Raw genomic sequence first — 72,089 nt, forward strand, 5'->3', positions numbered from 1 at the left:
ATTAGTTTTTTTCTTTATAGATTTTCACTTCTATTTATAGATTTCTCTTGAAGCTTGTTCTTCTATATGCTTCTTCCATTATTGCAATGGTTACAGTAGTCGAAAATCATTTTCTAGATCCTTCTCTCATTACCTTTTCTTTTTGTGACTATTCCTCTTCTATTGGCCAAACTTTGTTCATTTCTGTCGGCTTTTGTAACTTAAATTGTTCGACTGCATTTCTCTCTTCACTCATTAAATTTTTTAAATTGTTCGACTGCATTTCTCTCTTCACTCATTAAATTTTTTAGTACCTTGACCACATCACTCCATCGACCTTCCATTGACGTGAAAAACTATATTTATGCCAGCTATAATTTTGCAAAAAGTGCTCCAAGTATCTTAAAGATCTTTTTATCTACCTTATATTTCTTATATAACGTCACTTGTCACCTTCCTATTGGCTTAACCTCGAATGGTCAGAAATAAGGTACAACATTCCCCCCATCTCACTTTGCCTTTGGGAAAAAGGTAAAAGCGATGTTGTTTCGTTACCTGATGCAATAAATATAATTGGTCATTAGTCCATCTGTTGTCTTTCTATTGATTTTACCCGACCGATGTCGTTCCAAAAGATATCATTTACCTCACTCTTTTACATTGTTCATGTGACACATCACGTAGAATCATATTGTATGAGGAGTCATGATTATCCTTTTATTAATGAGCACATGTCGCAACTGATACATAACCAAGCTTTAAGATGGTGCTTCTCTTCCTTCACTCTTTACTTCTTCTCTCTTGTGTCAGACTCATTTTTCCTAGTTTTCTCCTCTCAATTATCATGGTTGCATCTTCCTCTTTTTCTACTCCAGCTTTTCATCTAGAATCATTCATCAAAGATCTAGATGTTTTGTCTGTTGGATCACAAAAATGATTATTTGCGCGAGGTTGCTCTGTTGCGCGACCGCACAATAGAGATAAGTTGTGTGACCACGCAACTAAGAAAGGATTACTAGATAATTGGTAGAAAGGGAGACTGTCTAAATTGCATAGAAGCCTGTTGTGCGACCGCACAATAGGGATATATTGTGCAATCATGTAATAGTACTTTGTTGTACGGATTTAATGGCTTATACGTGTGAAGGCCTATAAATACCCATTCCCACTCTCATTTGAGACATTAGTAAGAAAGGACCATCAGAGAGACATTCAGGAGTTTTCAAAGCCATGAGTTGCAGTATTCAGGTATCTCACGAGGTGTACCATGGGAGGAAGGGAAGTTGAAGATGCAAGGAGTAGAAGGCTGGCCTATTACGCGACCGCACAACAAGATTTACTTACACAATCGTGTAATAGGAATCCCCAATATCCCATATGTTATGGCTTATATAATCCTCATTTGGGCAAACTCCACTTTTAGAATTATACATTTTGAATATTAGCCATATATTTCTGGTTTTAGTTATCTCCGCTTAACTTTACTTAACTTTTGATACCGCTAATTTTAAAGCTACTCTTATTTTAATTATATGTGAATGTTAACCAGACTGCACGAGCACATGGGAACTCGTCCACGTGTATTTTGGCTAGTTTCACACTTGAGAATTCGGGATCAGAGTCTCCATACACGGGTACTGATTTTCACGGCATGATAATGTCCAAGTGCTTCATAAGAGAATCAATCAATTGAAAATCACATTTTTGTTGGTGTTTATGAATGGTTTAACTAAATTATCTTCCGATTTGATCGGATAGGACTTTGATTCTAATTGAGATATACATTAAATTAGTAAATTAGATATTGTGATTGCTATAAGTAGATTCTTGGATACTTAGTCTTTTATTTATTTATTTTAAAATCCTTTCCTAAATCGCTATATTAACAACCCAGAAAAACAATTAGACTTAGTTATAGGCCGTATTTGTCATTCCCTGTAGATTTGACCTTGGTCTCACCAAGTTGTTATTACTTCATAGCCTTACACTTGGGGTTCATGAATAGAATACACAACGTGCGATCCTTTTTAAGACATTTCATATTCTACCGAGGTTCATAAAAAACTTCAATCTCATCTCTCGTCCTTTGTGTAACCTTCTTCAAAAGGAAACTCCATTTGAGTGGAGCGAGGAATGCCAAAAAATTTTCATTAAGCTCAAGGGCATGTTGACTAGCACTCCCATCATGCACCCACCCGATTAGAATTTACCTTTTGAAATTATGTGAGATGCAAGTGACCATGCAATTGGGGCGATGCGAGGCCAAAGAAAAGAGAAGAAACCCTATGTTATATACTATGAGAGTAGAGCTTTAAATTATGCCCAAGTGAACTACTCTATTACAAAAAAAAAAAAAAAAAACTATTACCATAATGTTCGCTTTAGACAAGTTTAGGTCCTACTTGATAAGATCTAAGATCATAATCTTCACTGACCACGCAGCGCTGAAGTAACTTCTTTTCAAGAATGATGTTAAGCCACGTTTACTAAGATGGATCCTCCTACTCTAAGAGTTTGACCTTGAAATACAAGATAAGAAATGAGTAAAATGTTGTGGTTGACCATCTCTCTTGGCTTGTTCTATTTGATTTCATGGAGATAACACATATAAAGACATGTTTCCTGGTGAACAACTTTTTAAAATCTCCCAATTAACTTGGTACGGTAACAAAGCAAATTATCTCGTGATAGGAAAATTGCCAATTCATTGGACATTATAGGATAAGAAAATATTTTTAACTAAGGTACATAGTTTTTTTCCAAGATGATCCTTACTTCTTTAAATATTGTCTAGACCAAACCATTAGGAGATGTGTTCCGAATAATGAACATTCTAGTGTCATTTCCTTCTGTCACTCACAAACTTTTATAGGTCATTTTTCGACAAAGAAAATCACCGCTATGATTCTTGAATTAGCTGACGATGTTTAAAGATACCCATGAGTTTTGCAATGAATGTCAGAAATGTCAAAAAAAGGGAAGAATGTCACGTAGAAATATGATGCTTGAACATCCAATCTTAATTATCAAACCTTTTTTATTGTTGGGGTATCGATTTCATGGGACCTTTCTCCCATCTTTTAGACATCTTTATATCCTCCTAGTTGTGCATTATGTTTTCAAGTGGGTGGAGACGATTCCTTGTAAGACTAATGACCATAAAATAGTTCTATGATTTTTAAAAGAAAATATCTTATCAAGATTTGGAATGCCGAGATATATAAGCAGTGATGGTGGGCAACACTTTTATAATAGACCATTTGAGAACTTTATGAGGAAATATGTTATTACACCCGAAATGACTATAACCTATCATCCATAGATAAGTGGCCAAGATGGAGTTTTCAATAGAAAAATTAAATGAATATTAGAGAAAACTATGAATCCAGAACGTAAGGATTGGTCTTCAAGACTAACTTACGCATTGTGGGCTTATAGGACTGCTTTTAAAACTCCTATTGAAATGTCTCTCTATAGACTTGTCTTTGGGGAAGCTTATCACTTACCAGATGAATTGGAACATAAGACATACTAAGCCATAAAAAAGTTCAATTTCAACATTAACAAAGCTAGCACACTTCATAAACTCTAGCTTGTGGAGTTGGAAGAAATTAGGAAAGACATGTATGACAATGCGAGAATTTATAAGGAGAGGAAAAAAGTATTTCATGACAAGAATATTTTTAAGAAAACATTTGAGCTAAATCAGAAAGTCTTTTATAATTCTGTAATGCCCTGAAAATCGGGGGTCGAGTATGGGCTCAACTCCCGAGTTCCAACGCATCACTTATGCAACATAGATAATAATGATTAAATGTTGTCTGTATTAGTGCCTTAAACATGAATGAGATTATACCAAAACAACATATCATACTCCAAAGGCAATTAAAGTACACTAGCAGAAGACTGTGATATGTATATAAACTATACAAAAGTAATAGCAAGCCCTCAGAGTATGAATGTCACTAGGTTAAATAATTACAAGTTTAATTCAAAATATATAAAATCAGAATGTATAATGTTCTCTATCCAAAACCCCGTAGCCCCGTCAGTGCAACTCTAGGTCTACATAGACCTGCCAGAGAGTTGCATATAGGAGAACTCCTCCTCGTCATCGTAATAGTCCGGCTCTGCCTCATAAGCATCGCCATCACCTGCAGCTAAGACAGAGTCTGTTTGGTATTTAAAACACCGTCCCAGAACGTGGGAGTGAGTGATCAACTCAGTGGAGCTATAAGGTAGAGGTTAACATGTTATCAATTCAATCAAGCAGTAATAATAAAGCAATACAATCAAGCGTCCCTAAATACTCTGGTTAATGCAAACATGATATGTATTAATGATGCATGCCCTCACCTGCACTCCCTCTGCGATCTTCCTCTTACGGTCGCGGCATGCACCCCTTCCTCTGTGCACTTCCTCACCAAAGCACCGTGCAATGCGATGCATGGTCGTGTTAGCCAAGTTCTTAATTAGACATATTCATACAACAGGATTGGGAAGCTAAGGCACCTCCCTTTACATCATAACCTAAACATTGATCCATCTAGGGTCGTCAATCCTAGTAGTCACATACGATAGATGGTTTTCAGGTCGCTACGGAGAGGCTTGTCACTGTCAGCGTAGGCATGGTTTATACTCTAGTTAACTACGAAAAGGCTCGTCACCTCAACATAGTTTCTAGTGTATGCTCGAGATCACTACGGGCTCGTCACCTGATCGTAGGCCAACAGCTCGAATACAGTGTCCCATGCCACCGTATTCGGCTTAGGAGTCTGGGTTGCTCACTGGACACTACGGGGAGGCTCGTTGCCCTAGCGTAGGCCGACAGCATGACCATGGTGTCCCATACCACCATATCTGGCTCATGAGTCTTAGCGGATCGAGGTACTAAGGTTAAACAGGTTTCCACTAGTGAGTTTGGTACCTTAGATTCAAGCATTAACGTCCATACATGGTGAACATACATCGAGCCAATCAGGTTACTTGACAAGCTCGACTAGTACGAGCGTACGTCTACTTAATCGACATGAAATGCATAAGCATTCCGCGTAGCCTAACCACTTCTGTCAAACGACGTACGACTCGGGTTTATTGAATGTATCTATCATGGCTAAATCAATTTGGCAACCGATCGTAAACCGTTACCGATTGCCTGGGCTACATTGTAGCCCCAATCATACTTCAAACATTAACATTCACATGTGACAACCAAAGCCAGCGTGTGACAACCAAATTTGAATATAAATCTTATTTGAGCATTTCAACATAACGCATACTACATATGTTACAACACATAGGCAATTCATCCATCAATCACATAGTAGTAAGGTAGGTTACATAAAGAAACTGTAACCATAGATAAGAGGATTGAGAATCCCATCTCAACACCCTTATTACATATATTTAAACTAGCATTTTCTCATTCAGGCATTTTATCAAACACTTAGTCTACACATATTACATACATGTAATAAATCAATTAAAACACATGTTATAGCAAATCCTCCTACATGGGAGTTTTCACATGCATAACGATCATGTATTAGCAATCAATAATCATAGCAAGTACAAATTATAATTCCATATTCATTCAAACATTTTAACAAACACTTAGAATGCATTCGAAATAGCCTAACCTACATATATGTGTAATATGTTGAAACATCCTAACTACGCATATGTGATAGCACTCAAGTCAGTCATAAATCATTGACTGACATTGAAAGCCTTGAAAACCATAACGTAAATGTTTATAGTCCACACCTTACGCCGGTAGACTCGTAATGAACTCAGTTTAAACACTAAGTCCTCGCCTACGGCACAACGACAACCTATAGTATGAAATAGGTTAGCTACTTCAGCATTTACTCTATTTGAAACCCTAAAATAGCTAGGGTTAGGATTTCTTACCCAAAAATAAAACCAGAATCGCTGGTATAGTGATACGGTAGCGGTGATACGATACGTAGAGCGGAAGGGAAGAATCTCTGCATCAAACCCTAGCTTTCCCTCAACTTTCTCTCTCTTTTCTTCTCTTTATTTTCCTCTTCTCTCACCTAGGGTTAGAAATTCGTATGTGAAGGGTGAGAGAGGGTTTTAGGCCTTTATATAAGCCCAGAACTGATGGAAATGGCCCCAGGGCCAAGGTATACTTAGGTTATAGCTAAAGGGTGACAGTTTCATTCCAACGAAACACTTCTGGAGGCCCCTTTTCCACATGTAGTTGGACTTAAGCTCCCTAACATTAGATCTAGGTCAGGCTAAGATCTCGGCCCGATCGGATCAGTGGATCGACCGCGGGGGACTAGTTTCAGTTCAACGGCCATCGGTACTTAATCAGGGTCACAAGTACACTAACCTGTGTTGGAAATTTTTCCTGATCTGATGGTGTAATTGGGTCAGATTCTAATGGTCTGAATCCCTAGATTTGGCCTGCAAGCGAACGACTCAATTCACTTAAGTTTCAGTTCATTTCCTAAAGATATTTGCGTTTCTCACACACTTCGCTCCGGGCTCAAGTTGTGCATTTCTGGGTACTATTAGGACTTGATTTCTAAAGTGATTGTCAAGTCCAGTAATGTGGTCATAACTATATAGTTTTGGGGCAATCGGACTTTCGACGTGCGGTCTAGGTCCGATACGAAGTTTCATGATGCTCCCGAGAGCAATTGGGTTTTGAGATGGATACTAAGTTTTTAGGTAATGTAGCATTAGCGGTTCTACTTGTTTTGGATCTTGTAGATCGTATTTAAAGTGATTAGTGCTAATTCCACAAGTAATCTAATTTATCACTTAGCTAATCCTCGACTAATTTCTAAAGGATTTGTTCCTTAGTGATTTTTGCCTAAGGTGGTAATTGGGTCTTCGTACGAATTTTTCTGAGATGTTACAAATTCTCATCTCCATCTCTTTCCTGAAAAATTATGATGTAGATGAACAGGCCCATTCATAGTAAAGAATGTTTATCCTTATTGGGCCGTGGAAGTTGTGAATCCTAAAAACGGTAATGTGTTTAAAGTAAATGGCCAACGACTAAAACATTTTATGAAAAAATTAATTCTATAAGAAGACTCCATATCTTTAGAAGATCCTATGTATCAGGACTGATCCCCTAGTCTGATGAAGACCATTTTCCTTGCTTTCTTAGGATTTAGTTTCATTTAGTAGAATATGATCTTTTGTTTTGTAATGTTTAGTTGTTGAAGCACCAATCTTTTAACTTTGTTGCCGTATGTCGTTCTTCAAATACTTGTTCCACTTACTCTTCTTCATGTTGTTTCTCTCATGTTATTTTTATTGAATATATTTTAAACATTAAGGACAATGTAGATTTTAGGTTGGGGTGGGTTATAGATATTTTTAGAGCTGAAAATTCTAAATTATTTTTATCCGATTTTTATTTTTTTAATTTTAGATAGTTTCATGAGATAAAATTTTAGAGTTAGTATTGAATATTTTTGAATCCTAAATTCTAGTTACTTAATGGATGTTAAGATTAAGTGCATTCGAATGAGATTTAGTTGATTTTTTATTTTTATTTTTTACATTGTTTGAGTTATGAATTCATGGGTCACATCTAATTTATACATTAAACCTTAGTTTACATACTAAATTGTTGAAATTGTGATTATTAAGAATGCTAGGAACCAAGCTTGGATAATTTGTCCATCATGTTTATTGAGAAAAAAGGAAAAAGAGTATTACATAGCTTTAAAATAGTTATTGTCGAAAAGGGTTACCTATTGAAGTTAATGACTGAAAAAAAACAATTAATAGTGTGAAAGTTGTCAATAAAAAAATCAAAGAGCTAGAACAATGAATTGTTGAACTGTAAGACAAGTTCTGGTTTAAGTTTTGGTTGGATTGTTCATTTCTTTGATTATCATTATAAATATGAAGATAGAAAAACTGGATATATGGTATTGTTAAGTCTGGATTACATAATACATTCATGAAACTCAATGTTAGAAATTATTCAATTAAATGGGCATTACTTGAGTTTAATCGAAATATTTATCAAAGTAATAGACTTTTAGTGAATGATATGTTTGATTTTGTTCTCTCTTCATTGGATTAGGTTGAAATTATTTAAGCTTATAAAATTGGTTTCTTTCCAGAATTGTTTTGAATTCAGAATTTCTCTCATGTTTTGCTTGGGACTAGCAAAATGTCGATTAAGGGGTATGATAACATCTAAATATTACATATTTATCCTCTCAATTGCACTAATTTCCATGCATTCAAAGTACTTAATCGATAAACTAATATCTACTTTGTATATATGAGGTAATATGAAAAACAAAGATGAAATCATGCCTATGAAGAAGGATTAAAGCTCAAAACATTAATTAAAAGAAGACTTAGAGATTTGAAAGTCATTAATGAAGAATTCGCATGCCAAGGATTCAAGAAAACTAAGTACAAAAGGTGAAGAAAAGATTGAGAATCTTTTCAGTCTTACCTAAGGTTGGTTCGGTTTGATCGAATGTGCACAGAACAGTCCAGCAATAATTGGTGACTTTCGGAGTTAATTTGGCTCAACATTTGGTTTAATCGAAGCTGGGTTCGATGCCACCGAAGGAGGGTTCGATACAACCTAAGGAAGACAGACTTCAGATGTGAATAAAAAACATTTGGCTACAGCCGGGAGTTAATTCGGTGTGACCGAAAGTCTCCATCAGTTACAGCCGAAGCATGACCAAAGTGCGTAAATTGGAGTCGATTCTAATTGGTGCAAAATTTTCCTATTTAAGAATGTGTTTTAAGCTTTCCTATGGATGAATTAGGATAGAAGGTGTAGAGAAATGAGTTGTGGAGCCTCCAAAGAGTTCTCTTTCTTTTCCAATCCTTTGGTTGTAGTTAATTTTTATATTTTTCTCTTCAATTTTATTTCAATTATGTCTTTGATTGGCTAATCTTTTAGTTAAGGCTAAGGGATGAACCTTTTGATAGATATTTGATGTTTAATTCATTTCTTCAATGAAAATTAAGGTTTTTATGTTGAATTATGATTAGATGTGATTGAATTCTTATATTGGGGAAGGAATCAATCCATAAAGTTGTTTGATCCATTGTCACCTCCGGGTACATTAGATGTTTTCAATTCCCTGTGATGTGATTACGTGTATCTTCATGAGAGATCAAGCTTATTATGATTCTAATATATGTCAAATATTTTAATTGATATTAATGTGTTATCTTCTAACTAGAACGGATTGAGATTAGTTCTAATTGAGTTATTAACTTGAGAAGACGAATTGAATTCAAAGTCTATTGATTGGGGATTTCTTAATCCTTAGTCCTTTTTATTATTGTTTTTACCACTCTATTCTGTTGGATTAAAAACCCAAACCAACCATTCTTCTTAAATAAAATCTTAGTATATTCTCACCAATTTTCATGTGGATTTGACCTTGGCCTTACCAAGTTATTACTACATTGCAGCCCTATACCTGGGGTTGTCAACCCTTAGGTTTAATCAACATACATAATGAAGAGGACAAGGGGCAAAAGGATTGAGCCGGATAAACACATGTCACTCACGCGCATCAAACGATGCTATGAAAGTTGTAATGTGACCGCTATGAAATCAGAAATAGAGCTAGTCGGTTCTCCATCAAAAAGCACCCGTGAAGCAGTGATGGTTACGCTACACTCAGGGAATAAGGTAGTCAATCCCTCAAGAAAACATGGTTTCGTAACAGCGCAAGGGAAGACTCTAGAAAATTCTTGGGACAGGAAATACTCATGTGATGAAGAAAATCAAGGAGATGAAATGTCATGTGCCAAAGCTCCACTAGCTACCAAAGTGACTTACGATGTCATAAGCCACTTGAAGAGGATCCCTGCTCGGCTAAGCATATATGACACATTGTGTCTATCCAGGGACTTTCACCAAATGTTATTTCAGGCACTGTTAGATGACAGGATGAGACAAGCGTTGCTTGCTGAAGTGGAAAATATAGAAACAGAGGAAGATGGCTATGTAGCACAAGATGTTATGTCCAAAGGAATGAAAACACTGACTATATGTTTGTTATCATGTTTTTTTATGATGACTTAATGTTAGGAGAAAAGGAACATAACAGGTCGCTCATGATCATCGGCCACATCCATGAGAAACAAGTCAAGTGCATAATGTTGGATAACGACTCCGTAGTGAATTTACTACCGCTAAGTATGCTTGGTAAATTAGAGTATCCTTGTTCACATTTATGCGCCTGTGAAATGATGATTCAGCGCTTTAACCAAGATGGTCAAAGAGCATTAAGAAAAATTATATTGGTCCTGGAGATTGGAGACTTGGTTGCAAATATTATATGCCACGTGATCAATATAGTGACAATATATAATTTTTTTTGGGGTGTACTTGGATGCATAAGTATGGCGTCGTGCCATCTACATTGCTTTAGTGCTTCAAATATTGTCGAAACAACCTTCAATATAAGGTAATGGTCTATATGAAGCCATATATAATGGTAGAATCATTCCTTGTGAATGCAAGTTACTATGAAAAATCCACCATAGGGAAAGATGAAAAATTGAATAAGGAATATTCAAAGCTAAAAGATTGTAAGGCCCAAATGCTAGAAGGAAAAAGTCGCACAGTTTGAACTGTTCGAAGAAAAGAACTAAGGACAACCAAAGGTTTAAGAGTCATTTGTGGCAGCTATAAAGAAAAAAAAAATTCTACTTCATTCTGAAGCATTTGAGGCAGTCAAGACAACCTTCTTTGGTGTTATTGTTACAAGAGCAGATGAAGATTATACAATCAATTATGCGGTGCCTGCACCACGACTAGAAAGAAGCAACCCATTTCCTGCATTACTAAATAGATTCTACGTACAGTCTAGTTTCATTAATCCGAAGCCAATAATGTTTTATACCTCGCCAAAAAAAAAACAAGAAATTGATAAAATAATGACCAACAAAAAGCTCTTACCAGAAGATTTGAAAAGATACAGCCGGTAAGCCAAAAAATTATGCAAGTTATGGGGTTCAACTACGATGAACCAATAGAGCTTGGCAATGGCATAGGTATAAAGATCCTAGTCAGCGTCTATAAAATAAAATGGGTAAAGCTTTACGGGTTGGAGGCATCTCCTACATGTGGATAAGTGAATATGACTTACATGTTCCAGGCAGTTATCAAGGAAATAAGCCTAGAGACGGGTGAAAGTAACCAAGAATAGGTGAAGCACCTTAAAACAACACTAATACAGATTAAAGATGGAGGTTAACCGACCGTTGATGAATTACAAGAAATAAACTTAGGAACATATGATGAACCTTGAAATACATACATAAGTGATGACCTGCCATAAAAGGAGGTAGACTGGTATATTGAATTGTTGAAAAAAAAAATTAAAGATGTATTCGCTTAGACATATACACAAATGACTAGCCTAATACTAACAGTGGCAATGCATCAGCTCAACGTTTTCAACATTAAGAAGCTAATCAATCAAGCACAGAGACGTTTCCATCCTGACTTATGGCCTTTTTGATTTTTCATGATGGATGTAAATCTTGGTAAATAAGTAATTATTACTTTTTCATCTCGTTTAAAAAGGTGAGAATAATTCCACCTCGAAAATCGATACAAAAGTGTTGACTTAAATCTGATGACCCCACTATAATGTATATGATATATCCACACCGTCCATCTATTTTATTAAAACATTTTGGGGCAGGAGCCGAAAAATGAGGCAGATTCAACACTCAAATGGCCCACACAAAAGGAAACAATGGCCTTAATTCATATACCATTGAAAGTTATTTCCTTCACTAGGCCCACATTGAGGTTTTTTTTTATCATCTAACCCATTCATAGGGTCACACAAACATGGATAAGGGGAAAACACAAATATCAATTTTATCCAAAACTTTTAAGGGCCCAAAAATGTTTTTAATGGTAGATGTTCAATTCCCGTTGTTTCCTATGGTGTGGTCCACTTGAGCTTTGGATTTGCCCCATTTTTTTGCTTAGGACCTAAATTTAGCTAGCATAACGAATGAGCAGTGTGGATATGCCATATACATCATAATGGGCACCACATTGATTTTATAAATTTCTCGATGTAAGTATTAAAAAAGTAAGTTGTCATATCTGCATTGGGAAAGATATGGTAATTATCGAGGTAAATAATTATTACCCATTTACATGTTAATTACGGTTGAGCCCAAAAATCAAACAGGCCCTTAATACCTTTAATGGAGGAAGAAGTAAGCAAATTGATTAAGGTCAACTTATAAGAGAGATAAAATATCCCAGATAGATTTCTAATATCGTGCCCATGAAGACAGAGTGGATAGATTAGAGTATGCGTTGACTTTAGGGATCTAAATGAGGCATGCCCAAAAGATGACTTCCTACTACCCATAATAGAATTATTGATCGATAGTACAATGAAATGCAAAGTTGTCCTTCATAGATGAATATGTCAGATACAATTAAATACGCATGGTGCTAGAGGACGAAGAAGCTACAACGTTCAGAATATCCCTAGGAATATATCACTACAAAGTCATGTCATTGAGGCTTAAAAATGCCAAGGCTATGTATTAGAAAAAGATGCAAAATATTTTCTAGGACATGATGCATAAGCATGTTAAATGCTATGTCGACGATTTAGCAGCACGATCCTGTAGCCATGCAAAGCATTGTGAACATTTATCATTAGTCTTTCACCGAGTCAAGAAGAAACAGTTGAAGATGAAATCAATGAAATGTGCATCGGGGTATCGTCCAATAAGTTCCTTGGGTTCATTGTTAGGCATCAGGGATTAAAAGTCAACCCGGGAATGATCAGAGCAATCCAAGAAATGTCTCTGCTGAAAATATTACGAGAATTAAAAAACTTGCAAGGAAAATTAGCATATATTTGGCACTTCATATCAAACTTGATGGGAAGGTGCCAGCTATTCACCCACCTCATGAAAAGAGAGGTAGAGTTCGTATGGGATAAAACATGCCAGAATGTGTTTGATTCCATCAATGACCTATTAAAATGACCCCAGTGCTAACAACGCCTGTGAAAGGCAATCCTTTGATCTTGTACATCGCCACATGTGAAAGTTCTATAGGAGCTTTGCTAGCTCAACATAATAAACAAGGAAAAGAAAATGTCCTCTATTACGTGAGTAGAAAACTATTCTCCCCTTGAGAAAGTATGCTTAGCCCTCGTCTTTGCAGTACAGAAATTACGGCATTATTGCTTGTCTCACGAGATAACGTAAATCTTTTCCAATCAAAAGGGGGAAGAACGAGTATATACATGTAACAAGCATAACAAATGCGATGAGATGAACAATCATGTAACAACGCAATATGCAACAATGTATCTTCATGAGCCTCCCTTCTCTGATGAAGTAAGGATGATGAATAATTAATAAAAACAAAAGTCAAAGAGAGATATAGTCTCTAAATATTCCTTTAAATATATTCCTACAGATAGAAAAATATGATTGTCGATCCTTAGATCCCAAAAGGGGATAATCGTCAATCTTCTAATACAATAAGTGTCAATAATAATGCTGCAGAACAACAACTAGCTAGAACTATTACCATAGTTGAATTATTACTTTGACCTTCAAAAGGCTTTAAAAATTATGTACATTTGATCAGAGTCACTACTAGGTAGTTACTTTGTCTCTATAGTCAGCTAGACCCTATAGAGACGCTAAGAGAGAGATCCGAAGATTTCCAATCCTAATATGGTTTTTTGATATATGATTTGAGATTTTGAGTAAGGGACCATGGTTATAAAGAGGTAAGGTATTAGACACCCACTCTACCCGTACTGTCGTACGGTCTCTGCTTCACAAAAATTGACTACTATTGAGGGTTATGTGTTAGTTCTTGTTCACAAATGATGTAATGTTGTATTTAGTATTGTGCTAAACACAATGCCTATGATATGCTTTGGTTCAGGCTAGATAAATCAGGCCTAATTCCTCCACCTACCAAAGCGTATTACCAGTCAACACGAATTTCTCATGGGCAGGATCCGACTGTGTTGGCAAGCCGTAAAGCATACATTTATAGTGATCGGGTGTAATATGCAATGTAATAAAGAAATGATGAACTTGATGATCAAGGGGGTTGGGAAGAGAGTAAGTGTTGCACAATGCTAATGCTAAAATTAGACAAAGTTGATTGAAGATTAAAGGACTGGGTGAACGGTAGTGTCACAAGGATCAGATCTGAGGGCTTGGATTGAGACTTGGATTGCTCAAGAAGCTTTTGATTGGGTTGGACAAGGCTTGAAATGGACTAGACACTTCTTCATATGGCTCTTTCCTCTCCTTGATGGAGAGATGTTGTAGCAAGGCTAAAAGGGGTTTGAGGGATAACTGAAGGATTTCTGAATGAGTGAGGACATGTGAAATGAGAGGTGAAAGGGACTATTTATAGCCTCCCAACCTAGTTTTCCTACAATTCTTGCCAAGCTTGAGATTTGAAATGGTTTGTATAGCTGAGATTTAAGATTGTCATGTGGCAAGATCTAATGGGTTGTATTGGATGGCATAAGTTGTAATTTTGGGTGCAAGGGATAGGCATCGGAGTCAATCCATATTACCACACGTTCGAAGCTTGCGAAAGGATATAGGGCACACGGATGGAGCTTTCTCCCCAAACAAGAGAGATGTCATGTGGTTGGCGACCCTAGGGGCCGCTCATCACACATGAGCTCTCCTGCTTTGACATGTGAGCTCCCCTTCACATGTAGGGGCTTTGCTCAAAGGGGTGGTATGTTGTTGCTTATGCTTTTCTCTTCAATTAGGCGTTAGATTTAGGCTTGGTTTAGGTTAGGGCTTGACCAGGTGAGCTGACTGGGTAGGGTGACTTGGTGAGTTGTTCGGGTGAGTTAACTCAGTGAGTTGATCAGGTTTGACTAGGTTTTTCCTAAGGTTATGTTTTAGGGTTAGGGTTTGGATTATCGTTTAGCTGGTCTGATTGATTGAGTTGATTGGGTTTTAGTATGAGTTTCAGATTAGGTTTAGGGTTTGGATTGGGTTTAAGGTTTGGATTAGGGCTTCAATCCAACTCGACCTGTTTGTTGGCCTTAGGTGGTGTGTCTACAGGCATACATGATAAAAACTAATCAGAATGACATGTGTTTAAGATGAGTCACATCAAAAGAAAAGGTTAGGAGAAAGCTATCCATTGTTGAATTTTTATTGGTTCACTGTAATGATGATGTAAATTCCACTTAAACTGTTAGATGCCATACAAAATTTAGTCATGGCCCAAAAAATCAAGATAATTTGTGATTCAATGGGCTACGCTAAGAAAAATAGTTTGGAAAGTGGGCATCCCCTCTACACCTTTTCTAATTCATTGGTCCATTGAATCACATCACAGATGGGATGGTTTTTTAGCAGTACACTTAAAATTAATTCATGACCTAGCTGCTGGTTTATGTGGATGGAGGCAGATTGGCTGGTGTACCACACACTAACAACCTATCTGGCATCGAAGCCGAGAAATGATGGTCTTGGTGCTCTGAGTTGTACGAACGGTTCAAAGGAGATCAAAGTTACATGGGCCCCACAATGAGCTCAGAGTTTTATGAATGGTTCAAAGGAGATCAAAGTTACATGGGGCCCACAATGATGTATTTATCATATCTACACTGTTCATCCTTTTGGAGAGATCATCTTAGATCTTGATCCCAAAAATGAGTAATTTCCAAGGCTCAAGTGGACCACGCCACAAATAGCACCGGGGACAATGATTCTCATTGTTACAACATTCTTAGGGCCCACCGTAACGTTTACTTTCTATCGAATTTGTTCATAAGTTCAAATGGACCTTGATGAAGAGAAAAAAACAAATATAATATTAATCTAAAATTTTTATGACCCCAAAAGGGTTTCAACGGCAGACGTTCAATTCTCCACTGCTTTTTACAGGATGGGCTAGTTGATTTTTGGATATCTTATTTTTTAGCTCAAGCCTTACAGCAATCTCACCTAGTGAACGGACAGTTTGGATATAACTCATACCTCGTGATGTACCCACGGAAGGACACACCAGCCACATCGGTTGTGTGGTACAGCAGCCAATCCGCTTGAGATGTGGGCCAACACGGTTTCATTTAAGTTAGACTTTTCATGTCTTATCAGTAACCTCGTAGGAATGGATGCTGAACAGGGAAACCAATTAGCTACTGACAGGTTGAGTAGCATGACTCGCTACTGAAGTGGCATTAGTAAGTTCCGTACACTGATCATGATGCGTGTTTTGTATCCACAGAGTGATGCCCACCCTTAAAAACTTCTATGAACCGCAGAAGTTTTCGATCATGATAATATTTGTATTCTCCATTGGTTCATGTTTGTGTTAGCTCATGATCGGGTTCTATCTTATAAAAACATCATGGTACCCCTAGGAAGGTTTCAACCATGGGTGTTACTCTTTACCACTGTTTTCTAGTGGAGTCCACTTGAGCTTTGAATCACTCGAGCTTCCCTTCATTCGCTTGGCGGGAGCCGCACAGCACATGGCTGGAAGTCAGAAGGCCACCTAACCCTTCGCTCCAAGGGATCATAGGATGAAAAGCGCCTTCTAAATAACTCGAAGGGGCTTATGCATTTGCATGACCCTGCAGATTTGGCCGACACATTCTTTGGCTCATACCCTGATATGATTTCTCCAAATGGGTGATGGTATGGATACAATACATGCGTCACGATAGGGCTCACAGAGTAACTAGTCTGGCCACAGTACCTGTTGGTAGCTAATCTGCGGAAGCCGATTGGCAGTGCAACTCATGAGACGCGAAAATAAAACATTCAAAAATAAGTTGACAACCGTGTAAAAGGTAACGGGGGATTGAACGTCTATCATTGAAACCCTATCACACAAATTTAGAAACAATATGATATTTGTTTTTCCTCATTACACAGATTTTTGTGACCTTAAGAGTAGAAGGGATGTAAAATAAACGTTACGTAGCCTTATGAATATTTTAATGGTGAGAATCATTGTCCCACTGATATTTGTGGTGTGGTCTAATTAAGCTTTAGATATAATTTATTTTTGAGATCAATATCTAAAATGATCTGACAAAATGTATGAACGGTGTGGATACGATAAATACATCATTGCGTGGTGCACCAGCCGATTCCTACTGGAACGACACGTACCCGGGAAGAATATTTGGGAAAATATGACCCTCAGGAAATTATCGGGTACATATCCCCATGAAAAGAAACTTCTAACTGTTAATTTTTGAATTTCCATTTCGTCAGAATCGTACAAAACCTCTGCCTCTTTCCGTTTTCTCTCCCCTCTCTCGTGATTACAAATCATGGCACCTCCTCCGTCTCTCCACGCATTTCTTTTCGCTTCTTCTCCTTTTCTTCTTCCTCTCCTCTCCCATGGAGATCGTTTCTAGGGTTATGAAGCGAAAGATGTCGCTGTCCTCCTCTTCATCCAAGATCTGCTTCAATCCCGACTGCAAAGAGGCGAAATCAGAGCCTTCTACAAAGGGATGGTGTCTTTATGCTGGCAATTTCACTGAGCTATATGATCAATGCGGGTAGCCTCTCTATTTCTCGTGATTCTTTGATTTTCTTTCGTAAGGGCATTTTATTACTCCTCCTTAAAAGGAAATCGAAGAGAGAGATATTCGAAAAGAGGGTTTTCCGGCCGGTCTTAATCACAATGAAGATTTTGGTCCTGATTGAGATGATGGGAGGCGTCGAGGGTTTCAGCTCCTGATTCGATTGCGGGAGTGGATGGAGATTATGGCCCTGATTGAGATGATGAAAGGCGTCGAGGGTTTCAGCTCCCGATTCGATTGCGGGAGTGGATGGAGATTATGGCCCTGATTGAGATGATGAGAGGCGTCAAGGTGTTTTTCTTGCGAGAGTGGATGAAGATTATGACCCTGATTGAGATGATGAGAGGCGTCAAGGTGTTTTGCTTGCGAGAGTGGATGGAGATTATGACCCTGATTGAGATGATGAGAGGCGTTGAGGGTTTCGGCTCCCAATTTGATCGCAAGAGTGGATGGAGATTACGGCCCTGATTGAGATGATGATAGGCATTGAGGGTTTTGTCTCCTGATTCAATTGTGAGAGTGGATGAAGATTATGGCCCTGATTTGATCGTGAGGGTTGCACCCCTTTGATTTTTGCATCGGTTATGACCCTGAACTGAGAGGTGGCAGCCGCAGCAGAACCCCTCGTCACATTTGATCGCAATGGGTGGTATAGATGATGAAGGGTTTTGGTTCTTTGACAGCAACAACACCCGGGGTTGGCGTCGGTTTTCGATTCCGGCTACGGAGTGAGGCAGCGATGCAGGGTGTGGGTGTGTGATGGAGATCGTCCTCCACTCTGGTACCAGTGAAGTTTGGAGGGCGTTAGACAGCCGTTTAGCAACGAATCTCTAGCAGGAGGATTTTTCAACCAGATGGGTATGGGTTTTGCATGGCTTGTGGGACAGGATCATATCTGGATAATTAACTGCCTTTGTCGTTGAAATATGTTGATTGTTGGTGGTTGTTGCTTATGCTTTCTGATGTTGAATGTGTTAGGCATCTCCTCATCAATTGCTCCTATGTTTTTGGTTGTACGAGGATGGTATTTGGATTAGTTTAATGTGGCTTGGTTGATGCTAATATTCGACAACTTTTTGAGGCCTGGAGACTAAGAGTCCATTTGGTTGAAAAGGAAAAGTTTTATGGAGCCTTGCTTTGTTGCGATCATTTGGGCTATTTGGAAGGAAAGAAACAAACACACTTTCAACAATATTAGTGAATTGTCTTCCTCTGTCATTTTTAGAGTTGAAAGTCTTATTAGCTCCTTCTGGGCAGAGGCTTCAAATTGCTTTTCTTCCGTTAACTCTTGAGTTGGTCCCAAGGTGTTCCAAAACGGTAACGGTGGTCGTAATGGCCACCACCGTTACCGTTATGATACAGGCCATAACGGCCGTTACGGCCCTTGTATCGGCCATTATGGCTCTCTTTAAAATTTAAAAAAAATAATAAAAAATAAAAAATAAAAACTATTACAGGACTGTTATAGCCCATTTCTCTGTAACGGCTGTTATGTAACTGATTTTGAATACCATGGTTGGTCCCATATATAGTTTTAATGGTCGGTTCTTATTTGTAATTCCTTCGGACAATTCTTTAAATAATGCATTAATTAAATTTTTTACTTTTTATTTTTTTTACAAAGAAGAAATAAAAACAAAAAAAGTATTGCATCTTCTTGTTAGTTGTTCCAAGTAATAGCTAATAGCTAATAACTTGTATGATCATCTTGAAAAAAATATTATATAAAATTTTGAGATGATTTTTATTATTTTTATTTTTATAGAGATGCAAACTGTTGAGATGATTCAACCCGTTTCATGTGATCCAAACCTTTGACATGCTTGGCCCATTTAAGTGGATCAAAACCTTTTACATACTTGGTTCATTGGTCATCTACAGTTGTCTTGTTTTCAATTATCTAACCTTTCATATTACTCGATTATGCACTTATAATAAAATTTCAGTTGTCTCTCTCTCTCTCCCTCTAAAAAAAGAAAGAAAGAATGAAGGAATGTAAATTGAAATGAGCCATAACTAAATTCTTTCGTTTGTTTTAAGCTTTAATGAGGCAAAAAATACAAAACGAAAACAAGAAATAAGAAGAACATAAAAATAAAATGAAAAAGAAGAAGAAGAAAAGAAAAATAAAAATAAAAATGAAGTAAGCCTTTTGGAACCTTCAACTTAGATCTAAGGATTCGAAAGATATGAGGCTTCACTTCCCAAAAACACGAGTAAGGTATTAACCATATTGTAGCAAAATTAGAAGGGCAAGGAGTATAGAAGAGAGAAAAAAAAAAGACTTGAAAAAGGAACAAGAAGATTGAGCAATCTAAGACAGGATTATAGTCTAATGCCGTTACCATTGTTATTTGTCTTTAGTATGAAGTGAGCCTTTTGGAACCTTCAACTATTGACCAAGGTGATAAGAAGGAAGGGAAAAAAAAAAAAACATTGAGAAGAGAGAGAGAGAGAGAGAGAGAGAGAGAGAGAGAGAGAGAGAGCTTGCTCGCCGTAATCTGGGGCAAGGGTATTCCCTATGTCGTTACCATTGCAGTTTTAAGCCTTAGTGGGAAGTGAGCCTTTTGGATCTTCCTCTATTGCAAAGTGTGATGGAATTAAAAAAAGGGTGTAAAAGTAAAGAAATGAAAAGAATGAAAATAGAAGTACACTAATATTAAAAGACCCTTAAGTGTTTCTGGGAAAGTTTTTTAATCCTCACAATACAGAAATCGTAACCTCAATTGCATTCTCTCACTGACGAAGGGGATGGGATAAGGTCCTATGAGCGTGCACACGACTTCCTTTCTATTGGACTATTTCTAATAGGCAAAATCACACACTACTTTACACAAGGGTGATTTAATGGTAGAATCAAAGTTAGGATTAAGACAAATAAGAATGATAAGGCTCTAACTTAAAGACGATGGTAGACTCGAATAGAAGGACACCACGTGGATTAGGAAGTTACTCCGAAAAAGTTTTTCTCATTGAAAATTTTGGGGCATGATTTAAAATAGTCAAATATTGAGCATCATCAACAAACTACAAAAGGATTCCGCGCTAGAATAACTGGGGAAATTTGAAGAATTAAAAAATAAATTGATAAGAAAAGACTACTAAAAGATGATCAATAAAATCAATATATCAAATCCTTTGATCCTTATATTCCAATCTAAACTTCTATACTCAAAGTGATTAGGGGAATTAAATAGTAAAATATTAGAATTCCTTGAGGAGGTAATTAAGAGGATTGAGGTATCTATTAATCATGGATTAAATGTTTAGTCAAACCTTGCTAGTAGCGGTAAGCATTAACGTCAGAATTTTATGCAAGGGTTGATGATACCATGTAAGTTTCTTAAGTTTTAAAGCATCATTGCCTTCTATAAAAATTGTTTACTCCAATGATCATCGTAAAATGTCAAAACAAAGAAGAAAATGTTGAATGCCCAAATTTCAAAAAGAATTCATTGGATTTTCCTATAAAAAAAGAAGAAGAAAAAAAAACACATACTTCAAACGCGAAAAAAAATTAAAAAGAGTTGAAAAAAATAATAAAGGGATTGGAATACTATTCAAAGAAAATTTGTAATATGGGCCTAGGTTATTGAGAATGACGAAGAAAATCTGTAATATGGGCCTCGGTTATTGAGAATAACGAAGTGATTGATGAGAAAATGATTTACTCTCCCCATAAGCTAGCATATTCAAATAAGAACATCACATTCTCTCATTTGCCCCTCTTATTTAGTGCCCCATGTAGAAGATTCTTTTTAATCTCTTTTAGATTTGTTCAGACCTAAAATTGTTGAAAGGAAAGGTAAACTTCTTTCGCTGAAAGGCTTATTCTTGTAAAGCTTGTTCTTGCTAACATTCCCATTTATAATTTTATGGTCATCTGTATTTCGGCATTAATTATCAACACCATGGAGAAAATTGTGAGAAATCTCTTATGGCCAACATACGAACTCAAAAGCAAAGCAAGCCTTATGAATTGGGATATATGGTTGGCACTTGGTAGCCAAAATTGGTCTAAACATGGCAAGCAGTCTTTCAGGTTTTCCTCTTTTCCTTTTCTAGTCATTCTTAGTTCCTTAGTCCAGCCTTAAATCTATAATCTTTTCTATCCTTTTTCCCCTTGTCTAACAGAAGATGTTCAAATGTTTAAAGGTTCTTCTCCAGCATACTTGATTTCCTACTGTTTGTAAATCTAAGAAGGCCCAAGTTATAATGATGAAACGTGTCATGGGATTATGTTGGTTGTCTATTTGGCCTACGTTCTTTAGATAAATGGTAGGTGCAATAGATAAATGGTAGGTGAAATAAGGCGGATTTATTTAGCAGTCCTGTGAGCAAATTCTTTAGCTTTTAGGTAAGCCTTATGCAGCATTTGAAGAAGTATTTTCTAGCCCGCATTCTTTAGGTAAATCGTAGGTGCAATAAGGTGGTGGATTCATTCAACAGTCTTGCGCTTTTAGGTGAGAAGCAGCTGTAGGTTTGGGATTTAGTTAGAAAATAGCTGGTTTAAGAGATGATTCCTTAGGTAGAGCTTGATTAACCAAATGGATTACGCTAGATGGGGGGCACAGGGGCAATGGGTTGGGGTTTGTTCGCTGTGTTCATTTTTTTATTTTTATTTTGTCCCTTCCTAATCTTAGGAGCTTTAATCCCCAGATTTAGTGTCTCGTTAGAATTTTTGAAAGTATGGTCATCCAAAAGTAAAAAATCTTCTTATAGCTAGCACTACCAATGACATCTATTTTGGTGTAGATGGGCAAAAATCTTCATCCTAAGAGAAAATGCAAGCTGAACTCTATGTTCTAAACACCACTCCACACCCAACGTCTTATGTAGTCGTTTCTCATTACAAAATGTTTTTCTTCCTTTGTTTTTAATATGGCTATGCATAGTACTCAAAACTAGATGTTTCATATTCAGATCCTTCAAATATCTAGGGTTTCCCATGTCGAGCATGCCACGACACGAGCATGGGGAATCTATGCTCAAGACATGAGCATGGGGAATCTATGTTGTCTTAAGGCTTTTCCATAACTTAACCCTTAATAAAGGTTAGATATAAACCAAATGGCCACAACTTAATCTAGGAAACAATTTTAACTAAAATCCAAAATTGGATGATCCAAAATGTGTAACTTTCATGGGATCTTGCAGTCTATGTTTCTTAAGTAGGGATACTAAACTCATAGGGAAGCTCGAAGAGCTTTGTCTGCTAGAGAGAGTGGAGAAGCGACTCGTCATAGAAGCTTCGATTCCTGGACGAAGCCACGAAGCCAAGCCTAAAAGATCGACTTGGCGCAGGAGGTCAAGCATTCTGGGCTGGAAGGTTTTAGACTATCTTTACTCCCAAATCAGAGGTATACAGACAATTGGACACAACTATAGATGTGATGTTTTATATTTTTTATACCAGAAATTCCTATTTTTTAATTTTCTATTCTTGATTTCCTTCTAATATAAAATATTAATTCCCCTATTGATGTGTTTATTTGACGCCTGTGTTTATAGATATGGGGTTTTTTCTAAACTTGACTCATTTGTTGTGGAGCATGAAGTATGCCTCTTCATTAGCAGCTATGCCATTAATTGTTGGGACTTAAACTGGCTGAGGTAGCGATTCAATTCCACACTATATACGAGAAAAAAAAGCTTTTGAATGCCAACAAACCACAAATTCCAACACCAATCAGCCCTTAAGGTCTCCTAAATTAACTAACCCTTAAGCCATGTTTAATATGAACCGTAGATTGGCTTCTAACTTCAACCCTTAAAGAAGTGGCCCTCCTAATTATATAACTTGACTTCATTTGACCTGATCAAGTTCATCATATTTCGAGTTTTGCAAATGAAATGACATTTTTGTACCACACCGGGATGATATGTAGCACATTGAGTTCATTGCATTTTCCAATTGGCTATGACACCTTCATGTGAAGCGCTTGAAAAGTTAGCTAATGTGATTATAATAAACTTGCATAAATTACACTTGGTCAAAATCTTAAGCTATGGTAGACTAACATATTGTATTGACCAACATCATGGGACATCATGCAAATTGAATACAGTAAGCATTGTTGAATTTGATGTGGTCTCAATATTAACTATCTTCAATTTTACATTGAAATTGCTTATATGAAATTGCAATGCGTCTTAAATTTTCAATTTTTGTAAATAGTTTGGCAAAGTCATATGAAGCTCCAATGATATACTCGCTAATCGAGTTGATTATTGGTAGTTCTTATTTCAGTGGCTCATATTTTACTTTAACAAAGTGTCATTCTTATGAATGAGCATATTAGGTCGGGTCCTAGAAGATTGTTGGTAATTCTTATTTCAGTGGCTCATATTTTACCTTAACAAAGCGCCATTCTTATGAATGGGCATATTAGGTTGGGTCCTAGAAGATTGTTCGTAATTCTTATTTCAGTGGCTCATATTTTACTTTAACAAAGCGCCATTTTTATGAATGGGCATATTAGGTCGGGTCCTAGAAGATTGTTGGTAATTCTTATTTCAATGGCTCATATGTTACTTTAACAAAGCGCCATTCTTATGAATGGGCATATTAGGTCGGGACCTAGAGTACTTGTACCCTTTTACTTTGAAGTTTCATTCTTTTAGGGCTTGGACCTGGATTTGATTGCATGTGGGTACCCACCAAGGTAACCACTGATCTTCCAACCATGGTTTCTAGTTGCAAGGTTGAGTATGGACAATTACATGGTCAATACCAACCGGTAGATGGTAGATTACAAACATGTGTACCTCTTTGCCACATGCATGGTGTGTAAATGGGCTACCTTAAGTGCATGTGGCTTACCAATCCTATTTAAAAATATAATTAACCTTGTCACAAACTAGGCATGACTAGGTTCGGAACTTGGAATATGAGTAATGTCAATGTTACCCTCCTATGTGGCTACCTTAGCCAGGCCCATTAAAACTATTTATTAAAATCAGATAAATTGGCTGGTCTTTGTTCTTGGTTAATGTGGGAAGGCTCCACCCATAAGAGACAATGTCAATCCCAATCACAAAGAACATTCTTTGTAATGTTGCTTCCATCCACAGTTTTTTTTTTTTTTTTTTTGGGGGGGGGGGGGCTGTCATATGTCTAGGTGGTAGATGCTGACCCAACTGCTTGAACTTGTTAGTTTTGTTATGTTATGTACTATGTTGAACGCATTGATATTTCCAAGACTAAAAGGTTTTTTAAGTTGTTTCTTACTCAAATTAAACGTGAATTTTTCTACCTCAAGTGTATATCTAGTTTGTAATTAAAAAATAAGTTTTCTCTGAGAAATCCCCAAATTACCAAGAATCACTAAATTAGGCTAGTTACATGTTTGATTTTGTGTTTGGATATAATGATTGCAACCAATTTGTGAGAAATTAGGAAATTTTTGTTTTTATTTTTTCAATTTTCCATAACTTAGCCCATCTCCCCTGAGTCTCAAAATCGAAACTCCAAATTCATGATTTTTCATGCAAAACATGAAGAATCATAGATTTGTAACAATAGATTTGTAACAATTTGACACTAATTTAACATGACTTAAAACCAAAAAAAGATTGAAAATCGAAAAGGTTCATCAAATCAATCTGGTGGGATATATATCAACTGTGCGTTTCGTATCGCATACGTGGGGATACAAGATATATCATGGGATGCATGCATGGGATACAAGATATATCGTGGGATATATTAGCCGATATTGTTGATAATGAAAACACTTTTAAATTCATGAAGGTCTAAAAAGGAGATATGATTTTTATGAAACTGTCACTATTGAGTTTTTAATATGAAGTAGTATATAACCATGACACCCTTCGTGAGTCCATAAGCCTGATTTTTTATTGATAATATATTGACAGTCAAACCTACTTGATGGAGAACTTTTGTATTCCATTGGTCTACACATGCAATGCCTTATAGACGACATGCCTTATCCATGCATGGGCATTACAAACCTTTTGGAGAACTTTCTTTAAATGGCTGTCAACAGGTTGGATTCGGGTCAGTTGCTAGTTCCCGTGCCTAGCCAACCGGAACTGGTTTTTACTAGGCCCTAATCTAGTTCATCAAATCGAGTTTAGGTACCCCTCAGGATACCCATTAGAATGAATATCTTGACGGTCAAACCTTAGTTGATGGATAGCTTTTATATTCCATTGGTCTACATATGCAATGCCTTGAAGATGACATATGCCTTATTGACGCGTGGGCTTAGCAAAACCTCTTCAAGAACCTTGTTGAAAGGGCTAACAACAGGTTGGGTTTGGGTCAGTTCCTAGTTCCCATGCCTTAAGCTAACCAGGATTGATTCTTGTTGGGTTCAAGTCTAGTTTTGTAGACGACACAAACCTTATATACGCATGGACTTAGCAAACCTCTTGGAGAATGTTGTTTATGAGGCTTTCAACAGATTAGATTCGAGTCAATTCCTAGACCCATATGTGAACTGAGCTAACTAGATTCGGTTCTTGTAGAAATAAGATCTAGTTTTGAAGACCCAGACCCAGATCCGATCGATTTTGCATACCTGTTAGGTCTTTGCATCTTGGGAACATGAAGGTGGATCAGTAAAACTATCGTTTTTGAGTGCACTAGGAGCTGTTGGAGCTGTCAGTGAGGGAAACTTCATTTTGTGTTATTGGCTGGCTCAGGTCCATCCCTAAAAGAAGCTGAATATTTATCAGTTGCAACCTTTAGGTGTTTGTTGCTAATATAGATGTATTGAAGCATCCTCTTGCTAAACCATGGGAGTCAGTTTGGTTCCCATAGTTCAACAGAGTGGCTGCTACTCGCATTTGTTGCTGCTTGTACTTTGTTTGGAAAGAACATTCTGCCAAGAGCTGCAGCTCTTCTAGATGTTTCCCCGTTACTAATGTCATCAGAATTTCGGGACCTCAGTTGTTTGTCAAGTTCTCTTGGTTCTCCTTGTATGGATTTTTTTTTTTGTTTACTTAGTGAACATGTTACTTTTCCTATGTTATCGCTCTTGTTATGGATAATACTGACATGTTAATGATAGATAGGATGTTGATATTGTTGTTTATTGTTTGATGTCCATTTTCTATCAATGCTATTTCTTCTTGTTTTTTTTTTTTGTTTTTTTTAATTTATTTGTGAATATGACTACTTCATACTCATTGAAGTGGTGAACAGTTGCCCGGAGATTAGGATGCATCATTGATTGGATCTGGGAAATACGTAGTGTGTTGAGAATTAATTTTATGCATATTATATGTGGTGCCAATGAGGTTGAGTTCACTCTAACTGAAAAGCAGAATATGTAGGCAATTTCTTTGTTCCAGGCATAATGCAATTCTATTTGCTATTTTACAAAATTTGCCTTTTAACAGAAGAAATAGGATGCTATCTGCATAATTAGGTAGAGAAAAGGCATGCAATAGAAATCTGTCATTGTTAGCCCTTCATACAAGGCTTGTTGTTTTCCTGCTTCGTAGTCCACTTTTAGTTGCAAGATCCTTCTAACCAGGTGACGCTCCTGCTTTGAAGCACTCTCTGGACTCATGCTTTAGCTTTCTAATTGTTTTTTAACTTGCTAAAATCTTGAAAGAGACGCTTCCTGCTCTTGCACCCAACTTGTTGTCGCTTTGCCCCATGCTTCGTTGATGTATATGTTTTATCCACGCTGTCCATTCATTTTGGTCAAATCATTTTAGCGCATGAGTCCAAAAATGAGGCAGATCCAAAACCTTTGTTGTCCACAATAAATTTTCAATTGTAGGTGTTCAAAAATCCATTGTTTTCTGTGGTGTGGTTCACTTGAACTTTGGATCTGCCTCATATTTGGGCGCATGCCCTAAAATGATCTTTAAAAAATGAATGGATGGCATGGATATAACACATACATCATGGTGGGGCCACCTGTTACGAGATTTTAGTTTTGCTTGGTTTTCGAGTTCAAATTTTGACTCTATTGCAAACAGCAAGAACTTGTTAGAATTATAATTTTACCACCATTTACATGCATTTATACAAAACCAAACAGGACCTTAGTGTGCTTTCCTGGTAATGGGTTGGGGGGTTTGTGTTAGTTTCCAGTGTAACCATGCTGTTTCAGTTTCTGTATCCTTTTTTTTTTTTTTTCTTTCCCTTCCGAGTTTACCATTCATCAGGGGGGAAAAAAAGAAAAAGAAAGAGAGAGTGAAAGAAAGAAAGAAAATGGTTACCCAAACAATGGTCATTGCAGAATTGAAAACATGGCTTCTCCTAGGGGTGTATTTGTTTGCATCAAATGTCATGAAATTCTGCACCAAATTAGACTGATTAGTCATTGAATATAATGAGATTTCTGATTTGGTGCAACCAAACACACCTTAAACAATGGTCACTACATAATAGAAAATTTTATATCTGCCATTAAATGTTATAAAATAGAATGAACATTTCAGGCACTTCTTTCTGCTGTTGTTTCAGTCTTTGAACCACTCATCATGACGGTTGTTGCTGGTACGTAGTGGTAGACATTATTTTTCTTCTTAGTCCAGATCCTTATACTAGGCCTTGTTGACAACAACTACTCGAAATGCAATGAACAGATTTTGACTCTTACATGGCTATGACATTCTAATATTCCTTTTCTCTTTAGATTTCTTAATTCTACTTTCAGAAGATGTTTTCAGCTTGATCTTTTAAAAGAAGAAGAAGAAGATGTCACCTTTACATTTATGAGGTAACTCCCCCGATGATGTTGATTTCTTATGGCCACAGGGAAGTCACATTTCTGGGGTGTGTTCATTGTTGTTTAAATATCTATACTGAGACTGGACGGTTGTCGGCTAGAAGACCGTATTTGCAGGTTTGTGCTCTATTTCTCTAGTCGGTAAGCCTTTTGAATTTGACATTTGTGTTGCGGTATGAGGAATAACATTATTGAGTATTTCATGACTCCCATTTTTTTATTTTTTTTTGGGCAAACCATTTGGTTGTTTGATTTGAGGTCCAGCAAACCATTTGTTTAATTGGTGTTGGGCCCATAGCTCCACTGGGGGGTTATTCATGTTGTGACCTTGAGGTTGTGGGTTCAATTCCAACTTATCGACCTATAATGAAAAGGTCGATATTTCTGAAATAGTTCTACACATGGATTCATTAATGCACATTGCTGTAAATTATGCCTTGTTTTATTTTCTTGTAGCATTATTCATCTAGGAAAGAGGTTAACAGTAAGCTCAGGTTAATTTTTCACTTTGTACAAGTGGGATCCCTTGGTTTATTGGTCCAAACTGTTGGTATGCCTGGATGGATCCACTTTGCGATGGCCCATGCAGCAAAAATCCCCCCATATGGGAAAATCCTAACCCTTCAATATGTGTCCAGCACGTGCTATTGAGAAAATAAGTGCAGCAACGATCCACATTCAGCCAAGACAAAAACCAGAGATCCAATGGATATGATCTTCCAATCTAGGGTATATTGGTTGTATAGACCATCCACATTGGAACCCATCAAATATATAGCTTTGGTAACTGAAACACAGGGCTTATGTAACATACAAGCCACCCATCTGTCAAAAGGGATCCTGAGATGGGCCATACAGGTCACAACTGGCCAGTGGAAGATCAGACCGAAATCAATCATCCAACTGTAGTGCGGCCTGTACAAATCCAATTGGATCACCAAAAGCGGCGATTTATTGGACTTTTTATGGCTATGTACAAACCATATGGGATGGTTGTAAGGCTTATTTGTGGAAGACTGTTGGACTTTTTATTTTTATTTTTAACGGTCTAATATTAATGCTAAAGAAGGATCCTTCAATTTGGTTACTTCTTCTTCATCATGCCTACAATTTCAAATTTGATAGTGCATCCAAATGGACCCTTGAATTTAGAATATATGTAGTCCAAAACTGGAAGCTAATCATGAACTTTCAACACCAAACTCAGGACCATGCAGCAGAGACAAACAAGAAAAAGAGACAGATATTCCATTCTGCTGAGCATTTGTGGCTATGTGATAACCCAGAACTACATTTTGTACCCCAAATCATATCCATTGCACATCAATTAGGATCTGAGACAAATGATATTATTTGACAGAAAGCATCCTGCCTACCTACATCTCTAGTTTCTACATACACCCAAACATATCCTTAATGTCTTTCTATTTAAATGGATACCTCGTTTTGTGCTCTATATGTATGAGTCGATATTTATGTAAGGATATGCTAAGTGTTTGTGTGTCTATTTATATGTATATTTAATGGAGGAGACATGGTGGGGATTGTTGTTTTCTCTGAGTCTCATGTATGCATTTTCTACATATTTTTCTTAGCTTGACATTGCTCGTACTATTATGCATCTCTTGTCAGGTTTTGGTTCTATCCTTCATAAATTCAAGATATCAGAGGAGCAGAGAAAATATTTTATTGATAACCCAGAGCCCCTGGTAGCATTTGCTCTCCGTTGCAGGATGTAATCTTCACCTGCAGTAAGGTCCCATTCCGCTCTTTATTATCCTCTGTGTTTTCATTTGTGAACTGAATCATGTGATAGTTGTCATTACAGACTCAACTTGTTTCCTGATTTCTGAGTACAATTTAGCCAAGTCAATTGCAAGCTCACCAAAAAATATAAAAATTGATCCACAGGGCCCTTTTTGTATAAGATTTGAGTTCAGGCCGGTAATTGGAGCTCGTCGAAACCAGGCTGACTTAGCTGAGTCAGCGAGGCAATTAGTGAATTTTAAAATTGCCACATTAGATCTGATTATGGAAACAAATTTTAGCATATAGCTGGAGCTTCGGATCTTTGTGCATCTTGCAAACTGTCAGACCATGTTGAATGCATTCAAGGCTGGTGGGAATTTCCATTCAAGGATGGCAATGAATATGTACCCACATATTCGTCAGGTTGTAGAGGGAAAAAGGGTGCTGATTGAATGGTACCCTCAACCCAGGGAAGACAAACCTCCAGTTCCTCTATTAAAAAAAGGTAATTATACAGTAAACTTCTCATTGCACTGATCTTATGAAAAGGAAAAAAAAAGACAATGAAACTAGGAATGTAGAGTTAATATGAAAGAATGAGACAATCATGAACAGTGCCTCATGAATTAGAACAAAAGTGATGAGGAAGTAACTCTGAAATTGTAGTACTAGTTATCGGTCTCTTAAGTCCAACTTCAAGCAAGATAGTTGCAATCTGGAGCCACACTGCATATGGGAACATATTTTAACTAGTTTATGCTTAACTTGTTTCTTGGTAATGATTTTTTTTCTTCTTTTTTAATTATATATGCGTGCTTATTTCAGGATGCCTTTGCTTTTGAGAGATGAAAAGCGAAAATGCTCAACTTCACTATTGCATATGGGAAAACTCTTGTTGGCTGGCCCATGATTGGAAGGTATGAATACTCTTATCAATTATTGTAATGGGGGTAGATGAACATGTGGCTGCCAATGAATGCGGTTTGATGCAGCATTGCCACTTTCAGGTAATCAATTGTTTGTCAAAGCAACTACTTACAGTTCCTGTTGTTTTTCACTTTTCTTTTTCTTTTTCTTTTTCTTTTTATTTTCTAGTGACTCTACCAAAGAGCATGAAGGCAAATGGGGTATGAAATAATTAACAAAGGTAAGGAAACCACTTCACTTTTGACCTTTGATTGCTATTTATTTTCCTAGTTAAAATTGTACCTTGCATTAGGAAGGAACATGCCAGATTGGCCTCTGGGTTTGAGTCCCAACCTGAATGGGTTGGACTTGGGCCTAATATAGACCCATTGATGGGCCTAGCTTTAATTTAAAATGGGTTGGCCTTGGGCCTAAGTCAGGTTGGCCTGCGTGTTAACAGACCCAACCTATTTTTGAGGTGGGTTCAAGCCAAACTTATTGGGTAGTGGGTTGGGCTTCGAGCTAGAAATTTGTCCATTTAAATAATGGGTTAGGCTGGGGTTGAACCTACCTACTGGGTTGAGCCAGATAACCCTACATAGGTTACTAATTGGTTGAGCTAGATAACCTGGCTTGCCTCGACCCAAAACCCAAAACAAAATAAAGAACAATAGTATGGATAAATTTATTGTCTGCACCCAAACTCAACATGATTTCTTCGGTCCAATTGATTGAACCTGAGCTCATTAAAATTGGGTCGGTTTCATAGGGTACCCATTGGCATCCCTATCAACTTTATCGCCCTGTGATAAATTGGGTCAGATTTGGATAAGAGGCCAATATCGACCCATTAAATTAATGGGTCGGTTGCTTTGATTTCAACCTAACCTAAACTGGCCCAAATTTTAATGGGCTAGGTTTAGAATTTGTCTGTTTAAATAATGGGTTACGCTTGGGTTGAACCCTACCTACCTACATAGGTTTTTAATGGGTTGAGCTAGATGAGCCAGCTTGACTCAACCTAAAGCCCAAAACAAAATAAAGAAGAAAAGTATGGATAAATTTATTGTTTGGACCCAACTCTCCCTGATTTATTGTTTGGTACCCATTGGCATCCCTATTGACTTTAATGTGACCTATGTGATAAACATGTCAAATTTGGATAAGTGGCCAGTTTTGACCTATTAAATTAGTGGGCCAACTCTTTTTTATTTCAACCTAACCTAAACTGGCCTGAATTTTAATGGGTGAGGGCTAGGTCCAAAATTCCAAGTGGATTCTTAAATGGGTCAGGTACGAGGCGTGCCTAGACACCTAACCCAACCCATCCCATTTGCAACACTACCTGTTGGGCTTTTGGGCTGGGCTTAGGCTTAAAATTCAAGCCTGTTTTTCAATCATGGCTGATTTGAACTATGTACAATACTATTGCCCCGAGTGGACTAATTAGGATTTGGAAGGGCAATTTTGTAACATATATATGGGCCTAAATGTTGGGTCTACGGTCTAATTTTTGGTGTTTCATCTAATGGTTGGTCATTGTGTGCCATGTAAAAAATCAAGGGTGGATGTCTCTCCCAACTCTTTCCATTGGTGTGCCCCACCTTAATTACAACCTAGTTTCTTTTTTCTCTTTGTTTAATGTGTGATTACACATCTGATGGTCGGAGTGGATCTCACATATACATCACTATGGGCCCCATAAAAAATCAAGGTTGGCATCCATAAAAATCCTTGTGAGGGTACAAGTCTGGTCTTCCTCATGTATAACTTATTATTTATCACGTGAATGGGACCTCCGGGATGTTCAATGGATTGAACCCACAATGAGCAACATTTTTCATGAAAATTATCCCTATCCACTCATCAAGTAGCCACAATTTTCTTCTATTATTTACCATTGGCTATACACTATTTTTATAGTATTGGTCACTTGATGAGTCGATAGGATGATGTTTGCACTAGGTGATCCTCATGGTGGGGCCAACTTATTAGAAGGTTTGGATTTCATAAGAACTTAACAGGTAGGAAATTATCCATTAGGTGGAGTGGTGGACCTGAAACTATGGTGCAATCTGTTGGACCCTAGACAATCTCTGTTTTTTTTTTTTTTTTTTCTAAATGCAACAGCGTACACAACTATGAGACAAATGCCCACCCTTGATTTCCTAGGGTCCCACCGTGATGTGTACTTGAAATCCGCTCCGACCATTCAATGTGTAATTCATAAGACTGAAAAATCAGGCCAACCTATGATTAAAGGTGGGCCACAACAAAGGAAAATTTGGGAGAGAAACTTCCACTCCAAACATTATATGAGAGACCAAAATGTAGGCCCGAGGCAAAAAACCGCAGGCTCATATGTGATTCAGGTGGGCCACACATACGGAAATAGTTTGGAGGGTGAGTGTTGTCCTGCATCCTCTCTTTGATTGTGTTCTCCACTTGAATGTGGAGGGTTATTTTTGGGACCTAGCATGGGGTAACTCGGGTGGCTTCACATGAACACCAGTGGGGCCCACCTGAGCACCCCCTGATCTCTCCCTCTTTCCCACCTTCCCCTAGCCGTCATTGTCGGTTCCTCTCTATAAATGCACCAGTTTGTCACTTAGCGTGAGTCATGAGTCGTCGAGTCGGGTGAGCCCCATCCATGATGGAGATAATTTTGAAGACTTGAAGCTCAATGACATTCCAAAAATATTCAAGATAAAGGTATATCAAGTAATGCCTTGGTTTACCCCAAAACCTATAACCCTTATAGCCCAAAATCCCATTGCTCTAGATGGCCCAATCTGGTAGTCTTTTTCCACACGCCAACTTCATCATTCCTTTTTCATAGCATGCCTAACATTGATGACATGTTCATCATATTCTGTCTAGCTATAATAGCATGCTTGATTGATAGCATGCTCACCTATGATAACGTGCCTATGGTTGTTTTGGATGTCTTTAAAGGAACACCTTGATAAGCCGTGTTTTACTCGCACGTTGTAGACTCACGAGCTGTGGTTTGTTCATACAAATAATTTATACTTTTTCAGGATGCGTTTAGTAGCAGGGTGCATGTAAGAGTTGTTGGAGCTTGCTATTCCTTCATTGTTATTGAGATGATTATACTTATATGTATATAATATGGAATAATGTCTATGGTTATTATAATGGCTGGAGTGAAATTCATATAATCATCATGGTGTGCTCTTTAAAAATCAAGGGTGAACTTCTCTTCCATCTCCTTTAAAAAAAATAAAATAAAATAAAGGTTGGCATCGGTAAAATTCCTTTCTAAGGTTTAAGTCCACTATTGGACCACAGGTTTCTACCTAATGGACAAGTTCTAATGGCTACACGGTTTTCTATTACTCATCAAGTGGCCACACATTGTTTTTTATAACTCATCAAATGTCTACACTTTTGTTTTGTTATTTATCAATGGCTATACACTATTTTCTACAGTAGGGTCACTTGATGAGTGGATAGGATGATGTTTGCACTAGGTGATCCTTGTGGTGGGGCCAACAATTTCACAAACACATAACAAGTTATCCACTGGGTAGACCTTAAACTGGTCCAACAGCTCGTGAGTGAAAAATCTACTGAGACCTCTTTTTAAACAGGAGCTATGGCAGCAACGCCCACTCTTTTTTCTTAGGGCCCAAAAATCTACTCAGACCATTCAATGTGTAATCATAATTTATGAAGACTGAAAATTTTACTTGTGATTGAAGTGGGCCACAACAAAGGAAAAAAAAGTTGGGAGAGAGACCACCCTTGATTTTTACAAGGCCCACCATGATGATTATATGATTATATGAGACACCAAAAATAGGCCTGATGCCAAAAACAGCAGGCCCATATTTGATTCAGATGGGCAACATCAATTGAAACAGTTTAGTGGGTGAGTGTTGCCCTGTATACTCTCCAAGTACATGGCCCACCTGATGGGGCTGATTTTTGGGACATTATACCTAGTGGTTGGGTTGGATTTCACGTAAGCACATCATGGCAGCTAGGATGGTCGCATCAGTGTAAAGGAGAGCTTCCCATAAGAAAATTATATGATACTCAAAAGATATTGAGAGCCTCCCATGAGAAAATTGGATGATAGGAATAATTATTTAAAATTATCGTACTTGAGCACGCCAGTGGATACACCTAGCTTGAATTGCACATCATCAAAGTGTTGGGTCATGATTTTTATGATTTTCTTTTCCTATCCAACAGTGATGTTGCCGCCCTTAGTGCCTGCCCAATGCTTATCTTGTAATTGTTTTTCCTTTTACTTCCATGGCTTCATCTAAGAATGCGGCAGCTCTACAAAGAAGGGAGGCTTAGTTGGTGGACCCATAGAGGAAGTCCTTAGATTCATGAAAAATAGCCCTCTTTTGCACTAGCCTTCAATCACTCAAAAGTCCCATGCTTATGAAATAGTAGATTTCATGGAAAGATGTTGAAACCACGACACATCATACAGGACTTGGTGGGGATTGGTTGGGTCTCAAGATCCACAAATTCTGACGTATCAAATAATTACATCTCCAATAGAAACTTAGGCAGCATAATGGGCGGCTATTTGATACTTTGGTAGACAATGATGCTTGATACACAAGAACTTACAACATTGCACTTATGTAACTCATTGTTTCTAAGTCACAGAAAAAATCAGATTGGGTGAACAATACTAACAATTGACTCGTGGACACTTTCTTTCTTGAAATACCATTGGGTCATATTAAATTGACTGTTAGAATTACATTTCATTTGTTTTGAGATTCTGTAGCTCTTAACTTAATTTTGGGTGAAACACTCAAATCAGACCTAAGTCTCACATTGTGATTAATGAATGTGCCCACCCAATCGATGCATGAGGAATTTAAAAGGAAATTTTAAATTTCCTAAGGTAAGCATTGAATGGAGAAAGAGAAAAAAAAAACCCAGCTCACTCATCGAGTATGCCAAACGTGCAAGTCGAAATAAATATTTTTAAATAGTATCGTTATCTTTTAATTTATTTCTAAATAACACCTATCTTTGGTATTATTATATTCCTATATTTAAATTATACCTTAAACTTTTTTGATTTGTTTCCAAATAGGCCCAATCTTTTCAACACTTCCAAATAGGCCCAGTCTTTTCAATACTTCCAAATAAGCTGGAACCTTTATAATATTTCTCTCTCTATCTTTTGCTTAATTTTAAATAGTATCCCTGTCTTTTAATTATTTCTAGATAACTGCTTATCTTTTGAATATTTCAAATTAGCGCCTTACCTTTCATTTTCTTATTTTTTTTATATTAATTAAAAGTATTTTGATAATTCTAAATATCTATTTTTAAATATTTTCAAACAATACCCTATGAATATTTCTAAATAACGCCCAATGTTTTCGATTATTTACAAATAATATCTTTTTATTATTTCCAAATAAGGATCTTTTGAATGTTACTAACTAATGCTCTGCCGTTTGATTTGTTCTAAATAATGCCTATCTTTTAAATATTTCAAAATAGGCACTAAATGTTGATTTATTTTTAAACCGTCAAATTAGTTAGTATGTACCTTTTTTAATATTGCCAAATTAAGCCCAATTATTTCCAAATAAGCCCTGTATTTTGATTATTTCCAAATAAGCATCTTTTGAATATTACAAATTAGCACCTTACCTTTCATTCATTTATTTACTAGTTTTCTATTTTTGAATATTTTAAATTAGCAGCCTACCTTTCATTTATTTCCTGATTTTTCTATTTTTAAATATTTCCAAACAATACCCTATTATGTCCAATGTTTTGATTATTTTCAAATAACGTCATATCTTTTGATTATTACAAATAAGATAAGATTATTTCAAATAATGCCCTATCTTATTTGTAACCAATGCCCCGCCTTTTGATTTATTTCTAAATAATACTCTTTTGAATATTTCAAAATAGGCACTATCTTTTGATTTAGAAAAAATAGTACATAATATTTCTTAATATTTTAAATAAAGCCCGATCTTTTGATTATTTTCAAATAATGTCTTATCTTTTGAATAGTACAAATTAACACCATACATATCATTTATTTCTTATTTTTAATATTACTAAAAATATTTTAATAATTCTAAATATCTATTTTTAAAATATTTCCAAACAATACCCTTTTTTGAATATTTCTAAATAAGCCCAATGTTTTGAATATTTACAAATAAAGCTTGATTATTTCTAAAATAAGTCCAAGGTTGTGATTATTTCCAAATAAAGCCCTACCTTTTGATTATTTCCAAAATAAGTCCAATCTTTTAATTATTTCCAAATAACATTATCTTTTGATTATTTCCAAATAATGTCCTATCTTTTGAATATTTCTAACTTACTGTCCATCTTTTGATTTATATCTAAATAATGTTCTTTTGAATATTTCAAAACAGGCACTATCTTTTCGATCTTTTTTAATATTTCTAAATAATGGCCAATCTTTTGATTATTTTTAAATAATCTTTTAATTATTTTTAAATAAAACTCAATCTTTTGATTATTTTCAAATAACGACCTCTTGTTTGATTATTTTCAAAAAATGCCTTATCTTTTGAGTAATTAGCACTTACTTTCATTTCTTATTTTTAATATTACTATAAAGTATCTTGATAATTTAAATATCTATTTTTTTTTGTAATACCCAATGTTTTGATTATTTACAAATAATGCTCTATATTTTAATTATTTCCAAATAACACCCTATCTTTAGATTATTTCTAGATTATTTCCAAAATAAGTAAATGTTTTGGTTATTTTTTCCAAATAAAGTCCTTATCTTTTGAATATTCCTTTTGATTTATCTCCATAGGTTTCTTATCAATTTTTTTAAATATCTCTAAATAATGCCCAATCTTTTTATTATTTTCAAAAATAAGGCCCAATGTTATGATTATTTCTAAATAACGACTTACCTTTTGATTATTTTCAAAATATACCTTAGCGTTTGAGTAATTAGCACCTTACTTTCATTTCCTTTTTTAAATTACTAAAAGTATCTTGATCATTCTAAATATCTATTTTTTAAATATTTCTAAACAATACCCTATTTTTGAATATTCCGCCCAATGTTTTGATTATTTACAAATAATGCTCTATCGTTTGATCACTTCCAAATAAACCCCATCGTTTAATTATTTCCAAAATAAGCTCAATCGTTTGATTATTTCCAAATAAAGCCTATCTTTTGATTATTACCAAATAGACTCTTGTTTTGATTATTTTCAAATAATGCCCTATCTTTTGAATATTTTTAACTAATATTTTCAATTGTTTCTACTATTGTTTCAATTGTTTCAATTGTATCTTTTTGATTATTTACAAATAATGCTCTATCGTTTGATCACTTCCAAATAAACCCCATCGTTTAATTATTTCCAAAATAAGCTCAATCGTTTGATTATTTCCAAATAAAGCCTATCTTTTGATTATTACCAAATAGACCCTTGTTTTGATTATTTTCAAATAATGCCCTATCTTTTGAATATTTTTAACTAATGTTTTCAATTGTTTCTACTATTGTTTCAATTGTTTCAATTGTATCTTTTCAATTGTTTCTACTATTTCTAAATAATGCCCACTCTTTTGCTTATTTCCAAATAAAGTCCAATCTTTTAATTATTTTGAAATAATGCCCTATTTTGTATTATTTTCAAAATATGCCATATCTTTTGAATAATTAGCACCTTTAGCTTTCATTTCCTTTTTTAAATAATATTACTAAAAAGTATCTTGATAATTCTAATTATCTATTTTTTAAATATTTCCAAACAATACCCTATTTTTGAATATTTTTAAATAACTCCCGATCCCAATGTTTTCATTATTTACAAATAACGCTCTATCTTTGGATTATTTGCAAATAAACTCCCTCATTTGACTATTTCCAAACTATGTCCAATGTGTTGATTATTTCCAAATAACATCCTCTTGGTTGATTATTTCCAAATAAGCCCTATGGTTTATTATTTCTAAAAAAAGTCCAATGGTTTTATTATTTACAAATAATGCCCTTTTGATTTATTTATAAATAATACCTAATCATTTTTAATATTTCAAAATAGCTATGTATTTTCATTTATTTGGAAATAATGCCCCATCATTTGATTATTTCTAAATAGAACCCTATCTCTTGATTATTTTAAAATAACAAATCTTTTGACTAATTTTCAATTAAATTCCTTTTTTTAAAATATTACTAAAAAATACCTTATTTTTTAGATTATTTCCATATAATCTTTTGGATATTTCTAAATTGCACCAAGTTTCAACTATATCCAAAACTCAGGTGGCCCCAGGAAGTGCAGCTCACCAATTTCAGATATTTTAAGTATGATTTCACACTATTTTAAATGATATGGCGCACTTGAGTTCTGGATACAATTGATTTTTGGGATGTTCCATAACCTATAAGGGACCCACCAAATACACAGTGTGGATGTCCAATACACATCACGGTGGAGCCCACACAGGTTGACCTCGTGTAAATTGAATGGAATATTGGTGGGGGATCAACCATGGAAACTTCCAGATGGAATGTCAGATGTACTGTAGGCTTGACTTTCTTCCTTTGCACGATTTAAATTACACATACTATGTCTCCACATAGATCAAACATAATATGCTGATTATGTTTGATCATCATAATTATCATAATTATGATGATTTTTGGAACAGGGTCCTCCCTTGGGACCCTGGACCAAAAATCAGACTGGTCCACACTATCTGGTGGACCATGCGTATCGTAAGAACTAATAAAGCAGAAAAAAACAAGATGGGTTACACTATTTATATTTCTATCTACTTGTACAACTCACCGATTTTAGAGGTGGGAATGATCATGATAGAGACATGGATGAGTGGCCCATATCTTCCATATGTTTGCAGCTTGCATATTTCCTTAAAATTTAGCCTAAAAAGTCACCCCCATTTGTGATTCAGGTGGACCACATTAAGCATAGAGAAGACTTTTGGTTCTTGGATCTAAAATAGGATGACGCATCTGGTAGGCCCCACCCAACACAACACCTATCACTGCCAATTTATAAACCTACCCTAAGTTTCTTTTTTATTACAGGAGTACCCTTAGGCGAGCCAAGCCGCATTTGGGCATGGCTGCATTTTAAATCACCCTTGGGCTTACCACAGACCAATCTGGCTGAAGGAGATATAAGCCCAAAGCTCGACAGGCTAGCCTGGCCCAAGAGGTACCCCATAATTTAGTTAAGTAATTATCATTGGATGCTAGGATGGGTCCTAACCACTACCAGGTGTGTCACCCCACACCTAGGTCCCAGAAATCAGCCCCATCTCAGGTGGATTATATGATTGGAAACAATGTCCAAGGCAACGCCCACCCTCCAAATTTGTATACGTTTGACCTTTTGGATGTAGGCCTGAATTTTGGTGTAGAGTCTAATTGTTAAAAGTGACATCACATAATCATCATACTGGGCCCTCTAAAAATCAAGGGTGAATGTTCACATAATCAAACTAATTTTTTATCCCTAAGCTTAACGTGGGATTACACATCCAATTAGACGAAGTGGAGTAGATCTCACATAGACTTCAAGGTAGGCCCCGTAAGAAATCAAGGTCACTTTTTTATGACCTTGATTAAATATTGAACGGTCAAAGCAGATTTCACAAACACTAGAGTTGGGACCCAAAGAAATCAAGGGTAGGTCTGTATATGACTGATATATTAAAAAAGAAATCAGTTGGACAACTTCTTACCTGTTTGTTAAGTGTCCCAGTAGGTTGGCCTCACCATGAGGATAACCTAGTGCAAACATCATTCTATCTATTCATCAAGTGAATAGATAAATAACAAACTTGATTAGTGAATAGGGATGACTTCCATGGAAAATGTTGCTTACTAGGGGGAATGGCTTGAAGGTCCCATTCACTTAATAAATTAGAAAGTTACCAATTTGGTGGACCATAACCTGTGGTTCAACTGGTTAAACTTATACCTTAAATAAATAAATCTTTACTGACGTGGAATCTTGATTTTTGACAGGGCCCACCATGATCTATGTAAGATCCATTGCTGGACAATTTGGAAGTAGGGCCTAAGTTGTATTATAGAATTTCCTTTTCAATAGTCATAGGCAGGCCCACCACATTCAGGCTGGGCTGTAGATGATCCAAGCCCACCCCGATTGAAAAGTGGCATGCATTTTAAGCCCGAGCCAGCCCTTAGGCCTCGTACCATAGCCCAAGTCTGGCCAAAGGGAAGCTATGCCCAGAAGCCCAACAGAAGAGACGCCATATTATATATAGCACAAACTTCAATTAGAAAAGGAAAGGAAATTTTACAAAATAACTCATTAATAGGTACTTTAAAAAAAAAATTTAATAAGCAACTCATTAATTAATTTATGTAATTATCACAAGAAGTTAGGCCTCATTAATTAATTTATGTAATTATCACAAGAAGTTAGGCCAGGGCCCAAAAATTAGCCTAATCTATGATCGGAAACAATGTTTAGTACAACGCCCACCCCTCCAAATCGTTTCCCTTGGTGTAGCCCATTTGAATCATATTTAAATTTGACTTTTGCGCCCTAGGCCTAAATTTTGGTGTAGAGTCAAATGATTGGAGTGGACATCATATAATCATCATAGTGGGGTCTCTAAAAATCAAGGGTTGATGTCTCTCCCAATGGTTTTCTTTATCGTGGCCCACCTGAATCACATGTCAAACTGCCATTTTTTTTTTCATGGGCTTACACATCTATTTAGACAGAGTGGAGTAAGGTAGGCTCAGTAAAAAATCAAGTTGATTGTGTTTTTTTTTTTTTTTTTTTTTTTAAACCACCTTGATTATACGAATGGTTGGAGCAGATTCCACATACACATCATCTTGGAACCCTAAGAAATCAAGGGTGGGCATTTATTAACAAAGATAATGTCACAAGTCCAATCGGTTGGACCACAATTTAAGGTACACTCAGTAGATAACTTCCTACCTGTCAAGTGCTTGTGAAATCCAATCTTCCTAATAGGTTGGCCCCACCATGAGGATCACCTAGTGCAAACATCATCCTATCCCCTCATCAAGTGACCCATACTATGGAAAACATTTTATAGCCATTGATAAATAACAAAATAAAATGGATAGGGATGATTTTCATGAAAAATGTTGCTTACCATGGGAACAGCTTGGAGGTCCCATTGGCTAATAAATTACAAGTTACCCATTAGGTAGACCATAACAGGTCTACCTAATTAGTTAAACTCATACCTTCCAAAAGAAAAATTTTATCGAGGGAACCATGATGTTTTTAAAAGGCCCATGTATATGTAAGATCCACTCCCACCGTTAGATGTGTGATCTCATATTAAACATAGAGCCAAAAAAGGCTAACTTCTAATGAAGGTGGGAAACACCAGAGAGATGGTCCAACCATGATTTGTATTGGGCTCACCATGATGATTATATATAATAACTACACCAAAACTTAGAACAGTAAACAGTTTGTAGGGTGAAAGTTGCACTGTTTCGTAGTCTACCTGAATAATGGAAGGAGCTGATTTGGTTCCTGGACCTAAAATAGGATGACACATCAGGTGGTTACGGTGGATTTAACAAAAACACCATGGTGCAGGCCACCCAATACGACATCTTTTCCATCACTGGATTTAACAAAAACACCATGGTGCGGGCCATCGGACACGAGACATTTTCCATTGCTGGCCAGAGGCAAGCCAGGCCCATGCCCATAGGGATGAAAGTTGGGCGGGTTGGTGCTCAACCCTAGCTCATCCCAAGGTTCCTATACCTCAACCCTAACCCAACCCAACCCAACCTCGGGTTGGGAATTCTTAACCCAAGTCCAACCCAAGCGGGCTCAGTCAGGTGGATAAATGCCAATATTTTCGTTATTATATTTCAATGCACGTCTTATTTATTGTACCTATGATTTTATTAATTATATATGTAATTATTTATTGTAAATAACTTTTTTTTTTAAAAATAAACAATCTAAAATATAGGACAACTACTCCTTTAAAAGCTGTGTTGTTGTGTAGCACGCAATTTTGTCCAGTGTATCTTGTTAGTTGTTGTCATGGAACTCAATTATAATTTATAAGTAACTTATCTATTGACTAGGTTCGGGTAGGGTCGGGCAAACTGAGACCTCAACCCGAGCTCGACCCAAGTTTGATCGGGTGTTTGTATAGCCCAAGCTCGAGACCGAACCCGATACATCCTGCCCGAGCCCAACCCAATGTTGGGTCAGTCGGGAACCCGCCCAACTTTCAGCCCTACAGGCCCATATTATATACCACACAAGCTTAATTAAAATAAAAGAATTTTACAAAATAATAAGTTACTTTTTTTGAAAAGGTTTTTAATAAACTATCCGATTAAAGTTAAAATCCATCCCGACCGACCAACCCCAAGCCCAAGGCCCAAAAATCAGCCCCATCTATGATTTCAGGTAGACTACATGATTGGAAACAATGTCCAAATGTCCTAGGGCTACGCCCTTCAGGCCCTGGCCAAAAAATCAGGCTAATCTATTATTCAGGTGGGCCACACCAAAGAAAACATTTGAAAGATACATACACCCTTGATTTTTATAGGGCCTGTGATGATTATATGAAATCCACTCCAACCATTAGATGCCACACCAATCTTTAGCCCTACAACCCAAAAAACCAATCCTATACATGATTCTCCCACCATGGGAAACAGTTTGGAGGATATGCGTTGCCATGTACACTGTTTCCAATCATGTGGTCCACCTAAATCATGGATGGGGTTGAGTTTTGGGCCCTAGACCTAACATTAACATGGGATACCTGATGGTTGGGATGGATTGAAACATCACAGTGAGGCCCACCCACGCCTTACACAACGAACGCAAACTACCATTGACAAATCGTTATTCAAAATCTTTCTGAGAACCAAGGATATAAGGTAGTATTTTGTAAATTTTTCAAAAGGAAACTGTGTGCCTTTTTGGATTCAAATCAGATGGCCCATGCCACCCCAGCGATGGTGGTGATGTGTGGGGTGTTGTGGGACTCATTTTGATGTTGTATATCCATGCCGCCCATCAGTTTTTCCAGCTCCTTTTAGGGCATGGTCCCAAAAATGAAGAACACATCACCACACCATTGTAGGGGTGGGTGGGCAACACCACCTAATCATCGTAAGGCCTTCTTTGGGCTTTTCTCTTGTGGGGTCTACTAGTACATTGATGATCAAACTTAGCACTGTCAACGGGTTGGGCCAGTTGGCTTTTTCAAAATTTTAAATGTGACTTGCCTGAACCTAGCCCATTGACAGCCCTAATTGAAGGCAGGCACATGCCTTGTAAAATCCGAGTAACGTAATCATATGGATGGGCCAAGAGATTGCTTAGGATTTCGGTTTGTACAAAGTGGGGCCCATTGTTCACAAATCTAAAGTGGTAGTAATGTGGACCCCGCTGTGAGTGGTGGATGCAAAACTCAAACTCTCAATATCTTTGTTCTAGGGTCCAATTTCCATGATATATATATATATATATATATATATATATATATATTGCTCTTCCTAATCCTAATTAGGGTGTAATAAGTATTGAACATGGTCCAAATCATTAAAAAATGGGCTTGAATTTTAAGCCTAAGCTCCCAAAAGCCCAAGTAGGGTTGCAAATGGGATGGGTTGGGTTAGTAGGGGGCGCCTCATACCCAACCTATTTAAGAATCCACTTGGAATTTTGGACCTTAGCCCTAACCCACTAAAATGCAGGTCCGTTTAGGTTAGGTTGAAATTAAAAGGAGTCGACTCACTAATTTTATGGGTCGATACTGGCCCCCTATCCAAATTCGACCTGTTTATCACACGGATCACATTAAAGTTGATAGGGATGCCAATGGGTACCCAAAGCCGTGGGTACCCGATGAACCCAACCCGATTTTAATGGGCTCAAGTTCAATCAATTGGACCCAATAAATCAAGTTGAGTTGGGTCCAGACAATAAATTTATCAATACTTTTCTTCTTATTTTGTTTTGGGTTTTGAGTGGAGTCAAGCTGGCTCATCTAGCTCAACCCATTAATAACCTATGTGGGTAGGTAGGGTTCAACCCAAGCCATTAGGACAAATTTCTAAACCTGACCCATTAAAATTCGGGCCAGTTTAGGTTAGGCCTGTCAATGGGTCTATATTAGGCCCAAGTCCAACCCAGTTTGGGACTCAAACCCAGACATGTTCCTTCCTAATGCAAGGTACAATTTCTACAAGGAAAATAAATAGCAACCAAAGTTCAAAAGTGAAGTGGTTTTCCTTACCATCATTAATTATTTCATACCCTGTTGCCTTCATGATCTTTGGTAGCGCCACTGGAAAATAAAAAAGAAAAAGAAAAAGAAGCAAAGTAAAAAACAACAGGAACTGTAACTAATTGCTTTGACAAACAGTTGATGACCTGAAAGTGGCTATGCTGCATCAAACCAGCATTCATTTTCAGGTACAAAAAAAACTACACACACACACACCCTGTTACAACAATTTATAACAGCATGCATACCTTACAATCACGGGCAAGCCCAACAGGAGTTTTCCCATATGCAATAGATAAGTTGAGCATTTTCGCTTTTCATCTCTCAAAAGCAAAGGGGTCTTGAAATAAGCACGCATACATACAATTAAAAAAGAAAAAGAAAAAAAAAATCATTACCAAGAAACAGGTTAAGCAGCATAACATAGTTAAAATATGTTCACGAATATTTTCAAACTTTGCAGGTGTGTTTGGATCGGCTATGCTGCATCAAACCAGCATTCATTTTCAGGTACAAAAAAAAACTATATATATATATACACACCCCCTGTTATATAACAACATGCATACCTTACAATCACGGGCAAGCCCAACAGGAGTTTTCCCATATGCAATAGATAAGTTGAGCATTTTCGCTTTTCATCTCTCAAAAGCAAAGGCGTCTTGAAATAAGCACGCATACATACAATTAAAAAAGAAAAAGAAAAAAAAAATCATTACCAAGAAACAGGTTAAGCAGCATAACATAGTTAAAATATGTTCACGAATATTTTCAAACTTTGCGGGAGTGTTTGGATCGGCTACTTGAATTCAGATGACAATAACTATTAGTCTAGTATAGTGTGGCTCCCCGGGTAATTTTCTGTATATTACCTTTAATAGAGGAAATGGAGGTTTGTCTTCTCCAGGTTGAGGCTACCATTCAAGCAACACCCCTTTTCCCTCTACAGCCTTGCAAACATGTGGGTACATATTCATTGCCATCCTTGAATGGAAATCCCCACCAGCCTTGAAGGCATTCAACATGCTGTGACAGTTTGCAAGATGCATAAAGATACGAAGCTCCAGCTACAAGATAAAGTTTGTTTCCATAATCAATTCTAATGTGGCAATTTTAAAATTTGCTAATCGCCTCGCTGACTAAGCTAAGTCAGCCTGGTTTGGCTGAGCTCCAAGTACCAGCCTGAACTCAAATCTCATATGAAAATGGCCCTGCGGATCAATTTTTATATAATTGGTAAGCTTGCAACTGACTTGGCTAAATTGTACTCAGAAATCAGGAAACAAGCTCTGTAATGCAGACTATCACAAAGGATAATAAAGAGCGGAAGAATACATCCTGCAACTGATAGCAAATGCTACCAGGGGCTCTGGGTTATCAATAAAATATTTTCTCTGCTCCTCTGATATCTTGATTTTATGAAGGACAGAACCAAAATCTGACAAGAGAAGCATAGTAGTACAAGTAATGTCAAGCTTCCATAGAAAAATATGAAGAAAGATACATACATGAGACTCGGAGAAAACAACAATCCCCACCATGTCTCCTCCATTAAATATACATATAAATAGACACACAAACACTTAGCATATCCTTACATAGATATTGACTCATACATATAGAGCACAAAATGAGGTATCCATTTAAATAGAAAGACATTTAAGGATATGTTTGGGTGTATGTAGAAACTAGAGATGTAGGTAGGCAGGATGCTTTCTGCCAAATAATATCATTTGTCTCAGATCCTAACTGATGTGCAATGGATATGATTTGGGTACATAATGTATTTCTGGGTTATCACACGGCCACAAATGCTCTCAGCAGAATGGAATATCTGTCTCTGATTCTTGTTTCTCTGCTGCATGGTCCTGAGTGTGGTGTTGAAAGTTCATGATTAGCTTTCAGTTTTGAACTACATATATTCTAAATTCAACGGTCCATTTGGATGCACTAACAAATTTAATGAAATTGTAAGCATGATGAAGCAGAAGTAACCAAATTGAAGGATCCTAACTGATGTGCAATGGATATGATTTGGGTACATAATGTATTTCTGGGTTATCACACGGCCACAAACGCTCTCAGCAGAAAGGAATATCTGTCTCTGATTCTTGTTTCTCTGCTGCATGGTCCTGAGTGTGGTGTTGAAAGTTCATGATTAGCTTTCAGTTTTGAACTACATATATTCTAAATTCAACGGTCCATTTGGATGCACTAACAAATTTAATGAAATTGTAAGCATGATGAAGCAGAAGTAACCAAATTGAAGGATCCTTCTTTAGCATTAATATTGGACCGTTAAAAATGAAAAAAAAAGAAAGAAGAGTCCAATAGACTTCTACAAACAAGCCTTACACCCATCCGATATGGTTTGTACAAAGCCATAAAAAGTCCAATCAATCGCCGCTTTTGGTGATCCAATTGGATTTGTACAGGCTGCACTCCAGTTGGATGACTGATTTCAGTCTGATCTTCCACCGGCCAGCTGTGTCCTGTACGACCCATCTTAGGATCCCCTTTTGACAGATGGGTGGCTTGTATGTGTCATGAGGCCTGTGTTTCAGTTACCGAAGCTGTATGTTTGATGGGTTCCAATGTGGATGGTCTATACAACCAATATCCCCTAGATTGGAAGATCATATCCATTGGATCTCTGGTTTTGTCTTGGCTGAATGTGGATCGTTGCTGCACTTATTTTCTCAACAACACATGCTGGACACATATTGAAGGGTTAAGATTTTCCCATGGGCCATCGCAAAGTGGATCCAGGCATACCAACAGTTTGGACCACTAAACCAAGGGATCCCACTTGTACAAAGTGAAAACTTAACCATACTTGAATACCTAAACCTATTTCCTAGATGAATAATGCTACAAGAAAATAAAACAAGGCATAATTTGCAGCAATGTGCATCAATGAATCCATGTGTAGAACTATTTCAGAAATATCAACCTTTTTGTTATAGGTATAAGTTGGAATTGAACCCACAACCCTCAAGGTCACAACATGAATAAACCCCCATTGGAGCTATGGGCCCCCAATAAAACAAATGGTTTACTGGACCTCAAATCAAACAACCAAATGGTTTGCAAAAAAAAATAAAGAATAGGAGTCATGAAATACTCAATAATGTTATTCCTCATGCCCCAACAAAAATGTCCAATTCAAAGGGCTTACCGAGTAGAGAAATAAAGCACAAACCTGCAAATTCGGTCTTTTGGCCGACAACCGTCCAGTCTCCGTAGAGATTTAAAGAACAATGAACACACCCCAGAAATGTGACTTCCCAGTGGCCACAAGAAATCAACATCATTGGGAGTTACCTCATAAATGTTAAGTAGAAAACATCTTCTGAAAATAGAATTAAGAAATCTAAAGAGAAAAGGAATACTAGAATGTCATAGCAATGTAAAAGTCAAAATATGTTCATTGCATTTCGAGGACTAATGTTGTGAACAACTAGACCTCATATAAGGATTTGGAATAAGAGGAAAAATAATGGCTACCACTATGTACCAGCAACAACCGTCATGACGAGTAGTTCAAAGACAAACAATAGCAGAAAGAATTGCCTGAAATATCCATTCTATTTTATAACATTTAATGGCGGATATAAAATTTTCCATTATGTAGTGACCATTGTTTAAGGTGTGTTTGGTTGTACCAAATCAGAAATCTCATTATATTCAATGACTAATCAGTCTAATTTGGTGCAGAATTTCATGACATTCGATGCCAACAAACACACCCTTACGAGAAGCCATGTTTTCAATTCTGCAATGACCATTGCTTGGGTACCATTTTCTTTCTTTCTCCTTCTTTTTTTTCTGATGAATCGTAAACTCGGGAAGGGAAAGAAAAGAAAAAAAAAAGATATAGAAACAGAAACAACATGGTTACACTGGAAACTCTGCAGGACACAGAAAACCAACTACAAAAACACAAACCCCCCAACCCACTTACCAGGAAAGCACACTGAGCGCCTATTTGGTTTTGTATAAAATGCATGTAAATGGTGGTAAAATAAAGTCGGAATTTCACCTCGAATATTGGGCAAAACTAAAACCTCGTAACAGGTGGCCCCACCATGATGTATGTGTTATATCCGAGTCGTCCATTCATTTTTTAAAGATCATTTTAGGGCATGAGCCCAAATATGAGTCAGATCCAAAGTTCAAGTGAACCACACCACAAAAACAGTGGAGATTGAACACCTACAATTGAAAATTTATAGGGACAACAAAGGTTTTGGGTCTGCCTCATTTTTGGGCTAATGCACTAAAATGATTTGACCAAAATGAATGGACGGCATAGATAAAACACATACATCAACAAAGCATTGGGTGAAGTGACAACAAGTTTGGGAGCAAGAGCAGGAAGTGTCTCTTTCAAGATAACAAGTTAAAAAACAGCTAAAAAGCTAAAGCAGAAGCACGAGTCCAGAGAGTGCTTCAAAGCAGAAGCATCACCTGGTTAGAAGGATCTTGCAACTGAAAGTGGACTATGAAGCAGGAAAACCACAAGCCTTTGTATGTAAGGGTTAACAATGACATCTTTCTATTGCATGCCTTTTCTCTACCTAATTGTGCAAATAGCACCCTTTTTCTTTTGTTAAAAGCCAAATTTTGTAAAATAGCAAATAGAATTGCATTGTGCCTGGAACAAAGAAAATGCCTACATATGCTGTGTTTTAGTCAAAGTGAACTCAACCTCATTGGCACCATATATAATATGCATAAAATTAATTCCTAACACACTACATATTTCCCAGATCCAATCAATGATTCACCCTGATCTCAGGCAACTGTTCACTGCTTCAATGCCTATGAAGCAGTCATATTTCACAAATAAATTTTAAAAAAAAAATAAAAAATCAAGAAATAGCATTGATAGAAAATGGACATCAAACGATAAACAACAGTATCAACATTCTATCTAGCATTTACGTGTTAGTACTATCCATAACAAGAAAACTAACACGTTCACTAAGTCAAAATAAAAAATTTTAAAAAAATAAAATAAAATCCATTTAAGGTGAAAGATGCATCTAAGAGAATTTGACAAACAACTGAGGTCCTGAAATTCTGATGACATTAGTAACTGGGGAAACATCTAGAAGAGCTGCAGCTCATGGCAGTATGTTCTTTCCAGATGAAGTAAAAGTAGCAACAATATGCGAGAATAGCAGCCACTCTGAACCAAACTGACTCCCATGGGTTAGCAAGAGGATGCTTCAATACATCTGTATAGCAACAAACACCTAAAGGTTGCAACTGATAAATATTCAGCTTCTTGAAGGGATCGACCTGAGCCAGTCAATAACACAAAAATGGAGTTTCCCTCACTGACAACTCCAACAGCTCCTAGTGCACTCATAAACGATAGTTTTACTGATCCACCCTCATGTTCCCTAGATGCAAAGACCTAATGGGTACGTAAAATTGATTGGATATGGGTCTGTGTCTTCAAAACTAGATCTAATTTCTACAAGAACCAAATCCAGTTAGCTAAGTTCACATATTGGTCTAGGAATTGACTCGAATCTAACCTGTTGACAGCCTCATAAACAACGTTCTCCAAGAGGTTTGCTAAGCCCGTGCATATATAAGGTTTGTGTCGTTTACAAAACTAGACCCGAACCCGACAAGAATCGATCCAGGTTAGCTTAGGGCATGGGAACTAGGAACTGACCCAAACCCAACCCGTTGTTAGCCCTTTCAACAAGGTTCTCTAAGAGGTTTTGCTAAGCCCACGCATCAATAAGGCGCGTCGTCTACAAGGCACTGCATGTGTACACCAATGGAATATAAAAGCTATCCATCAACTAAGGTTTGACCGTCAAGAATTCATTCTAATGGGTACCCTGAGGGGTACCTAAACTCAATTTGATGAACTAGGTTAGGGCCCAGTAAAAACCGGCTCTAGTTGGCTAGGCACAGGTACTAGCAACTAACCCAAATCCAACCTACTGGCAACCATTTAAAGAAAGTTCTCCAAGAGGTTTGTTATGCCCACGCATGTATAAGATACGTCCTTTATAAGGCATTGCATGTGTATACCAATGGAATATAAAAGTTCTCCATCAAGTAGGTTTGACTATCAATATATATCAATAAAAAATCAGGTTTATGGACTCACCAAGTGTGCCATGGTCATATGCTACTTCACATTAAAATCTCAATAGTGACAGTTTCATAAAGATCATATCTTCTTTTTAGACCTTCATGAATTTAAAAGTGTTTTCATTATCAACAATATCAGCTAATATATCCCACGATATAAATAAATTAAAAAAAAAAACATGTATGAAGGGAAAACACAAACATCAGCTTCATTTAAAACTTTGGTGGCCCTCAAGAAGTTGAAGTTTTTAACAATGAGTGTTGAATTACCACTATGTCCTATGGTGTGGTCCACATGAGAGTTTTATCTGCCTCATTTTTTTAATTCATTCCCTAAAAGGATATAAAAAAATGAATGGACGGCATGGATAAAACATATATAATATGATATTTGTGTTTTCACTTCTTCCATGTTCTTGTATCCCACGTATGCAATATGAAATGCACAGTTGATATATATTCCACCCCTTTGATCCGATGAGCATTTTCAATTTTTGATCTTTTTTTGTTGTAAGTCATGTTAAATCAGTGTCAAAATGTTACAAATCCATGATTCTTAATGTTTTTCATGACAAATCATGGATTTGGAGTTTCAAATTTGAGACTTGGGGGAGATGGGCCAAGTTGCAGAAAACTGATTTTAAAAAAAATGGAATTTCCTAATTTCTCACAAATTGGTTGCAATCATTGTGTCCAAACACAAATCAAACATGTAACTAACCTAATCTAGTGATTCTTGGTATTTTGGGGATATCTCAGAGAAACCTTATTTTTTAATTAAAAACTAGATATACGCTTGAGGTAGAAAAATTCACATTTAATTTGAGTAAGAAACAACTTAAAAACCTTTTAGTCTTGGAAATATCAATGCGTTCAACACAGTACTTAACATAACAAAACTAACAAGATCAAGTAGTTGGGTCAGCATCTACCATCTAGACATATGACCCCCGGAAAAATTTCCATGGTTGGAAACAACATCACAAAGAATGTTCTTTGTGATTGGGATTAACATTCTCTTATGGGTGGAGCCTTCCCACATTAACCAAGAACGAACACCGGCCAGTTTATCTGATTTTACTAAATAGTCTCTATCATTGGCTTGGCTAAGCTAGCCACATAGGAGGGTAACATTAATATTACTCATATTCCAAGTTTCGAACATAGTCACACCTAGTATGTGACTAGGTTAATTATATTTTTAAATAGGATTGGTAATCCACATGCACTTAAGGGGGCCCATTTACACACCGCGCATGTGGCAAAGAGGTACACATGTTTGTAATCTACCATTTACCGGGGTATTGACCATGTAATTGTCCATAGTCGACCTTGCAACTGGAAACCATTGTTAGAAGATCGGTGGTTACCTTGGCGGGAACCCACACCCAATCAAATCTAGGTCCAAGTCCTAAAAGAATGAAACTCCAAAGTGAAAGGGCAAGGACTTGGATTAATGCGGACCTTACCTTACAGGGGTATTGACCATGTAATTGTCCATAGTCGACCTTGCAACTAGAAACCATTGTTGGAAGATCGGTGGTTACCTTGGCGGGAACCAAGGAATGCCAAATCGGTTACGTATCGGCCGATAATAACGATTTGTATCACCGAACATAAGCCCAAGGGACACCAAATCACCTTAACTAATTGGATAATTTAATCTAGTGTACCATAAAAAATTAACTTACAATCTACAACTACAACTAATAAATTGAATGTAACATTATCATAGAAACTATTCCCCTTCATAGAAATGAAAAACTATTCACATAATTCTAATAGTGTATCTTTAAAGTAATTGACTAAAACTACCAAACCATTGAAATAAGCAGAGGCAAACAAACATGATGGACAAGTGTGTGTGTGTGTGTGTGTGTGTGTGTGTGTGTGTGTGTGTGTGTGTAAAACAGCAAGTACATATGTTGAATCATCACAAATGGTAACTACATGGTATTATAACTAAAAGGGAAGAATAGAGTCTCCACATATCAACCCCCAATATAATCAGATAAGATCCCTAAAATTCAAAACAATAATTCCATTATCAATTAATAACAAGAAAAGTGTTAAGAAAAATCTCACTCATAGAAGAATTAAAACCCTGAGGAATATGATGGAAACCAACAAGCTTCATCGTTCTCTTAGTAAATCTAACAAAACGCTTGAATGCAAAGAAGCTGAAACAAAAATAAAAAAATAAAAAAATGGTGTGATTAAAACAATAGATAAACCATGAGACAAAAGAATAGCCTAATTAAGTTCTTTTGGAGATATATTAAGAATAAAAGAACAATTGTCATAAACCGGTGAGGTGCCTATCAAAACTAGATGAAAAAGAAACAAATTTCATTAGGAACATGCCAAGAAAAAGGATTCATTAAGAAACAAAGTGCATTTTGTCCTCTGCTCTAATTATAAACATATCACTATAACCTAAAAATATAGAAAATATGGCAAGCTAGTTCCCTCATGTTGCAAATTGCTAACTTCGAGCTTAAAAAGTTACATTAGAGAAAAAGTTGCATTCCTTCCTAAACACTAATAAACACATCACTTAACTGAAAAAATACTAATAGTTTAGTAAGCTAGTTCCCTCAGGTTGCAGAATTGCTAAGTTGACTCAAAGCTTGCAAAGATCATCCAACATGCTAAAAAAATTTGTCCAACCTATTTATTAAAAAAAGAGAAGTGGCAACCACTCGGTTTGACTTAACATAAACAAATCACGGATGATTTAAAGATTGATTTAGACCACTTAAAAAGAACCACTAATACAAACAATTTAGATCACTCCAAACAACCCAAGCATTTTAAAAGTTTGGCCTAATTGGATCACTTTGAATGGCCCAAGCATTTCAAAAGGTTAAGCTTATCCTACAAATGGCTTGGTTAATGAAAGTTGGATCATTCATATAAGTAGCTCACATCATTAGAAGCGAGTGATTAACAGTCTGGATTACTGCAAAGGAACCAACCATAAGAATGGTTTCTACCGGTAAAAATGGAGCAAGAGATATTAATGGTTTAGATAATTGAAAATAGGCCCATTGTGCATGATTCATGCACTTGTCTCAAATGGGTGAAAACACAATTACAGATCCGTCGAGGTTTGTATCACACTGCCTATTTGAATCGCTAGACATGGGCCTTAGCATAATATTCATGGTTGACATTAGTGGCGGACCAATCCAACCAACATGGGCTATAGATCATTTGGTTAGATTAATGAACATGAGCCTTAAAACGTCAATTAATTTAGATGACTAAAAAGGGCCCCAACAATAAGATGAGTTTGGATCACTAAAACGGGCCAAATTATGTAAAGGGTTCGGATAAGTCTGCTTGGATTGTTGAACCATGGACCTTAGGATATCTGGATCACTAGAAACAACCTCAATAATACGAAGGGTGTGGATCACTAAAATGGCTTGAATTATATAGAGGGTTTAGATCACTTAAAAAGAGCCAGCAATATGAATGATTTGATTGACTCCAACCAACCCAAGCATTTTAGAAGGTTAGCTCACTTGGATAACTTCAAATGGCCCAAGCATTTCAAAAGATAGGCCCATCTTTATAAATGATTTGGTTAGCAAAAATGGGACCTGCCTATAGATAGTTTGCATCACTAGAAGCGAGCTACTTGATTAATGGTTTAGGTCACTACAAAGGGACCCAACCATAAGAACGATTTCTACCAGGAAAAATGAAACAAGAGATTAATTAATGGCTTGAATAATTGAAAATGGGCCCATTGTGCATGACTCTTGCATTCAATAGTCTCTAATGAGTGAAACCGCAATTACAGATCCACCAAGGATTGTGTCACAAAACAAGCCAAACTAGATGAAGGGCTTAGATTGACGGAAACAGACTCTACCATATTAACAGCTTAAATCACCAAAAACTTGTCAATCACAATTACAGCACATCAAAGGTTTTGATCCACTGAAATGACCCAAGCATGTCAAAGGTTTATAGAACACTAGATTTGGGCCAAATCATATGACATTTTGGATCATGTATAAAGCTGAAGAGGGATCCACAAAATTTAGGGCATGGATCAACTTAGCATATACATTGCCATGGATCATGAAAAGTAGCTCCAATCATATGATGAGTTTGGATCATGAAAAGCAGCTTTAATCATATGATGAGTTTGGATCATCAAAAGCAGCTTCTGTCATATGAAGAGTATGGATCATGAAAAGCAACTTAATCATATGATGAGTTTGGATCATGTATAAAGCTGAAGAGGGATCCACAAAATTTAGGGCATGTATCAACTTAGCATACATTGCCACGGATCATGAAAAGCAGCTTCAATCATATGATGAGTTTGGATCATAAAAAGTAGCTTTAATCATATGATGAGTTTGGATCATCAAAAGCAGCTTCTGTCATATGATGAGTATGGACCATGAAGAGCAAATTTAATCATATGATGAGTTTTGATCATGAAGAGTAGCTTCAATCGTATGATGAGTCTTGATCGCCAACTAAGCCGAATCATATGAACGATTTGGATCCACTGAATGACCCAAGCATGTCAATGCTTTTTATCCATCAAAATGGCTCATGTCAAAGATTTGGATCACGAGAAATGGGCCAAATCATATGAATTTGGATCGTTGTAAAAATAAAACTGATTGTTTGAATGGCATATCAAAATGAAGAGGGTCCTATTAATGAATAGATAGATAAATGGATCTAACTTAACATATCCATTGGGATGGGTCATGGAAAGAGGCTTCAATCATATGATGAGTTTAGATCACTAACAACAGCATGAATCATATAATGCATTTGGATCGCTGAATTGGCCAAATCATTTAAGAAGTTTAAATCCATTGAAATGGCCCAAGCGCATCAAAGGTTTTGATCCATTGAAATGGCCCAAGCATGTCAAAGGTTTAGATCACCAGATTTGGGCCAAATCATACAAACAGTTTGGATCATTTGTAAAGAATTAGAGGGTCCTCCAAAATTTAGGGAAGGATCGACTTGGCATATCCATTGGCATGGATCACGAAAAGCAGCTTCAATCATAGGACAAGTTTGGATCATGAAAAGTAGCTTTTATCGTATGATGAGTGTCGATCGCCGAATGAACTGAATCATATGAACAATTTCGATGCACCGAATGGCCCAAGTATGTCAATGTTTTTTATCCATCGAAATGACCCATGTCAAAGATTTGGATCACTAGAAATGGGCTAAATCATATGAATTTGGATCGTTGTAAAAAGAAACCTGATTGTTTAAATTGCATATTGAACTGAAGAGGGTCCTAAAAAATTAACGATGTAGATCATTGAGAACCAACCTCAAATATTATGAATAGATGGATCTAACTTAACATTTCCATTGGGAGGGGTCATGGAAAGAGTCTTCAATCGTATGATAAGTTTAGATCACTATTAGCAACACGAATCACATGATGCATTTGAATTGCTGAAGGGGTCGAATGATATAAGAAGTCAAATCCGCTAAATTGGCACAAGCACGTCAAGGGTTTTGATCTATTGAAATGGCCCAAGCATGTCAAAGGTTTGGATCAGTAGAAATGGGCGAAATCATATGAACAGTTTGGATCATTTGTTATGCTGAAGAGGGATCTACAAAATTTAGGGCATGGATCGACTTAAAATATTCATTGTCATGGATCATGAAAAGCAGCTTCAATCATAAGATGAGTTTGGATCATGAAAAGCAGCTTCAATTATATGATGAGTTTGAATCATGAAAAGCAAGTTCAATCGTATGATGAGTGTCGATCGCCAAATGAGCCGAATCATATGGATCCACCGAATGGCCCAAGCATGTCAATGTTTTTTATCCATTGAAATGGCCCATGTCAAAGATTTGGATCACTAGAAATGGGCCAAATCATATGAATTTGGATCGTTGTAAAAAGAAACTTGATTGTTTGAACTGCGTATCGAACTGAAGAGGGTCCTAAAAAATTAACGATGTGGATCACTGAGAACCAACCTCAAATATTATGAATAGATGGATCTAACTTAACATATCCATTGGGATGGGTCATGGAAAGAGGCTTCAATCATATTATGAGTTTAGATCACTAACAGCAACACGAGTCATATGATGCATTTGGATCGTTGAATGGGCCGAATCATATAAGAAGTTCAAATCTGTTGAAATGGTCCAAGCATGTCAAAGGTTTGGATCCATTGAAATGGCCCAAGCATGTCAAAGGTTTGGATCACAAGAAATGGCCCAAATCATATGAATAGATTTGATCGGTTGTAAAGATGAAGAGGGATCTACAAAATTTAGGGCATGGATCAACTTAGCATATACATTGTCATGGATCAGGAAAAGCAGCTTCAATCATATATGATGAGTTTGGATCATGAAAAGCAGCTTCAATCATATGATGAGTTTGGAGAATGGAAAGCAGCTTCAATCATATGATGAGTTTGGAGAATGGAAAGCAGCTTCAATCATATGATGAGTGTCGATCGCCAAACGAACTGAATTATATGGCAGATTTAGATCCACTGATTGGCCCAAGCATGTCAATGTTTTTTATCCATTGAAATGGCCCATGTTAAAGATTTGTAATGTAGGGGCATTTTCACACCGGGCTTGAGTGGGGTCGCTTGTGGGATGCAGGGGCACACTCGAGGTGGACAAGGCCCACGGGGGAGGTCTCGTGTTCGAGACTTCTCACCGGGGGTGATTAATGTGCATTTCACACCGAGCTCGAGTGGAGTGGCCTGTGAGATGCGGGGACACACTCGGGGTGGGCGGCCCGTGTGAAGCGGTACCCATGTGATTTGGGGCCCGCAAGGGGGGTTCGGCTGAGATCCTAACCCATGAGATGTAGGGTCTGGGCTATGAGATAAAGGGATTAATTCGCCATACTCTATCAGTTCGAGCTTTTAGAGCAAGTGGTTAATTGTCCTGCATCAATTTTTATCACTGGAAATGGGCTAAATCATATGAATTTGGATCATTGTAAAAAGACACCTGATTGTTTGAATTGCGTATCGAACTGAAGAGGGTCCTGTATAATTAACGATGTGGATTACTGAGAACCAACCTTAAATATTATGAATAGATCGATCTAACTTAACATATCCATTGGGATGGGTTATGGATAGAAGCTTCAATCATATAATGAATTTAGATCACTAACAGCAGCATGAATCATATAATGCATTTGGATCGCTGAATGGGCGGAATCATATAAGAAGTTCAAATTCGTTGAAATGGCCGAAGCACGTCAAAGGTTTTGATCCATTGAAATGGCCCAAGCATGTAAAAGGTTTGGATCACTAGAAATAGGCCAAATCATATGAACAATTAGGATCATTTGTAAAGCTAAAGAGGGTCCTACAAAATTTACTGCATGGATCAACTTAGCATATCCATTGCCATGGATCATGAAAAGCAGCTTCAATCATATATGATGAGTTTGGATCATGAAAAGCAGCTTCAATCGTATGATGTGTTGAATGCCGAATGAACGGAATCCTATGAACAATTTCAATGCACTGAATGGCCCAAGCATGTCAATGTTTTTTATCCATCGAAATGGCCCATGTCAAAGTTTTGGATCACTAGAAATGGGCCAAATCATATGAATTTGGATCGATGTAAAAAGAAACCTGATTGTTTTAATTGTGTATCGAACTGAAGAGGGCCCTACAAAATTAACGATGTGTGGATCACTAAGAACCAACCTTAAATATTATGAATAGATGGATCTAACTTAACATTTCCATTGGGATGGGCCATGGAAAGAGGCTTCAATCATATGATGAGTTTAGATCACTAACAATAGCATGAATCATATGATGAGTTTAGATCACTAACAATAGCACGAATCATATTATGCATTTGGATCGTTGAATGGGCCGAATCAAATAAGAAGTTCAAATCCATTGAAATGGCCCAAGCACATCAAAGGTTTTGATCGATTGAAATGGCCCAAGCATGTCAAAGGTTTGGATCACTAGAAATGGGCCAAATCATATGAACAGTTTCGATCATTTGTAAAGCTAAAGAGGGATTTATAAAATTTAGGGAATGAATCAACTTAGCATATACATTGTCATGGATCATGAAAATCAGCTTCAATCATATGACGAGTTTTGATCATGAAAAGCTGCTTTAATCATATGATGAGTTGGGATCATGAAAAGCAGCTTCAATCATATGATGAGTGTCGATCGCCGAATAAGCCGAATCATATGCACAATTTGAATCCACTGAATGGCCCAAGCATGTCAATGTTTTTTATCCATCGAAATGGCCCATGTCAAAGATTTGGATCACTAGAAATGGGCCAAATCATATGAATTTCAATCATTGTAAAAAGAAATCTGATTGTTTGAATTGCATATCAAACTGAAGAGGGTCCTAAAAAATTAACGATGTGGATCAATGAGAACCAACCTCATATATTATGAATAGATGGATCTAACTTGACATATCCATTGGGATGGGTCATTGAAGGAGGCTTCAATCATACGATGAGTTTAGATCACTAACAGTAGCACAAATCATATGATGCATTTGGATCGTTGAATGGGCCGAATAATATAAGAAGTTCAAATCCGTTGAAATGTTCGAAGCACGTCAAAGGTTTTGATCCATTGAAATGGCCCAAGCATGTCAAAGGTTTGGATCAATAGAAATGGGCCAAATCATATGAACAGTTTGGACCATTTATAAAGATGCAAAGGGTCCTACAAAATTTAGCGCATGGATCATCATAGCATATCCATTGCCATGGATCATGAAAAGCATCTTCAATCGTATGATGAGTTTGGATCGCTGAATGAGCTGAATCATATGAACCAATTTGGATCCACTGAATGGCCCAAGCATGTCAATGTTTTTTATCCACCGAAATGGCCCATGTCAAAGGTTTGGATCACTAAAAATGGGCCAAATCATATGAATTTGGATCATTGTAAAAAGAAAATTGATTGTTTGAATTGTGTAAAGAACGAAAGAGGGTCTTACGAAATGAACAATATGGATCACTGAGAACCAACCTCAAATATTACGAATAGATAGTCAACTTAACAAATCCATTGGGATGGGTCATGGAAAGAGGCTTCAATCTTATAATGAGATTAGAGCACTATAGCAGCACGAATTGTAATCTATCATGATCAATGTTCTTATTTCAAATATTGAAGATTGGAGGGAGATTAACCATTTTCTCAACAATCATTTTCTCAATAACCTAGCCCAATATTACTCATTATCTTCATAATTTAAGTGGCTATGCTAAAATAAACGACATAAGTCAAAATTCACATGATCCTTACCCCATAAAAGAGTCAAAGTCATGGTCTCTCAAGGCATTTAACAATGCCTTAGAATACAAAATACGGTGTTTGAGTTAAACATTTTGATGCCATCTTCACTCGCGCCAATGAAGACACTTTTAACTAACAAACTCATGAAGCTGCTTTTCATGAGTTTGGAACTTGAAAAGCAGCTTCAATCGTATGATGAGTTTGGATCGCTGAGTGAGCCGAATCAAATGAACAGTTTGGATCCACCGAATGGCCCAGCATGTCAATGTTTTTAATCCATTGAAATGGCTAATGTCAAAAGTTTGGATCACTATAAATGAGCCAAATCATATGAATATGGATCGTTGTAAAAGAAACTTGATTCCTTGAATTGTGCATAGAACTGAAGAGGATCCTACAAAATTAACGAAGTGGATCAATGAGAACTAGCCTCAATTATTACGAATAGATGGTTCAACTTAACATATCCAATGGGATGGGTCATGGAAAGAGGCTTCAATCATATGATGAGTATAGATCACTAATAGCAGCACAAATCATATGATGCAATTGGGTCGGTGAATGGGCCGAATCATATAACAAGTTTAAATCCGCTAAATGGCCCAAGCACGTTAAAGGTTTTGATCCATTGAAATAACCCAAGCATGTCAAAGGTTGGATCACTAGAAATGGGCCAAATCATATTAACAGTTTGGATCATTTGTATAGCTGAAGAGGGTCCTACAAAATTTTGTGCATGGATCAACTTACCATATCCATTGCCAAGGATCGTGAAAAGCAGCTTTAATCATATGATGAGTTTGGATCATGAAAAACAACTTCAATCGTATAACGAGTTTGGATCGCCGAAAAAGCTGAATTATATGAACACTTTGGATCCACTAAATGTCTCATGTCAAAGGTTTGGATCAATAGAAACGGGCCAAAACATATGAATTTGGATCGGTGTAAAAACAAACTTGATTGTTTGAATTGTGTATAGAACTGAAGAGGGTCCTATGAAATTAATGATGTGGATCACTGAGAACCAACCTCAAATATTACAAATAGATGGATCATTAGTAAAGCTAAAGACAAATCATATCATGTATTTGGATCGTTGAAGGGCTGAATGATTTAAGAAGTCAAATCTGTTGAATTTGCCAAAGCACGTTAAAGGTTTTGATCCATTGAAATGGCCCAAGCATGTCAAAGGTTTGGATCACAAGAAATGGGCCAAATCATATGAATTGTTTGGATCATTAGTAAAGCTAAAGACGGTCCTACAAAATTTTGGGCATGGATCAACTTAGCATATCCATTGACAAGGATCATGAAAAGCAACTTCAATCATATGATAAGTTTGGATCATGAAAAGTAGCTTTGATTGTATGATGAGTTTGGATCGCCGAATAAGCCAAATTATATGAACAATTTGGATCCACTGAATGGCCCAAGCATGCCAATGTTTTTTATCCATCGAAATGGCCCATGTCGAAGGTTTGGATCAATAGAAATTGGCCAAATTAAATGAATTTGGATCGTTGTAAGAAGAAACTTGATTCTTTGAATTGTGTATAGAATTGAAGAGAGTCTTACAAAATTAACGAAGTGGATCACTGAGAACCAGCCTCAAATATTACTAATAGATTGTTTAACTTGGCATATCCATTGGGATGGGTCATGGAAAGAGGGAGGCTTCAATCAGATGAAAAGTTTAAATCACTAACAGCAGCACGAATCATATGATACATTTGGATTGCAGAATGGGCCGAATCATATCAGAAGTTCAAATCCGCTAAATCATGTCGAAGGTTTGGATCAGTAGAAATTGGCCAAATTATATGAATTTGGATCGTTGTAAAAAGAAACTTGATTCTTTGAATTGTGTATAGAATTGAAGAGAGTCTTACAAAATTAACGAAGTGGATCACCGAGAACCAGCCTCAAATATTACTAATAGATTGTTTAACTTAGCATATCCATTGGGATGGGTCATGGAAAGAGGGAGGCTTCAATCATATGAAAAGTTTAAATCACTAACAGCAGCACGAATCATATGATACATTTGGATTGCGAAATGGGCCGAATCATTTAAGCAGTTCAAATCCGCTAAATTGTCCAAGCAAGTAAAAGGTTTTCATCCATTGAAATGGCCCAAGCATGTCAAAGGTTTGGATCAGTAGAAATGGGCTAGATGATATTAACAGCTTGGATCATTAGTAAAGTTGAAGAGGGTCATACAAAATTTTGGGCATGGATCAACTTAGCATATCCATTGCAAAAAATCATGAAAAGCTACTTTAATCATATGATGAGTTCGGATCATGAAAAGCAGCCTCAATTATACGATGAGTTTGGATCATGAAAAGCAGCTTCAATCGTATTATGAGTTTGGATCGCTGAATAAGCCAAATTATATGAACAATTTGGATCCACTGAATGGCCCAACTAGGGTCAATGTTTTTATCCATCGCAATGGCCCATGTCAAAGGTTTGGATCAATAGAAGCAGGCCAAGTCATGTGAATGGTATGGAAAACTAAGGATTGGCCGTCCACATTACCAATTTGGATCACTAAGTACAGGTCTATTGATGTGAATGGCTTGGATGATTAAAAGAAGCCGATTCCAATTAAGATCCTAATCATATCAATGGTATAGATCATTGAAAACTATCCAATTAAGATCCCAATCTCAATGATCCACATTACCATATTGATGACGTAGACCCCTAAATACGCATCTGTGTATATGACTAGCCCAATCATATGAAAGGCTTGGATGAAGGAAAATTGGCCCAACCCTATTAACGATTTGGCTCCTTTTTTTTTTAGAGATATGAACCTAATCCTACAAATGGTTTAGATCATTAAAATTAGGTCATTCATATGATCAGTTTTAGTCACAAAAAATGGGGGTTAAGTCATACAAATAATTAGGATCCCAATCATAAGAATGGTATGAATCCCTGAAAAGTAGCCGCCCTCCACATTACTGATTTGTATCATTGAGTATGGGCCTAGTCATATGAATGGTTCCAGTGATTGGTACGAAACTCAACCAAACAAAATAATTGGAATGTAGAAAACAGGTCGAGTCATCTGAACAGTATGGATCACTAAAAGTAGGCCTCGTCAGGCTGGAGCATTAGAAATTGGCCCAGCCATATTCCTAGTTTAGATCCCTAAATACAAGTCTAAACATATTGATTGGCCAAATCATATGAACGACTTTGATGAGCGAAGAATATTACTAACGATTTCTATCGCTTGATACAAGCCCATCCATATGAGTGGTGCGTGTGCTCCAACCTATCATTTCAATGTTTGATCCCTAAGAACTTACCCAAACTATTGATTTTTGATGCATGTGGCATCGTTGTAAACACCTATTGATTAGATTGATGAAAGAACATTGTAGAATGGCAGTGCTTCGTATCATTGGAAATTATCACAATCACATAAAGGATTTGGATCATTGAAAAAGGGACCCAATCATATGACGGGTTCATATGATTGAAAATCATTCCATATGCCCAAAGGCAACCAAAAGCATAAGGATAACAGAAACACTAGAAGAACGCAAGCAAAATGTTGCTAATATAATCTTAATCATCTAGATGACATTTTCATTATTAGAGGCAAATAAAAGCCTGTAATGTAATGAATTCTAAATCATGTAGAAACTAACCTTTCTGAGCGGTTAATCCATGGCGACATATACATCCAGCAAAGAGTACCACCTGTTTGCTTAAAAGATTTAACACTTAACCAAAAAAAAAAAAAAAAAAAAAGGAAAAAAAAATGCAATAAGTGAATGAACCACTAAACATTGGTTTCACAAAGGCAACAACAAAGAAAGTAAAATATAAAACTAGTAGCATCACATATAGTAGCAAAAGCAAGCAAATTTGCAAATATATTCTCCTATATAGCTGATACTTCTATTACTAGGAGTAGAAGAAAATCTATAATTTAGTGAATTCTGAATCACGGTGAAACCAGTTTTCTGAATCACGGTGAAACCAGTTTTCTGAATAACAACTCCGTGGCGATATATATCCAACACAATAATACCACTACCAAAACGGACATGCAGGCTTTGAATTAGATCAATAAAAATTAACAAAAATTAAAATACAAAATCAAAAGCTCTGAAATAGATAAGAAAACCAAAATGGAGGGAAATCCTAACCTATTCTTATAAATCTTTTGAGGCAGATCCATTGTATGTACATCAAGCACCATTTAATAAATGAATCAATGTGGACTGATCAATTCATAGGCCACCTTATAACCAATAAGGGCAAAATAAGTGAATCAATCTGGACTGATCAATTCATAGCCCACCTTATGGATAGTCCATTTCTTGAAGAAAAAAAAAATGCATCAAATGGGTGTTTCTAACCACTCAATCCACAAACAACTTTCAGGACCATTTCTCTAAATTTATTGACATTAAAAAAAAAAAAAAAAAAGTGATGAGTAGGAAAGTATGCCAAATGGTGGGACTTTTGGGCGATGGCCCTCACTATGTTGATGGCCTGGAGCCAAAAATAGGACTGTACACTCCTCCAAATGGACACACATGTACATTAGACTGACTGTTGGATTGACCGATTCATAGGCCACCTATGGATGGTCCATTTCTCAAAAAATGCAGCAGATGGGTGTTTCTAACCACTCAATCCATAAATAATTTTCAAGACCTTTTCTTTAGATTTATTGACCATCCAAAAAAGGCCATAGATAGGATAGCATGCCAAATGGTGTAAGTTTTGGGTCATAGCCCTCTCTATGGAGATGACTTGGTGCCATAAATAATTTTCAAGACCTTTTCTTTAGATTTATTGACCATCCAAAAAAGGCCATAGATAGGATAGCATGCCAAATGGTGTAAGTTTTGGGTCATAGCCCTCTCTATGGAGATGACTTGGTGCCAAAAAGCAGGACCTGTACTCCTCAAAATGGAGACACATGTACATTAGATTGTGGACTGTTGGGCAAACCAATTCAGTCCACCTCATGGATGGTCCGTTTCTCGAAAAAAATGCAGCAAATGAGTGTTTCTAGGCCTTTGCAAAGAAAGAAAAACTAAAAAATAAAAATACCAAGCCTTTGCAAAGAGGTCAACAGCCCCATGTATGTAGATAATACCACTGCCAAAACGGACATGCAAGCTTTGAATTAGATCAATAAAAATTAACAAAAACTAAAATACAAAATCAAAAGCTCTGAAATAGATAAGAAAACCAAAATGGAGGAAAATCCTAACCTATTCTTATAAATCTTTTGAGGCAGATCCATTGTATGTACATTGAGCACCATTTAATAAATGAATCGATCTGGACTGATCAATTCATAGGCCACCTTATAACCAATAAGGGAAAAATAAGTGAATCAATCTGGACTGATCAATTCATAGGCCACCTTATGGATAGTCCATTTCTTGGCAAAAAAAAAAGAGCATCAAATGGGTGTTTCTAACCATTCAATCCACAAACAACTTCCGGGACCATTTCTCTAAATTTATTGGCATTCAAAAAAAAAAGGTGATGAGTAGGAAAGTATGCCAAATGGTGCGACTTTTGGGTGATGGCCCTCACTATGTTGATGGCCTGGTGCCAAAAATAGGACTGTACACTCCTCCAAATGGACACACATGTACATTAGACTGACTGTTGGACTGACCGATTCATAGGCCACCTATGGATGGTCCATTTCTCAAAAAATGCAGCAGATGGGTGTTTCTAACCACTCGATCCATAAATAATTTTGAAGACCTTTTCTTTATATTTATTGACCATCCAAAAAACGCCATAGATAGGATAGCATGCCAAATGGTGTAAGTTTTGGGTCATACCCCTCTCTATGGAGATGACTTGGTGCCAAAAAGCAGGACCTGTACTCGTCAAAATGGAGACACATGTACATTAGATTGTGGACTGTTGGGCAAACCAATTCAGTCCACCTCATGGATGGTCCGTTTCTCAAAAAAAAATGCAGCAAATGAGTGTTTCTAGGCCTTTGCAAAGAAAGAAAAAAGAAAAAATAAAAATACCAAGCCTTTGCAAAGAGGTCAACAGCCCCATGTATGTAGATAATACCACTGCCAAAACGGACATGCAGGCTTTGAATTAGATCAATAAAAATTAACAAAAACTAAAATACAAAATCAAAAGCTCTGAAATAGATAAGAAAACCAAAATGGAGGAAAATCCTAACCTATTCTTATAAATCTTTTGAGGCAGATCCATTGTATGTACATCGAGCACCATTTAATAAATGAATCGATCTGGACTGATCAATTCATAGGCCACCTTATAACCAATAAGGGCAAAATAAGTGAATCAATCTGGACTGATCAATTCATAGGCCACCTTATGGATAGTCCATTTCTTGGCAAAAAAAAAAAAGCATCAAATGGGTGTTTCTAACCATTCAATCCACAAACAACTTCCGGGACCATTTCTCTAAATTTATTGACATTCAAAAAAAAAAGGTGATGAGTAGGAAAGTATGCCAAATGGTGCGACTTTTGGGCGATGGCCCTCACTATGTTGATGGCCTGGTGCCAAAAATAGGACTGTACACTCCTCCAAATGGACACACATGTACATTAGACTGACTGTTGGACTGACCGATTCATAGGCCACCTATGGATGGTCCATTTCTCAAAAAATGCAGCAGATGGGTGTTTCTAACCACTTGATCCATAAATAATTTTGAAGACCTTTTCTTTATATTTATTGACCATCCAAAAAACGCCATAGATAGGATAGCATGCCAAATGGTGTAAGTTTTGGGTCATACCCCTCTCTATGGAGATGACTTGGTGCCAAAAAGCAGGACCTGTACTCGTCAAAATGGAGACACATGTACATTAGATTGTGGACTGTTGGGCAAACCAATTCAGTCCACCTCATGGATGGTCCGTTTCTCGAAAAAAAATGAGTGTTTCTAGGCCTTTGCAAAGAAAGAAAAAATAAAAAATAAAAATACCAAGCCTTTGCAAAGAGGTCAACAGACCCATGTATGTAGATAATACCACTGCCAAAACGGACATGCAGGCTTTGAATTAGATCAATAAAAATTAACAAAAACTAAAATACAAAATCAAAAGCTCTGAAATAGATAAGAAAACCAAAATGGAGGAAAATCCTAACCTATTCTTATAAATCTTTTGAGGCAGATCCATTGTATGTACATCGAGCACCATTTAATAAATGAATCGATCTGGACTGATCAATTCATAGGCCACCTTATAACCAATAAGGGCAAAATAAGTGAATCAATCTGGACTGATCAATTCATAGGCCACCTTATGGATAGTCCATTTCTTGGCAAAAAAAAAAAAGCATCAAATGGGTGTTTCTAACCATTCAATCCACAAACAACTTCCGGGACCATTTCTCTAAATTTATTGACATTCAAAAAAAAAAGGTGATGAGTAGGAAAGTATGCCAAATGGTGCGACTTTTGGGCGATGGCCCTCACTATGTTGATGGCCTGGTGCCAAAAATAGGACTGTACACTCCTCCAAATGGACACACATGTACATTAGACTGACTGTTGGACTGACCGATTCATAGGCCACCTATGGATGGTCCATTTCTCAAAAAATGCAGCAGATGGGTGTTTCTAACCACTTGATCCATAAATAATTTTGAAGACCTTTTCTTTATATTTATTGACCATCCAAAAAACGCCATAGATAGGATAGCATGCCAAATGGTGTAAGTTTTGGGTCATACCCCTCTCTATGGAGATGACTTGGTGCCAAAAAGCAGGACCTGTACTCGTCAAAATGGAGACACATGTACATTAGATTGTGGACTGTTGGGCAAACCAATTCAGTCCACCTCATGGATGGTCCGTTTCTCGAAAAAAAATGAGTGTTTCTAGGCCTTTGCAAAGAAAGAAAAAATAAAAAATAAAAATACCAAGCCTTTGCAAAGAGGTCAACAGACCCATGTATGTAGATAATACCACTGCCAAAACGGACATGCAGGCTTTGAATTAGATCAATAAAAATTAACAAAAACTAAAATACAAAATCAAAAGCTCTGAAATAGATAAGAAAACCAAAATGGAGGAAAATCCTAACCTATTCTTATAAATCTTTTGAGGCAGATCCATTGTATGTACATCGAGCACCATTTAATAAATGAATCGATCTGGACTGATCAATTCATAGGCCACCAATAAGGGCAAAATAAGTGAATCAATCTGGACTGATCAATTCATAGGCCACCTTATGGATAGTCCATTTCTTGGCAAAAAAAAAGAAGCATCAAATGGGTGTTTCTAACCATTCAATCCACAAACAACTTCCGGGACCATTTCTCTAAATTTATTGGCATTCAAAAAAAAAAAGGTGATGAGTAGGAAAGTATGCCAAATGGTGCGACTTTTGGGTGATGGCCCTCACTATGTTGATGGCCTGGTGCCAAAAATAGGACTGTACACTCCTCCAAATGGACACACATGTACATTAGACTGACTGTTGGACTGACCGATTCATAGGCCACCTATGGATGGTCCATTTCTCAAAAAATGCAGCAGATGGGTGTTTCTAACCACTCGATCCATAAATAATTTTGAAGACCTTTTCTTTATATTTATTGACCATCCAAAAAACGCCATAGATAGGATAGCATGCCAAATGGTGTAAGTTTTGGGTCATACCCCTCTCTATGGAGATGACTTGGTGCCAAAAAGCAGGACCATACACTCCTCAAAATGGAGACACATGTACATTAGATTGTGGACTGTTGGACAAACCAATTCAGTCCACCTCATGGATGGTCCGTTTCTCGAAAAAAAATGCAGCAAATGGGTGTTTCTAGGCCTTTGCAAAGAAAGAAAAAATTAAAAAAAAAAAATACCAAGCCTTTGCAAAGAGGTCAACAGCCCCATTCACATGGATGGAACTAATACCAAGCCTTCTTTCCTCAAATAACGACATAATACTAAGATTTGTAGGCCTTGGCACAGAAAGAAAAAAAAAAATCTAGGCCTTCTTTTAGCCAACAGAGAACAAAATTGCCTCTACTTAATCAGGGACACCATAATTCTGGGGACCTGCACTACTCATTTCCAATGCTGGCTTCTTTTTTCCTTTGTAGAAAACGAAGGGGGGGGAAAAAAAAAACCCATAGTTACCACTCAAACACTAAGAAGCTAATCAGTCACCAATATAATGAATTTCCACTCAATGAACATGTTCCAAAGCAGCATTTTTCCATAGGATTTACAATTAGCAGATGTAACAAAATCCATCTCAGAAAACCCTAGCACATTTTCTAATATAGCTTAGGGTGATGCTTGCAAAAACTTCTCTGCAAAAAAATAGTACTACCCCAATCTAATAGAGCAAAAAGAATGAATGTCGAACGTCAAACATTGATGTAGAGCGGGTCGCGGACAGTTTCATGGGCAAGATGGATCAGCAAAGGCCCGGTCGACGACAGAAGTGATCCGGACCATCGGACCTTAGATCGGGCGTATCTCGCAATCCGGAATGAGCTAGCTGACGTAAAATATATGATTTTGGGGTAGAACGAGCTACTTTAGCCAACCAACCCCGCTACGCCGGGTTGCGCCGCCCGGAATTGCGAAAAACCCTTTGATTGACGGTCGTTTCCCTGTTTTAATTTCGTTTTTACTATAAATAGTAAGTTTTAGTTTGATTATAACTCTTCATCCGTTGGGCTTTAGGAGTTGCGCCCAACATGAAAAGAGCTTAGAATAATTAGGGGAATGGTTTGGTGAAGCCAAATAGGACACTTACTATTTTTGGCCGAAAACCTTGCGCACTAGTAGACATCACGACCGTCTATAAATAGTAAGTTTACTATTTATAGTAAGTCACGGATTCTAGGAGTTTGAGTTGTAGTTTGATTATGATTTCTTTCCCATTGCTTGATACCCTTATTTAAAGGGTTGTGAACTCGATTTTAATCATTCATTAATCAATTTCGAATTTATTAGAATTTATTTCTATTTTCTGCTTTCTTTCCTCGTGGATTCGAGAAGTCTCTGTGAGGAGTCCAGAGAAGTTTCGTGGATTCGGAATAGTTATCCTCTAGAGGAAGACGGTGCTCGACCTCACGTCCTCCCCTGCGTCAGTTTGGTATCAAAGCGAGGTTTCTCCTCGGATTGATGGCTTCTAACGATGGGTCGGGCAACAATCCCATGGGCGGTGCTCCAGGGAATTTACCTTTAACGACGGCAGCTTTCGAAGTAACGCAACAAGAGAATCAGCAAGCCATGCAAGGGCTGCAGGCTTCCATTGACCGCATAGCGGATCTCTTGGCGGAAAACCTAAGGCAACTCCGTGTTCCTGGTGTCAATCCTCCACCCCCAATTAATCGCCCTGATCGCAGGATAGTACCGACAGTGCATCCAAGGGTCATTCCTGAGGAAGGGGGCTCCAGTGAAGAGGAAATCGACGACATACTCTTCCAATACCCCAGACATGGCGACGATCGAGTAGATCAAACGGATCGAGAATTCAAGATGAGGGTTGATATTCCTAGCTTCAATGGCCAATTACACATTGAGGATTTCCTCGATTGGCTTTCTGAAGTTGAGCGATTTTTTGACTATATGGACATCCCTGAAGTAAAGAAGGTCAAGCTTGTGGCCTACAAGTTGAAAGGAGGAGCTTCAGCTTGGTGGGAACAATTGCAACTCGCGCGAACCAGGCAGACGAAAGCACCAATCCGCACCTGGCAGCGGATGAAGCAGCTACTACGTGCCCGATTCCTCCCTAGCGATTACGATCAGGTATTATTCCAACAATACCAAAATTGTCGACAGGGTAGTCGGTCGGTGAGAGAATACGCAGAAGAATTTTACCGCCTGGCGGCGCGTAACGATTTGGTCGAGACTGAATCGCAGCAAGTCGCCCGATTCAACGGTGGATTGCGTATGGCTATCCAGGATCGGGTCCAGATGCAGTCCGTCTGGACGATGAATGACGCGATCAAGTTGGCTACTCGTGCAGAAGTGCAACTTGAACGCCCTAACACACGGACCTATCCTACTGCAAGGATTCCTGCCCTAGGGAACTGCACAGCCTAAAGGGAAGGAGCCCGTAGGAGCACGCACTCAACCTCCTACGTTTGAGAACCGAGATCAGGGAAGTGGGCAAGCTAGACCTCAAAGGGGCGTATCGACTGCTTCTGGTCCAAGTAGAATCCCGAACCCCTATGCTCGGCCAAGGCCCGATAACTGCTATCGTTGTGGCCAACCAGGCCACCTATCAAATACTTGTCCCCAGCGAAAAGTGGCAAACCTCGCCATCAATGATGGTAGTGCTGATAACGCTTATGAAGATCCAGATATTGAAGAACAGGAGCATACCACCGAGGACGAGGCAGATGATTCAGGCTGGATTCAACAAGATCACGGCGAGTCGCTTGTCGTGAAGCGACTATTATATGCGCCA

General features: G+C 37.1%; 1 long non-coding RNA gene across 7 annotated transcripts; it reads left to right on the forward strand.

Moving 5' to 3' along the window:
- Positions 1 to 17,324: 17,324 nt before the first annotated feature.
- LOC131246120 (uncharacterized) lies at positions 17,325 to 34,264 on the forward strand. Of its 7 annotated transcripts, none has more exons than XR_009171182.1 (7): positions 17,325 to 18,413; positions 28,300 to 28,387; positions 29,903 to 30,026; positions 30,182 to 30,524; positions 30,845 to 31,026; positions 31,115 to 31,166; positions 33,967 to 34,264. It is a non-coding gene; the product is annotated as an uncharacterized LOC131246120 (long non-coding RNA). The 7 variants fall into 7 exon arrangements; XR_009171185.1 differs by having other exon boundaries at positions 30,845 to 30,936; XR_009171181.1 differs by lacking the exon at positions 33,967 to 34,264 and having other exon boundaries at positions 31,115 to 31,696.
- The last annotated feature ends 37,825 nt before the right edge of the window (positions 34,265 to 72,089 follow it).

This window comes from Magnolia sinica, chromosome 5 (assembly GCF_029962835.1).
Source record: "Magnolia sinica isolate HGM2019 chromosome 5, MsV1, whole genome shotgun sequence".
Taxonomy (NCBI): domain Eukaryota; kingdom Viridiplantae; phylum Streptophyta; class Magnoliopsida; order Magnoliales; family Magnoliaceae; genus Magnolia; species Magnolia sinica.